At 39.8% G+C, this 72,089-nt stretch overlaps 1 protein-coding gene across 1 annotated transcript; it reads left to right on the plus strand.

The window, feature by feature from the left end:
• Window positions 1–9,356: 9,356 nt before the first annotated feature.
• LOC140803795 (probable U3 small nucleolar RNA-associated protein 11) lies at window positions 9,357–43,576 on the plus strand. The gene is made up of 8 exons (XM_073159669.1): window positions 9,357–9,412; window positions 9,520–9,606; window positions 9,711–9,806; window positions 9,910–10,003; window positions 10,099–10,178; window positions 27,167–27,250; window positions 43,325–43,446; window positions 43,512–43,576. The coding sequence occupies exons 1-8, from the start codon at window positions 9,357–9,359 to the stop codon at window positions 43,574–43,576; spliced, it is 684 nt and encodes a 227-aa protein (XP_073015770.1).
• Window positions 43,577–72,089: the final 28,513 nt, after the last annotated feature.

Raw genomic sequence — 72,089 nt, forward strand, 5'->3', positions numbered from 1 at the left:
GGTCCCTGGAGTGATAAATGAGTGATAACTGTTGCTTTTCTACTCAATGCGTCTGTCACTACATTAGCTTTCCCCGGATGGTAGCTAATGTCACAATCATAGTCCTTTACTAATTCGAGCCATCTGCGCTGTCTCATATTCAACTCCTTTTGGGTGAAGAAGTATTTCAAACTTTTATGATCGGTGAATATCTTGCACTTCTCCCCATAAAGGTAGTGTCTCCAAATTTTCAATGCAAAGACTACTGCTGCAAGCTCAAGATCATGAGTAGGGTAGTTCTTTTCATGAATTTTCAACTGTCTTGACGCATAGGCGATCACTCGGTCATTTTGCATAAGAACTGCACCCAAACCAAGCTTAGAAGCGTCGGTATAAAGAACATAATCCCCTTGCCCTGATGGCATAGATAGCACCGGCGCTGATATCAAGGCTTGCTTCAACTTGTCAAAACTGTCTTGGCACTCGGGTCCCCAAATAAATTTCGCATTCTTCTTAGTCAAGGCGGTCATAGGTACCGCTAAAGATGAGAACCCCTGAATAAACTTGCAATAATAGCCAGTTACTCCCAAGAAACTACGAATCTCGGTGACGCTTTTCGGTACTGGCCACTCTTTCACTGCTTCCACTTTACTTGGATCAACTTCCACTCCACCACTATAAATGATGTGGCCTAAGAATGCAACTCTATCAAGCCAAAACTCGCACTTACTGAACTTTGCATAGAGTTTTCTATCTTGCAGTACTTGCAGTGCTGTCCTCAGATGGCGACTATGCTCCTCTCTGCTCTTGGAATAGATCAATATTTCATCAATGAAGACAATAATAAACTGATCCAGATACTGCTGAAATACGCGATTCATGAGATCCATGAAGATCGCTGGCGCATTGGTCAACCCGGATGGCATGACCATAAACTCATAATGCCCATATCTCGTGCGAAATACCGTCTTGTGAACATCAGACTCCTTAACTTTCAATTGATGGTATCCCGATCGCAGATCAATCTTAGAGAATATCGATGCTCCTTGCAACTGATCAAATAAATCTTCGATTCTTGGCAGTGGATACTTATTTTCTATAGTAACCCAATTAAGCTCACGATAATCGATGCAAAGGCGCATGCTACCGTCTTTCTTTTTCACAAATAATACCGGAGCGCCCCATGGAGAGTAACTAGGGCGAATGAAACCCTTGTCTAGAAATTCTTGGATTTGGTCTTTTAGCTCTTTCATTTCAGCGGGTGCTTGACGATAAGGTGCTTTAGATATAGGAACAGTGCCCGGCATAAGATCAATAGAGATTTCCACTTCACGGTCGGGTGGAATGCCAGAAGCGTCTTCGGGAAAGACGCTAGGAAAATCTCTCACAACATCAACATCTTCTAACTTATGGCTGATGGATTCATGTGTAGTAGTTCACATGCTAGATACGCATGGCATCCATGCTTAATAAGCTTCCTCGCACATAGACAAGAGATAATGTGCGGCATTTGCTTGTTTCTCGCCGCCTCAAAGACAAAAGATTTACCACTGGGTGGCCTGATAGATACTGATCGCTGACGAAAATCAATCGAAGCTCCATTCATTGATAACCAGTCCATCCCAAGTATAATATCAAATTCGGGCATAGGAAGTACAATAAAGTCTGCCCGAACTACATCTCTGAATAAACGAAGCTCCAGATTCTTGACAATCTTAGACGTGAGCATTTGATCACCGGAAGGAATAGACTTTGAAACCCAAACCCATATCTTGAGGAGTAATATTCAGTCTTATGATGAAAGTTTCTGATATGAAAGAATGTGTAGCTCCTGAATCTAGCAAAGCATAGGTAGCTACACCTAGAATGATAATCCTCCCTGCGGTGAAAATGTTTTTAAAATCTTTTAGTGATGATTCTTAAGGACTTATTATCAATAATTCCCAAAGTTATATAAAGGTTTCGTGTTGAACTTAAACGTTTCTATGAAAATTACACATTAGTCCCTCAACTATTGAAATTTGCAAAATTGACCCCAAAAATTCAAATTATTGCAATTAAGTCCTTATATTATTTCAAAATCCTGACTTAATATTGATGTTCGAGAATTGCATTATGGATCCTTAATAATTTATAAATTGCACTTAGGTCCCTTAAATTTCGAATATTTGCATTTAAGTCCCTTGAATTTTCGAAAATCGCATATTGGCCCCCAATAATTCGAAATTCCCCTTTATGATTTTCTTTAATTTTGGCCCTAAAACATTTTATTTGGAATCATTACATTCTTCACATAAAATAAGGCACAAAAATTCGAATCATTTTTCTATGGTTTCTAAGATCATCGCTTAAGTCCAACTAAGTAGAACATGCAACCTAATTTATTCTAGGTTGAAACTTAATCACAATTCAATTCTAATAACCAATTTAACATTTCATGCAGAAATAAGCAATATAAAAATATTAAATGACTAGGTTACCCGTGATGAGTGCAGTGTCTGCCTCTTCCTCGGCTTCCTCGGCATTCATAACATAAGCTCGGGCCGTAGTAGCTGCTTTCCTCTTTGGGCAGTCATTGGCTATGTGTCCCTCCTCTTTGCAGTAGAAACATTTATAAGATCCCCATTCGCATTTGCCAAGATGAGTACGGTTGCACTGTTTTCAAGGTTGCCTCTCAGCAGGCTTTGGTGCTCTCAGATTCTGTGGTTTTGGTGGTGCTGGCTTCTTGACTTGACCTTGGGGCTTTGGAGGTCCTTGAAGTCTAGGAGGACCCGTGTATGGCTTTTTATTAGGCTGATTATTATTCTGATGTTGTTGCCTCTTACCCTGTAACTCAAAGTCAATGTCCCTCAAGGACTGTTCAGCCTGATATGCATAAGTAACTGCCATAGAATAATTCTCCGGACGCATCATCATGACTTTATCCCGAATGGTAGGTCGTAGGCCATCCATAAAGTGTCTCAACTTTTCTTCAGCATCCTCGGCAACAAGGGGTACAAAATGGCAACCCCTATCATACTTCTTTACAAATTCACCAACCGTGACATCTCCCTGGCGGAGAGCCACGAATTCCCTCTTTATTCGGCTCCTAGCATCCGGAGTGAAATATTTCTCATAGAACTTCGTCTTGAACTGTGCCCAAGTGAGTGTGGCAAGGTCAACACCATGCTCGGCTCCTTCCCACCATAAAGAAGCGTCATCTCTAAACAGATAAGTAGTACATCTCACTCGGTCCGCATCTCCCATATCAAGATAGCGGAAATGTACCTCAAGTGAACGAATCCAACCCTCTGCAGCAAAAGGATCGGTAGTGCCAGAAAATTCCTTCGGCCCTAGCCTCCGAAACTGCTCATAGATATCCTGCTGTGGCCGAGGTGGCTGATGTAGCTGCTGCTGCTGCATCTGCTGTAGCTGCAGCTGTAACTGCTGCTGCTGTAACTGCTGCTGCTGTAACTGTTGCTCGAAGAGACGAGCCATACCCTCTAATGCACGAGTAGCAGGATCCCCTGGATGAGGAGGTGGTGGTGGTGCATTTCTTTTACTATTCCTTCGGTGATTAACACTTTTCTCTGCCTGATTCTCAATAACGGGTACGCGTCTAGGACGCATTTTTATCTGAATGTTTTCCAAATTCTAACGTAACCAACATGCATTTAAATCTATGTTCTCTAATCTTTTGACACATCTTAACTTAATTAGCAGTTTAAGCATGCATAGCAGAAATACTCAAAAAGCTAATAAACATGCATCGTAAACATAATATTCATATCATCATGCAGGTAACATCATATAGAATCATATAAAACATGTAAACTTACAAGTTTGAGGCTTGACGACTGATCTTTCCAGCGCTGATGGTGGCACAACCCTTTACAGGACCTCTCCTCTAATACCAACTGAAACGTCTGCCCTTTTTATTGCTTTAAAAGTACTAGAAATATTTTTTTTTATATTTCGGCCAACTCGAACAATACATGAAAATATTTTAATAAAATATTTTGCACTTTTTAAAATAAACCTCAATCAACTAATATTTAAAAATTCAAGTGAAATAGTCGTAAAGTAAAATCGTTCTACTGTTTTACCAAACCTATAAAGCAATAAGTTTGAAAATATATCCCATACTAAACCTCTCAAAAATCTCTCAAAAAGCATAAATAAATAGTCTTAAAATCTTTAACATAAATCATGAGTCAAAAGTCGTAAATGCGGAATAATAGAAGCGCTGGTCCTCGGGTTGTGTGCACCTTCAGTCCAGTCAAATCACCCATCAAGTCCTCCCTCAATACCACCTGCATACATCAGACCTAGTGAGTCTAAAGACTCAACATACCATAATCTTTATACCGAGTAATACGTAATACAGTCAACATATAACGGTGAAAAATATTTGTACTTAAAATATCGTTTTCATGAAGATGCATAAACATAAAGATTTTCGTAAACATTTCCATGATGCATAAAACTTTAAACATAAACATTTTCACGACATGCATAAATAAATCCTTAACTTTTCCTCAACATGACATGAACATTTAACATGATCATAAACATTTTCCTTTATCTTTAGTTGAATTCAGATCGTTAATTGTGACTTTCTTCAACATGACATGACATGACGATGGATCCATCTACATAAAACCACAGTACTGGGTGGCGGGGATATCAGCGACACTCTCATCGGTCAACTGAGCCTTGGCCTAACATGATCGAATAGGAATACGATCGTCGGGGCTCTCTCTGGGGCCTTTTCCCATAAATGGGCTCCCTCTGGGGCCTTCTCTCCTCACGACATTCCCATTTTTACCTCAAACCTCATATTCGCAATAATGAAAAGAAGATTGTCGGGCTCCCACTGGGACCATAACTCTCACGACGTCGCCATTATTAACGAATTAGTCACAATCACTTCACTTCTTTCAACATTTTTCATTCACATCACTTTATAAAAATCGTGAATAATATTTACATTTTTATTTTGAAACCAAGCATGCAACATGTATTTTAAATGTCTTCCATCAATCATAAATATCAAATAGACATTTAAAAATCATAATTTAATCATGAACATTTCATAAACATTTAAAAATAATCATAATATCATAAAAACAGCATTTCAGGCACTGCCATTACATTTACTAATTTTCCGGTCTAAAAAGACCGTTTTACCCGTGGACTCGACATTTTATGTTTTCGACTTTTTTCTTGATTTCATGACTCTAACATATCCCAAATAAGTATTTAAGCTTACGTGAATTTTTTCATAATTTTATTTGGCTTAAATGTTAGACTTTTTCAATTATCTTTTCTTAATTGTTTTAAAAGTGTTTTAATCTCGAAAAATACCAAACTTTAATATAAAATTCCTAAATTATAAATTTAGTCTTTTTATATTATTTTAGCCCTTATGGACCATGACTCGACCCCCGTGAGCCGTTTTCCAATTTTCATTATTTAAAACACCCTATTTGACACCTAAACTTCGACCCCGAGCTAACTTCCGATTTTCACGAGTTACCCCCGAACCATATAGATCCAAAACTTGACCAGCATCCTAAAGTACCCTACTGGACCTTTAGACCACTAAGAAGCCATCCCAAAACCCAAAAACGAAGGCCCCCTTACTGCCCCTTATTCTGGCCGAGAGTTGCACTTGTGATAGGACTCTCCCTTTTGCTTCCAGGACATAGCCCGCGAGCCCAGGCCCCAAACCACTCACCCTCACACCTTCCTAAGACTCTAAAGACTTGTCATAGCCCAGCCCCTGAGCCCTGGACCGAGCCCCTATTACCCTACCAGTCCCGCGAAGTCTGCACAATTCTGTGCAACTTCTCGGGTAGGAGTTCTTGCTTGCAAGGACTCCTCCCAGCCCTCCTAATGCGAGTCCTAGCTTGGCTAGGACTATTCCTTAGACACAACCCGACCCTAGATCAGCCCTGAACCCAAGCCCAGGCCTACCCTCCCTTAGAAACATGACAGCCGAACCCCATTAACTTCATGACAGAATAAAAACGTTTTTTAGCGAGTTGCTTGTGGTGTGCTGTTTTACGTGAGTCAGGACCCCTTCCAATCATTTGTAAACATCCCTTGTTCATCACCTATGGTCATGGCAGCCTCTGGACAAAATAAAACATGGATTTAAAACCTAGGATCATGAGTTTACCTCTTGTGCATGCAAAAATCCGAAAATTCTGAAAAATATTTCAAGTTCTTCATGCATACAATAATTCAATCAATAATATGATATGATGGATGAGAAAAGGAAGATTAAGGCGTGCCTTTGCGTTATATACGCTCGAATATCCGTTGACGACGAAGAACGGAGTAACCCTTGGCTTTGTCCTTGCTTACCCTTCGAAAATCTCCTTCCCAAGTGTATGGTGTGTGCTGCCGTGTGGTTGGGGGGTATGGGAAAGAGTATTTTTCCGAAAGTATAAGTGGCCGATTGTTGTGAATGCAAGGTTTAAGGTTTTAGGTGTTTTAGTCTCATATAAACTCTAATTAAGTTACTAACTACGCTTTAGGCCTATCAAGCCACAATTAAGCCCATTGGTCTTTTAATTAGAATTAAATAAATATACTAGTAAAATTTTGGTAAAAATTTTATGAATTAAATAGTCGGGTTGCCGAAAAGTTCGCATTTTAGTGAAAAATCAACACCGATAAAAATTTACGTCCCGACGTATAAAAATCACCTCAAAATCCTTATTTTCAAAAATACTAAAAAGCATCGACCATAATAATTAAAAATAATCATTTAAAGAAAATCATTTTACATCTTTTCAGCCCTCGATCTCCGTTCCTCGATCGTCACTTGAATATTCTTAAAATTACCATTTTAATGCATGATGACAATAAAATCTCATTTAGCATATAAACAAGTATGTCACATAATTAATTAGCAACTAAAATCGATTAATTACTCAAGTTTCCTAATTTCCTAGATTCGCATGCAGTTGGATTACGGCGTCTTAATTTTGGGCCTTACATATTTCATGCTTTTAAGTTCCCAAAAATACTCTGCCATTAGAGCAGTCAGATCCATCAAATTTCACTGTGAAGAACTACAATAATGTGTGTAAAGTTTATAGCTTATATTTTCATTGTCGAAATTCTTTTCCATAAAAATATAATAGAAAAAAGTGGGAAAATAGAGTGTTGTTTTGAATGTTTATATATATATATATGTATGTATGTATATATATATATATATAGAAAACTAACATTTAAAAATATGTTCTTTTTAAATATATGTGTAATAAAAGAGTTACTTTTGAGAGAGTTCAAACTAGTTTTATGGTTTATGCATAAGTTTTTAGGTGTGCTACCTTTTGCTTTGACAAGCGAGCAAACTTGGGCCGCCACACATCGATTTCGTATTTAAAGAATTCGGTGGTGAACCCAAGTTGGTATTTTATTGTTAAATTTGATCGTGAATTATTTAGTTCTGGCCATATTGATAAGTTGTTTTTGATACTGGGTGCGAAAATTGAAGATAAGGCATTTCTAGATTTGATAAAGAGGTTGTTTGAATGTAAGATAGTCAACATTGAATTGGGTGGGGTTTGTTTAGGCAGGGGTCTGTCACAAGAATCTGCCTTGAGTTCGATGTTGATCAATGTTTACTTTAATGGGTTTGATAATGAAGTTCAAGAATTACTATTAAACACGAATAAAGAGATTCCTAAGTTCGTGGAAAATGATCTTGTATCGGCTGAAAGAGATTCAAACCATGTTTTTTATAAGCCATTGAAGATTTGTGTTGTCCGATTATTGGATGAGATATTGATTGTTACTTCATGAACAAAGATTGATGGCTTTAGAATTGAAGAATAGAGTAGTGAAGTTATTAGAACGTGATTTGGATTTGAGAGTGGATAAACTTACAACTGTCATTCATAGCGCGGTTCACTACAAAAAATGGAAGGCGTAGCGACAGTTTTAATTAAAATCGTCGCCTATTAAATTTAGCGACAATTAACTAACACCCTTCGCTATAATAGCGACGGGTTTATTAAAATCGTCGCTATATTAGCGACGGTTTTTCATCAACCGTCGCTAATATTGCGACAATTCCACAAACCGTCGCCATGTGTGACGGTCTTGTATTCTACCGTCACTATTTTAGCGACCGTTTTCAATCAACCGTCGCTAATATTAACGACGGTTTTGTATAAACCGTCGCTTAATATTAACGACGGTTTCTTAAAACCGTCGCAAAAATAGCGACGGTCTTCTTCCAAAGAACCGTCGGTATAAGCGACGGGAGTTGAAAAACCGTCGTCTTACCCTTTTCATTATCTAAAAAATAATTCCAAACTATAACAAAAGAATCATTAATATTTTCAATATCAATCTTCATAGTTTAATCTAAAAATTAATGAAACTCTAATCAAATAATTGCATGCACAATGATATTAGTATTATTAAACATTAAGAGACCTGAAGTAAGTAAATTTAATGTCATTATCTAATTTTTATGTAACTAAAATCAGCTCAAACAAATGATAAAATATTTTATTTTGTTTAATAAAAAATATCGCCAAAGCCTATTTTTATAAAATTTGTGGTTCGTCTATAATTATCATATGCTAATAAATATTTCTTTATGTTTATAAACCAAATTAATCTTTTAAAATATGATATCATCTCTAACAATTTCACAAATTTGAAATAATAAAATACTATCACATTTAAGTAATTATTCTAGTTAATTATAAGAAAATCATATAAAAATTATTTCTAAATTTTTGAATATAATATCAAGATTTTGTTTTTTTATTTCTGTGATATCATAATTTTGTGTGTTGTGTGCGTATTTGTATACTCAATCAGGAGTAGGTTTCTTGTGAGACGGTCTCCCGAATCTTTATATGTGAGACGGGTCAATCCTACCGATATTAACAATAAAAAATAATACTCTTAGCATAAAAAGTAATATTTTTCATTGAAGATCCAAATAAGAGATCCATCTCACAAAATACGATTCGTGATATCGTCTCACATAAGTTTCTGCACTCAATCCGAAAGCCAATTTGCATGATTGAATTTTAGTTAATTTAGAACATTTTTTTTGCCACAATATAAAATACTTTTCATCAAACCAAGATTCTCTGCATTGGTGTCTCCTTTAAACCCTAAGCCTTCATCGCTTTCCACATGCGAGTCTTCCGTGCTTAATAATTATTTTGAATTTGGTGTAAATACGAAATAAATCCGTTGTTTTTTTCTGTACCGATATTCCTCGCTGTTTCACGGTTAAATTATTTCAAATCAAGATTTTTGTTAGCCCTTTATGTTTTCTTTAGTGGTTTTTGCCTTTTTGAAGTGCGTAAATTGATTTTAAAGTTCTGTGAATTTTTTTTGCTAGCATAAATATGTCGTCTTTAAGGAATGCTATTCCAAGAAAAGCTCACAAGGAGCGCACTCAGCCGTAAATGTGATTATTTTTTGGGGCCATTAATTTCTTTATTGCCCGTTTTGAAATATTTTGACATATATTTCCGGTTCACTCAATAGATTATTTGTTGTGTGTACCAGGAATTTGAGAAGGAAATTTGGGCTGCTCGAAAAACATAAAGATTATCTCATTCGTGCACGAGCCTATCACCAGAAGGAGCAGAATTTACTGGTAATTTCTACTACCCTGCGTCTTGTAGGTTTTGGTAGCATTTTATGAACGAAATTTGGCGAGTTCTTATTTTATGGTAAGTCGCTTCTGCGTGTTTATAACATAAACTTAAGGAAAAAGAAGCATTGAGGAACCCAGATGAATTTTACTTCAAGATGATAAAAACAAAAACTGTTGGCGGAGTCCATAAACCTGAGTAAGCTGGAAAATTTTATTTTTAGGAGGTTATCTGTTCTCTTTTGAGGATATTTAATTGAGTGTAATTTGAATATTAGCTGTTGAATGTGGATTTTGTAAAGGAGCCAGGCTAATAAGTACACTAATGAAGAGCTGATGTTGATGAAGACCCAAGACATTGGATATATTTTGCAGAAGCTTCAAACTGGAAAAAAGGTTTTATTTTAGAGTTTCTGGTTTTTTGGGTCTCGGATTCTCGAGATAGCTGTCATGCAGGTTCTTTATTCTGAAATTTAACTTTTTGGATGCAGAAAATTGAAAGACTTAATGGTATGCTGCATTCTCTTGACAATCAGTCATCATCCAAACATGTTTATTATGCCGACAAAAGGTGAGTGATCAAGCCCTTTTTTCTGCTAATTCTTGATAGTTTTCATACCAATTTTTTAGAGTAGTCAATTTCATGTTATAACAGTTATGTCACCACCAAAGTTTATTCTTTTCTCATTTTTAGATATGGTCGCTTTTGATAGCTCAATTAATTTATTTCTTCAAAGTCATTTTATTCCCTTATGCTTTAGAAATAACGTCTAATATGTAATCTAGGCAATTAAGATAAAACTATCCGAAGGCCAATTTCAATAGTTCAATGACCAAGGGGCAATGAGACTGTCTTCTCTGGAACTTCTGTTTGAATCACTTGAATTCCATTTTACACTTGTGTGTCTTCAAATGACAAATTCTTTTTTCATCCAAGACAGTGATTTGGTGGTAATGTGTAACGAACCGTACTTTTCATACTCAACATTTGCGGAAAAATTAAAAATTTTCTTGAATGTAAACATTCATACGGTCGTCACTCAACATTCTTAAAAATAGATCTCACAATCATTCGTCACCAATAAAAATTTTGCTAAAAGAAACTGTCTCAAAATATTTCGCATCCAGATATTTAAAAATCAGAGTATTTCTAAACTTCGCATAAAACGTAAACATTGCGGTCCTCGGGTCTAGCCTGCCACTCAGTCCAAGCCTGCCCCTTGGTCACCACCTCCTGTCTCCTCAACATAGTCACCTGCATCGATCAAGTCTAGTGAGTCTAAAGACTCAACACGTATAAACTGGAATAACGAGTACTACATAATAAAATCACATTCAACTTTAAAATAGGACATACATAACTTGAACTTGAACTTGCGTATTAAAACTTGAACATACGTACATACATACTTCGACGTGCCATAACTTAAACTTTTCATAAACATGCTGCATACTTGAACATACTTGAACATACATAACTTCATCATTTTGCGTAGAGGATGTTTCAAAGCAAGTGACCCGTAACATAATAAATGCCTGATCAGACAAACCACAGTACTGGGCTGACAGGGACGTATCCACTGCCACATACATAAGATCCCCGTTCATAATTTAACGGGCTGGTTGGTCCCCGTTCATAATTTAACGCTTTCCAACCATGATCTAACCCGTTCATAATTTAACGGGCGGATTGGTCCCCGTTCATAATTTAACGCTTTCCAATCCTAAACATACTTCGGTCACAAGACATTTAGCATACCTCAAAAACTTAAAATATTTTCTTTGCACGTCAACATACTTACTTGGCGTTGAGGGATTCGTTGGACTTCGATCGGGGCCGTTGCTGCAACATACTAACATAAACTTGTATACTCAACTCACATAACTTAACGTAGAAATCATACTTACTCTCGAGTTCGATCATTACTTAGGACGTTCTAAAATTTCCCATGACACGACCTTGATAATCCTTGCACTAAATCATGACATCAACCTCAAAACAAACTATATTATTTTTCCCAAAAATGGAAGGACACGGACCCCGTACCTACACCCGTGTAGGGGTCCGTGTAGGTACTGGAAGTAGACACCGAAAGGAAGCAAAGGCACGGACCCCGTGTCAGGGTCCTGGTGAGGGTCCGTGTAGGTACTGGAAAAAGACACTAAGTGAAACCCAAAGGCACGGACCCCGTGCCCTCATCCGTGTAGGGGTCTGTGTAGATACTGGAAAAAGACGCCGAGGAGAAAACAAAGGCACGGACCCCGTGTCAGGGTCCGTGTACGGGTCCGTGTACCCACTGTGATCGCGAACTTACGAAAATTCTGAACACCCAATGCTTATTCTTCTAGACTCGATTATACGGACCAAGCACCGACCCCTCGAGACTCATCCTAGCATACCATAACATAAATCCAAATTGTACAAACGTTTCAACACAACAATGTTCGCTCTACGACACCCACGACCCAAAATACGGCAATTGACATCAAACTGTTTCCTACGACTTCTCATTAGTTCGAGTGCCTATCAACATGAAACGTAACCTCAAAAACACTCTTAACATCATTACTAACATACCCGTACGCAGCAACAATCGCCCGTCGATTTCCAACGAAGCCTGCAACACTGAAACTTCAAGAATTATCAATATCATAACTTTTCTGAAACGCAGTTTGAGCAGTCCCACGAAAAACGCCATACCTCACTCAATATTTGTCCAAAAATTTCGAACCATATATCAAATCGAAGGTATCGAAAAGTTCTACGTTTTTGCCGTTGAAAGTTTTCTCAAAATATGAACAGAAAAATCGCAGTATTTGAAAAGACAGCAAAAACGAGTTTTAGATCTAAAACTTTACCCTCGAAATTGATCCGATCTATAATCCGCTCAAACTACTAACACAACATACACATGGTTTTACGCATAAATAAAAACGCACGCATAATATGACATGATCGATGCATCAAGAACAGAATATACGTACTTTTTGATGGTAAACTTTACCGAAACGGCGATACCGATGCGGGAACGGAGCGAGGCTTGATCCGGGACGAACGTGGCTCGATTTTCTTGAAATAAACTCCACAAAATATTGCTGGAAATTATAAAGGGGGTAGGCGGCTGCTGTAGGGAGGGAGGCCCTAGGTTTTCTATTCTCAAAAATATAAAACTAGAATGAATTTTGATAGTGTGTGTGTGTTACGGCTTTGTGTGTGTGAAAAAGGTGTAAGTGTGTGTGGGTGTGAGGTTAACGTGAGTTAGTGGTGAAGTTAGGGAAAATAATTTGCTTAATCATGAATTAACCACTAATTTAAATTAATCAAACACTAACTCACTCAATTTCCTTAATTGAAATAAAACACACACTAATTTTAAAAGTTCTAAACTCTTAAATTACTAAATACATAAATAAGAATTTTAAAATATTAAAAACTTAATAAATTATTTAAAATGCCTCATTCTTAACTTAAAATAAAATACCACACTTCAAATTACTGAAAATCGTCACCGGTCTTATCCTCGATCCCGCCTCGAATAATCGCCTAAACATAAAGCTCAAGAAAAACGTTTAAACATGAATCAACTAAACATATTATAATTTGAAATAATGCAAATTCATAAATCATGAATTAAAACCCAATTTAATGAAATAAACATGCATTAAAACCATTTAGAAAAATGCATAAGGAATTTAATAACTTGCACGCACGTGGTTCATGTGGAGCTCAAATTTTCGGGACGTCACAATCTATCCCCATTAATTTGAATTTCGTCCCCGAAATTCGCTTATCCTCGATTATCCAAAAGTTAGATTCTTAATTCTAGTATCCCAACGATCCACGCTACCGCTGCGCTACTCTGATAAATTAAGTCTTATGTCGTCCTTACGTCTCTTCAATCCTAATTAAATTACCTACCAAAAACCTCGTTTGCGAGTCACAACTTAAAGAGCGACTTATGGTGTCTTAGTTTTACTTCACTATGAACTCGAATTCTGACTTTTCTCACAATTCCCAATATTAGGAATAGAGGTTCAAACTTATCGTATTTTACTTTCTCATACCATACCCCTAATGATCATCGAACTATTACATACGCATTTATGCAGTCCAACCTAAGAGGTCTTAGCACCAACGGTTGCTGATCAACTTCCATCCTCAGCAATACACTTAAAAGTTAAATCTTATCTTAATCCTCATAATAATATTGGCCTGCTATCCTTGAATCGAATAATTGTCTTACGATACAAACTTACATAACTTAGCTATCTACGAGTACGTCCCAAATATAAAATTGTTGCCAACCTTTAATTTCGAGTAACATAAATCCGTAAAACCCCAAAATATATAATATCGATCCTCTCCTTAAATAATAAAAACTTTCTAGCATCAATCACAAGCATAAACTATTTTCTTCACGATTACAATATAGTTAAAGCCTAAGACACTCGAGCCTTCCTCATTGGAACGAATGTCCCACTTAGACGTATCCCCAATACTCAATTAATTCTAGCTTAAAAACTTAATAAGTTTCCTTTGTTAATGATGGACTAACTCTAATAAATCAACTCCACTTATAACCAATAGAATTCTAGAATCCCCATATCAAGCTTTTAGATTTCTTACTCAATAAAAATCTTAATATTCATTTATTGATAACTTATGTTGAACACCACTAATTCCCTTTGTTTTTATTTCACCCAAAAATTCCGTATGAGCAAATATCCCATAAATTTGAAATTCAACCTTACGCAGTCCAAATAGTTTTGGATAACATAATTCCAACACACATATTCACTTATTCTCAAGTTTCTTAATAACCTACAAAAATTCCCAATACAAGATGTCTACCTCAATTCTTACATGCGTCGTCTATTAAATAACCTAATCATCAACCATACCCAACCTTCTAGAAAATCAAATTCCAACAAAGGTACAAGCTTAATTGTTACAATTATGACTAAAACTTATGACACAACGACTTAAGTTCCCAAAAAAAAATTTCGCTAACTCAATGTCTACTCTTATAACTTAGCTAAACGATCAACTTTACCTCAAATCGTTATCACCCTGAATTTTAAATTTGCAGCAACATTAATTCAATGGCGCTTAACTTTTCGAGCCAAATGTCGATTCATCTTACAATCCCCTTGATTACCATTTCTTATAATATTATAACCCAGATACTTCAAGGTTCTAATGATCCCTTTGAGCTTAAATCCTCGAGAATTCCTATCATTTAAACCATTCAGTTATCACTTACCGCTAAACTAGTTCTCTCAATTTCTTAAAATTGTAGCATAAATTCTTAATTTCCTCGAAAATTTAATCCAATTGTCCTAAAGTACAAAAATTTTACAATTACCCATAAGTTGTTGGCGTTCCTAATTCCATCTTATAGATTTCTCGTAACACAGAGTTCAATAATTTTAAGCTTATTAAACCCAAAATCAATTCCATAACCTCGAAAAGCTACTGATCTTACTCAAGTGTTCCTTAAAAGTTCGAACTAAATCCTCAAAAATTTCTAAATTTGCAATTTGGTCCTTAAAGTTCCCACAATTTATATTTTTGGCCCTACAACTCTTTGAAATTTGCATCTTCGTACCCATAAATTTTTTCGACTTAACCTCATTAACCTTAAAATTCTTTGCACTCAAAATTAAATCCCCAAAATTTGGTAAATTTGAAAATAATCCCTTAGAATATTGCTTTACACTTAGGTCCTTAAAATTCTCAATTCATGAAATTCAATCCTTAAATATATCTAGATAGAACATACACTTTAAATAAATTCTTCGTCTTATACTTCCAAAGATCGTCGTAGTCTTCGAATCATTAATCCTTACATGAAATCTTCAAAAATTAATTAAGCTAGCAACCACGAACCATTTGTAATTTCTTAGAAAATCTACAAGTCCCAAAAGCATTCGTAATTGTCAAATTTAACTTATGACTCACTAGCCTAACATCAGTACTACTATCCAAAAATTAATATAGAAAAATCATTTACAACTTTTTCTAACGCCCAAAAGCAAAATTCTTACTCATGTCCAATTCCACCACACCAGCGTGCAAGAAAATTAAATAGTTTTTCATTTCATGTCGTAACATGCATAAAAATTTTAAAGATCCATTCTCAACTCATAACGACATGCAAACCCTTACTCCAAAACGTATGTCATATAAACATATAGGTGATAGAATTAAAACATGCACATGCCGAAATCATGACTTCATGCTTACACTTAAAAGACTTTAAAACTTTAAAACTTACAGACTTGAGGTGTGACTTCGAGAGCTTCTTGCGACTGGCAGTAGGCATAACCCTTTACAAGAACACCGCTTTGATACCAACTGTAACGAACCGTACTTTTCATACTCAACATTTGCGGAAAAATTAAAAATTTTCTTGAATGTAAACATTCATACGGTCGTCACTCAACATTCTTAAAAATAGATCTCACAATCATTCGTCACCAATAAAAATTTTGCTAAAAGAAACTGTCTCAAAATATTTCGCATCCAGATATTTAAAAATCAGAGTATTTCTAAACTTCGCATAAAACGTAAACATTGCGGTCCTCGGGTCTAGCCTGCCACTCAGTCCAAGCCTGCCCCTTGGTCACCACCTCCTGTCTCCTCAACATAGTCACCTGCATCGATCAAGTCTAGTGAGTCTAAAGACTCAACACGTATAAACTGGAATAACGAGTACTACATAATAAAATCACATTCAACTTTAAAATAGGACATACATAACTTGAACTTGAACTTGCGTATTAAAACTTGAACATACGTACATACATACTTCGACGTGCCATAACTTAAACTTTTCATAAACATGCTGCATACTTGAACATACTTGAACATACTTGAACATACATAACTTCATCATTTTGCGTAGAGGATGTTTCAAAGCAAGTGACCCGTAACATAATAAATGCCTGATCAGACAAACCACAGTACTGGGCTGACAGGGACGTATCCACTGCCACATACATAAGATCCCCGTTCATAATTTAACGGGCTGGTTGGTCCCCGTTCATAATTTAACGCTTTCCAACCATGATCTAACCCGTTCATAATTTAACGGGCGGATTGGTCCCCGTTCATAATTTAACGCTTTCCAATCCTAAACATACTTCGGTCACAAGACATTTAGCATACCTCAAAAACTTAAAATATTTTCTTTGCACGTCAACATACTTACTTGGCGTTGAGGGATTCGTTGGACTTCGATCGGGGCCGTTGCTGCAACATACTAACATAAACTTGTATACTCAACTCACATAACTTAACGTAGAAATCATACTTACTCTCGAGTTCGATCATTACTTAGGACGTTCTAAAATTTCCCATGACACGACCTTGATAATCCTTGCACTAAATCATGACATCAACCTCAAAACAAACTATATTATTTTTCCCAAAAATGGAAGGACACGGACCCCGTACCTACACCCGTGTAGGGGTCCGTGTAGGTACTGGAAGTAGACACCGAAAGGAAGCAAAGGAACGGACCCCGTGTCAGGGTCCGGGTGAGGGTCCGTGTAGGTACTGGAAAAAGACACTAAGTGAAACCCAAAGGCACGGACCCCGTGCCCTCATCCGTGTAGGGGTCCGTGTAGATACTGGAAAAAGACGCCGAGGAGAAAACAAAGGCACGGACCCCGTGTCAGGGTCCGTGTACGGGTCCGTGTACCCACTGTGATCGCGAACTTACGAAAATTCTGAACACCCAATGCTTATTCTTCTAGACTCGATTATACGGACCAAGCACCGACCCCTCGAGACTCATCCTAGCATACCATAACATAAATCCAAATTGTACAAACGTTTCAACACAACAATGTTCGCTCTACGACACCCACGACCCAAAATACGGCAATTGACATCAAACTGTTTCCTACGACTTCTCATTAGTTCGAGTGCCTATCGACATGAAACGTAACCTCAAAAACACTCTTAACATCATTACTAACATACCCGTACGCAGCAACAATCGCCCGTCGATTTCCAACGAAGCCTGCAACACTGAAACTTCAAGAATTATCAATATCATAACTTTTCTGAAACGCAGTTTGAGCAGTCCCACGAAAAACGCCATACCTCACTCAATATTTGTCCAAAAATTTCGAACCATATATCAAATCGAAGGTATCGAAAAGTTCTACGTTTTTTCCGTTGAAAGTTTTCTCAAAATATGAACAGAAAAATCGCAGTATTTGAAAAGACAGCAAAAACGAGTTTTAGATCTAAAACTTTACCCTCGAAATTGATCCGATCTATAATCCGCTCAAACTACTAACACAACATACACATGGTTTTACGCATAAATAACAACGCACGCATAATATGACATGATCGATGCATCAAGAACAGAATATACGTGCCTTTTGATGGTAAACTTTACCGAAACGGCGATACCGATGCGGGAACGGAGCGAGGCTTGATCCGGGACGAACGTGGCTCGATTTTCTTGAAATAAACTCCACAAAATATTGCTGGAAATTATAAAGGGGGTAGGCGGCTGCTGTAGGGAGGGAGGCCCTAGGTTTTCTATTCTCAAAAATATAAAACTAGAATGAATTTTGATAATGTGTGTGTGTTACGGCTTTGTGTGTGTGAAAAAGGTGTAAGTGTGTGTGGGTGTGAGGTTAACGTGAGTTAGTGGTGAAGTTAGGGAAAATAATTTGCTTAATCATGAATTAACCACTAATTTAAATTAATCAAACACTAACTCACTCAATTTCCTTAATTGAAATAAAACACACACTAATTTTAAAAGTTCTAAACTCTTAAATTACTAAATACATAAATAAGACTTTTAAAATATTAAAAACTTAATAAATAATTTAAAATGCCCCATTCTTAACTTAAAATAAAATACCACACTTCAAATTACTGAAAATCGTCACCGGTCTTATCCTCGATCCCGCCTCGAATAATCGCCTAAACATAAAGCTCAAGAAAAACGTTTAAACATGAATCAACTAAACATATTATAATTTGAAATAATGCAAATTCATAAATCATGAATTAAAACCCAATTTAATGAAATAAACATGCATTAAAACCATTTAGAAAAATGCATAAGGAATTTAATAACTTGCACGCACGTGGTTCATGTGGAGCTCAAATTTTCGGGACGTCACAATCTATCCCCATTAATTTGAATTTCGTCCCCGAAATTCGCTTATCCTCGATTATCCAAAAGTTAGATTCTTAATTCTAGTATCCCAACGATCCACGCTACCGCTGCGCTACTCTGATAAATTAAGTCTTATGTCGTCCTTACGTCTCTTCAATCCTAATTAAATTACCTACCAAAAACCTCGTTTGCGAGTCACAACTTAAAGAGCGACTTATGGTGTCTTAGTTTTACTTCACTATGAACTCGAATTCTGACTTTTCTCACAATTCCCAATATTAGGAATAGAGGTTCAAACTTATCGTATTTTACTTTCTCATACCATACCCCTAATGATCATCGAACTATTACATACGCATTTATGCAGTCCAACCTAAGAGGTCTTAGCACCAACGGTTGCTGATCAACTTCCATCCTCAGCAATACACTTAAAAGTTAAATCTTATCTTAATCCTCATAATAATATTGGCCTGCAATCCTTGAATCGAATAATTGTCTTACGATACAAACTTACATAACTTAGCTATCTACGAGTACGTCCCAAATATAAAATTGTTGCCAACCTTTAATTTCGAGTAACATAAATCCGTAAAACCCCAAAATATATAATATCGATCCTCTCCTTAAATAATAAAAACTTTCTAGCATCAATCACAAGCATAAACTATTTTCTTCACGATTACAATATAGTTAAAGCCTAAGACACTCGAGCCTTCCTCATTGGAACGAATGTCCCACTTAGACGTATCCCACAATACTCAAATTAATTCTAGCGTAAAAACTTAATAAGTTTCCTTTGTATGATGGACTAACTTTGACCCCTCCAAACCTACTAAAACTAAGCATAATTAATTTTCCTGATAACAGGATGACAACTATACAACCCAATCGAAGTCTAGAATAACTCAAAATAAAAATACCCAATACAACCATATCGAATCAAAACAATACCGATAAACTAAACCAACCAGATACTCACGTCCTCCTCCTGCTCCTCCTGAGCTGTCCAACCTGAGGCCTGCCCCGAGGGAATGGGGTGTCCAAGAATAAACAAAACCGAGGACGTGAGCGATAAGAACGCCCAGTACAAAAGTATGAGTATACAGACCTATATGAAATGCACATGCTATGATCATGATACCGGGGTAGTCAAGAAACAGGAGTCACAAAAGGATCTCAACAATGCTCAGTCTAGAGGCGCCAAGTGGATAGTGCCGCGCGGTCCAACCTCTGGGTCACTGCATCCACTACAAGACAGACGTGGACCTAAAATGTCCCGGACCACCGAAGCCCTCCCGACCCGTCGGCCACTGTGTACTCTCGGTGTCCATGCGTCCACAAGACAGGGCTGAGCGGCCCCAAGATATAGCTTATCTCGAAGGAGATACAGCTCAACAGTAAAGGCTATCTCGAAGAAGATACGGCTCAACATGAAATGCAACGTGCAGTAATAACCGTGACATAATAGCATGCATCATATGACATATATCAATGCACCACATAATCATGCAACACATATATGAATGTATACTCAACCAGGATATCTCGGATAGTACTTTCGTACCTCTATCACAGCAATCCTAATCCACTGGAACAACCAGACAACAGGTCTAATCCAAGCCTACGCATCAAAAGCATACCCAATGAACAATACTACCATGCTCGGCTAGCAAAACCAGTACTCCCTAGTACTACCAAAGGTTTAGGGTTTACCTTCGTCCGTCGACAGCCCTTTGATGTCGATTGCCTCGAAACTCCGGCGCTGCTATGCTACCAATCCCGGCAGCTCTTGGCTATCGCTCGAACAACAACTAGCCCTAGAATCCTTCCAAAACTCTCAAAGAGGAGACTTAACTCAAGGAATGGCAAGTCACAAATGAGAAATCCGAGCACTATTTATAGGCCATGTTCGGATCCTCCGAACACCACTTCGGAACGTCCGAACTCTTACGTGTCCATTGGCTCTTGACAGCTCATGATCGGATCCACCGAACCTACACTTCGGACCTTCCGAACTCCCACGTGTCAATCAACTCTTGACACCTAATGATCGGATCCACCGAACTCACTTCGGACCTTCCGAACTCTTCGGTGCTTCTGAACCATCTTCGGTCCGTCCGATCATGACTCGGTCAAAATTACACATTAAACCTTCTTAATCACCATTAATCCGTTAATTACCCAATTTGGAATTCGGGCTACTACATTCTCCCCTCCTTAAAACGATTTCGTCCTCGAAATCAAGGCAAGAGAATGAACAAAACGAAAACAACTCTCCATATCTAAGGGACAACCCATCACTAGACGCTTGGCTAAAACCGAATGACCCATCGGAGTAGAAACGGAAAGAATGACATCTAGAGAAACATGCGGTAACTTATGACGCTTAACAAATCGTCCTGGTCACCCCAACGACCTACACTTCCCTGACTACTCTCATCACCAAAGTGGTCAGCCCTTGCTACAACAAAGAATGGGGAACTAGTAAATTGGTCAACGGAAATCCTAAAACAGAATCTATATCCCAAAATCGCATGCATGCTCTGATACCATAAATGTAGTGACCCGCTCCAGGATCACCTACTAAGCAAGAACTTAAGCATGCACTTTACTTAATAACAGTAATCAGAGATAACAGCGGAAAAAGTCGACAACTATAATTATACAACCCAATCGAAGTCTAGAATAACTCAAAATAAAAATACCCAATACAACCATATCGAATCAAAACAATACCGATAAACTAAACCAACCAGATACTCACGTCCTCCTCCTGCTCCTCCTGAGCTGTCCAACCTGAGGCCTGCCCCGAGGGAATGGGGTGTCCAAGAATAAACAAAACCGAGGACGTGAGCGATAAGAACGCCCAGTACAAAAGTATGAGTATACAGACCTATATGAAATGCACATGCTATGATCATGATACCGGGGTAGTCAAGAAACAGGAGTCACAAAAGGATCTCAACAATGCTCAGTCTAGAGGCGCCAAGTGGATAGTGCCGCGCGGTCCAACCTCTGGGTCACTGCATCCACTACAAGACAGACGTGGACCTAAAATGTCCCGGACCACCGAAGCCCTCCCGACCCGTCGGCCACTGTGTACTCTCGGTGTCCATGCGTCCACAAGACAGGGCTGAGCGGCCCCAAGATATAGCTTATCTCGAAGGAGATACAGCTCAACAGTAAAGGCTATCTCGAAGAAGATACGGCTCAACATGAAATGCAACGTGCAGTAATAACCGTGACATAATAGCATGCATCATATGACATATATCAATGCACCACATAATCATGCAACACATATATGAATGTATACTCAACCAGGATATCTCGGATAGTACTTTCGTACCTCTATCACAGCAATCCTAATCCACTGGAACAACCAGACAACAGGTCTAATCCAAGCCTACGCATCAAAAGCATACCCAATGAACAATACTACCATGCTCGGCTAGCAAAACCAGTACTCCCTAGTACTACCAAAGGTTTAGGGTTTACCTTCGTCCGTCGACAGCCCTTTGATGTCGATTGCCTCGAAACTCCGGCGCTGCTATGCTACCAATCCCGGCAGCTCTTGGCTATCGCTCGAACAACAACTAGCCCTAGAATCCTTCCAAAACTCTCAAAGAGGAGACTTAACTCAAGGAATGGCAAGTCACAAATGAGAAATCCGAGCACTATTACTCAACTCCACTTATAACCAATAGAATTCTAGAATCCCCATATCAAGCTTTTAGATTTCTTACTCAATAAAAATCTTAATATTCATTTATTGATAACTTATGTTGAACACCACTAATTCCCTTTGTTTTTATTTCACCCAAAAATTCCGTATGAGCAAATATCCCATAAATTTGAAATTCAACCTTACGCAGTCCAAATAGTTTTGGATAACATAATTCCAACACACATATTCACTTATTCTCAAGTTTCTTAATAACCTACAAAAATTCCCAAGACAAGATGTCTACCTCAATTCTTACATGCGTCGTCTATTAAATAACCTAATCATCAACCATACCCAACCTTCTAGAAAATCAAATTCCAACAAAGGTACAAGCTTAACTGTTACAATTATGACTAAAACTTATGACACAACGACTTAAGTTCCCAAAAAAAAAATTCGCTAACTCAATGTCTACTCTTATAACTTAGCTAAACGATCAACTTTACCTCAAATCGTTATCACCCTGAATTTTAAATTTGCAGCAACATTAATTCAATGGCGCTTAACTTTTCGAGCCAAATGTCGATTCATCTTACAATCCCCTTGATTACCATTTCTTATAATATTATAACCCAGATACTTCAAGGTTCTAATGATCCCTTTGAGCTTAAATCCTCGAGAATTCCTATCATTTAAACCATTCAGTTATCACTTACCGCTAAACTAGTTCTCTCAATTTCTTAAAATTGTAGCATAAATTCTTAATTTCCTCGAAAATTTAATCCAATTGTCCTAAAGTACAAAATTTTTACAATTACCCATAAGTTGTTGGCGTTCCTAATTCCATCTTATAGATTTCTCGTAACACAGAGTTCAATAATTTTAAGCTTATTAAACCCAAAATCAATTCCATAACCTCGAAAAGCTACTGATCTTACTCAAGTGTTTCTTAAAAGTTCGAACTAAATCCTCAAAAATTTCGAAATTTGCAATTTGGTCCTTAAAGTTCCCACAATTTATATTTTTGGCCCTACAACTCTTTGAAATTTGCATCTTCGTACCCATAAATTTTTTCGACTTAACCTCATTAACCTTAAAATTCTTTGCACTCAAAATTAAATCCCCAAAATTTGGTAAATTTGAAAATAATCCCTTAGAATATTGCTTTACACTTAGGTCCTTAAAATTCTCAATTCATGTAATTCAATCCTTAAATATATCTAGATAGAACATACACTTTAAATAAATTCTTCGTCTTATACTTCCAAAGATCGTCGTAGTCTTCGAATCATTAATCCTTACATGAAATCTTCAAAAATTAATTAAGCTAGCAACCACGAACCATTTGTAATTTCTTAGAAAATCTACAAGTCCCAAAAGCATTCGTAATTGTCAAATTTAACTTATGACTCACTAGCCTAACATCAGTACTACTATCCAAAAATTAATATAGAAAAATCATTTACAACTTTTTCTAACGCCCAAAAGCAAAATTCTTACTCATGTCCAATTCCACCACACCAGCGTGCAAGAAAATTAAATAGTTTTTCATTTCATGTCGTAACATGCATAAAAATTTTAAAGATCCATTCTCAACTCATAACGACATGCAAACCCGTACTCCAAAACGGATGTCATATAAACATACAGGTGATAGAATTAAAACATGCACATGCCGAAATCATGACTTCATGCTTACTACTTAAAAGACTTTAAAACTTTAAAACTTACAGACTTGAGGTGTGACTTCGAGAGCTTCTTGCGACTGGCAGTAGGCATAACTCTTTACAAGAACATCGCTCTGATACCAACTGTAACGAACCGTACTTTTCATACTCAACATTTGCGGAAAAATTAAAAATTTTCTTGAATGTAAACATTCATACGGTCGTCACTCAACATTCTTAAAAATAGATCTCACAATCATTCGTCACCAATAAAAATTTTGCTAAAAGAAACTGTCTCAAAATATTTCGCATCCAGATATTTAAAAATCAGAGTATTTCTAAACTTCGCATAAAACGTAAACATTGCGGTCCTCGGGTCTAGCCTGCCACTCAGTCCAAGCCTGCCCCTTGGTCACCACCTCCTGTCTCCTCAACATAGTCACCTGCATCGATCAAGTCTAGTGAGTCTAAAGACTCAACACGTATAAACTGGAATAACGAGTACTACATAATAAAATCACATTCAACTTTAAAATAGGACATACATAACTTGAACTTGAACTTGCGTATTAAAACTTGAACATACGTACATACATACTTCGACGTGCCATAACTTAAACTTTTCATAAACATGCTGCATATTTGAACATACTTGAACATACATAACTTCATCATTTTGCGTAGAGGATGTTTCAAAGCAAGTGACCCGTAACATAATAAATGCCTGATCAGACAAACCACAGTACTGGGCTGACAGGGACGTATCCACTGCCACATACATAAGATCCCCGTTCATAATTTAACGGGCTGGTTGGTCCCCGTTCATAATTTAACGCTTTCCAACCATGATCTAACCCGTTCATAATTTAACGGGCGGATTGGTCCCCGTTCATAATTTAACGCTTTCCAATCCTAAACATACTTCGGTCACAATACATTTAGCATACCTCAAAAACTTAAAATATTTTCTTTGCACGTCAACATACTTACTTGGCGTTGAGGGATTCGTTGGACTTCGATCGGGGCCGTTGCTGCAACATACTAACATAAACTTGTATACTCAACTCACATAACTTAACGTAGAAATCATACTTACTCTCGAGTTCGATCATTACTTAGGACGTTCTAAAATTTCCCATGACACGACCTTGATAATCCTTGCACTAAATCATGACATCAACCTCAAAACAAACTATATTATTTTTCCCAAAAATGGAAGGACACGGACCCCGTACCTACACCCGTGTAGGGGTCCGTGTAGGTACTGGAAGTAGACACCGAAAGGAAGCAAAGGAACGGACCCCGTGTCAGGGTCCGGGTGAGGGTCCGTGTAGGTACTGGAAAAAGACACTAAGTGAAACCCAAAGGCACGGACCCCATGCCCTCATCCGTGTAGGGGTCCGTGTAGATACTGGAAAAAGACGCCGAGGAGAAAACAAAGGCACGGACCCCGTGTCAGGGTCCGTGTACGGGTCCGTGTACCCACTGTGATCGCGAACTTACGAAAATTCTGAACACCCAATGCTTATTCTTCTAGACTCGATTATACGGACCAAGCACCGACCCCTCGAGACTCATCCTAGCATACCATAACATAAATCCAAATTGTACAAACGTTTCAACACAACAATGTTCGCTCTACGACACCCACGACCCAAAATACGGCAATTGACATCAAACTGTTTCCTACGACTTCTCATTAGTTCGAGTGCCTATCGACATGAAACGTAACCTCAAAAACACTCTTAACATCATTACTAACATACCTGTACGCAGCAACAATCGCCCGTCGATTTCCAACGAAGCCTGCAACACTGAAACTTCAAGAATTATCAATATCATAACTTTTCTGAAACGCAGTTTGAGCAGTCCCACGAAAAACGCCATACCTCACTCAATATTTGTCCAAAAATTTCGAACCATATATCAAATCGAAGGTATCAAAAAGTTCTACGTTTTTGCCGTTGAAAGTTTTCTCAAAATATGAACAGAAAAATCGCAGTATTTGAAAAGACGGCAAAAACGAGTTTTAGATCTAAAACTTTACCCTCGAAATTGATCCGATCTATAATCCGCTCAAACTACTAACACAAAATACACATGGTTTTACGCATAAATAACAACGCACGCATAATATGACATGATCGATGCATCAAGAACAGAATATACGTGCCTTTTGATGGTAAACTTTACCGAAACGGCGATACCGATGCGGGAACGGAGCGAGGCTTGATCCGGGACGAACGTGGCTCGATTTTCTTGAAATAAACTCCACAAAATATTGCTGGAAATTATAAAGGGGGTAGGCGGCTGCTGTAGGGAGGGAGGCCCTAGGTTTTCTATTCTCAAAAATATAAAACTAGAATGAATTTTGATAGTGTGTGTGTTACGGCTTTGTGTGTGTGAAAAAGGTGTAAGTGTGTGTGGGTGTGAGGTTAACGTAAGTTAGTGGTGAAGTTAGGGAAAACAATTTGCTTAATCATGAATTAACCACTAATTTAAATTAATCAAACACTAACTCACTCAATTTCCTTAATTGAAATAAAACACACACTAATTTTAAAAGTTCTAAACTCTTAAATTACTAAATACATAAATAAGACTTTTAAAATATTAAAAACTTAATAAATTATTTAAAATGCCCCATTCTTAACTTAAAATAAAATACCACACTTCAAATACTGAAAATCGTCACCGGTCTTATCCTCGATCCCTCCTCGAATAATCGCCTAAACATAAAGCTCAAGAAAAACGTTTAAACATGAATCAACTAAACATATTATAATTTGAAATAATGCAAATTCATAAATCATGAATTAAAACCCAATTTAATGAAATAAACATGCATTAAAACCATTTAGAAAAATGCATAAGGAATTTAATAACTTGCACGCACGTGGTTCATGTGGAGCTCAAATTTTCGGGACGTCACATAATGTACTGGTCACACAAAGTATTAATGCATAAAATGGTGCAGGGCAAATATTGCTCAATAGTATAGCATTTTGAGCTTAGTAGATATTTTTGTGTTTCATGAAGTATGTTGGCTGGCTGTTGATTCTCTTTCTAGGGAGGAGGCAAGAGAAGTACACAAAAAAGTTTCAGAAGAAGGGAACCCATCAGCTTTTAAAGACTTTCTTAAAGTTATTTCGAGGTACTGAAAGCTATTTTTTTTAGTCAATTGCCTCCTACGAAATTGGATTTCCAGGTTGATAACCTGTTTCTACTTGCCTCCCCACAATTAAGATCCCTACCGAGTACCGAATGATATCATTACCGTCAATCCATAAGCTATATTGCAAAAACGAAGTGGACTACAAATTTTGCTTGACAATCAAAAATAATTTGCTTTAGTCTGCCTGTCCTCACAGCTCTTTCATTTGTCTCTTCACCACCCATACTTTACCCCCTTTAAGTTATCAATACCTCACTTGTTGATTGAATATTGTGATATTTGGCGCCTTGTCATAATATCTTATTTTTCTTATTGAATTTAGTTTTAAATTTCTACTTCTTTGGTATTCCCTGCTATTGTTCGAGTTTTCTCTTCAAAAACTTTTTTGGATTTGTTGGTCACAAATATATACCAATTGGGAATATCAATCGCATGCTATGTGAGTTAATTATAATTCTATTTATGCGTGCATGATAAATATTTAGGGCCGTGTGTCCTTTTTGTCTTGTCTGAACTTTCTACTGGGCTTCTATTTCTTCCCAGAGATCAATACTCTCCAGTCATTGTGAGTGTTGTATCTTTGTATAAATTTTATGGGAATTAGGGGATGATACTTTTCTCCATCATTTATCCTTGCCACTTGACGAACTTTGGTTCAAGAAATCGAATTGATGCACAAGTGCTAGAGCATTTAAACCCACCTTACGTTTCTTGTATCATGAACTACTATCTTATCATATTCCCTAAAGGTTCTTGTGAAGGCCTGAAAATCTTTACTTGAAAATTGGCGGAAAATTTAAAATTTTCTTTTTAAAGAACTTAAATTGCCTCAACCATAAAATCAACTGATAAATCAAGTTCAATGTTTAAAAAAATATAGCAGCGGAAGAAAATAAAGTTTGCCAAAAATTACAATTTAAGAATATTCAACGACTGATAAAGTGTTTGAGCATAAAAAAAATATGGCAAGGGCTGAAACTGAGGTCCTCGGGTGTCACTACTGCCGACCCAAGCTGGCTCACTGGTGAACTGAAAAATCATAGTAAAACATTTGCTCCTTGGAGCCCTGTACTGAAATAAAATGTAGCGATTTTCTGTTGAGAATATGGTCTACGCATGTGGTCTCTGCACTGAACTGAACTGTCCGATCACTGGCGACCGGGGTACCAAACGGAACTGATCGGTCACTGGCGACCGTGGTACCAAACTGAACTGATTGGTCACTGGCGACCGTGTAAAATAATACTCCCATGATAGTGAATCGACCACAAGCAATATCGCATAAATCTCAAAAATAAGTATTTTCTGTTTTTGCACGTAATATAATTAAATGACTGAATTAAATATCTTGTATCATTTTACCAACTGGATTGGATCGTCCCCAGGCTCGCTGCAACCTAAATATGCCATGAAAATATGCAATAGATTTTTCTTGACCAAACTATGCAATTAACTTTGAAAATGCGACAATTACGTCTAACGACTTCGTATTTAGTCATGACTCCGAACCAACCCGAACCAACACTGAACCGACGTATAGTCATGTTTAAAATAAGATTAAAATTATGAACTAATGCTCCTAAAATGATGAGGGTCAAAATCTAGGTGAAATGGAGGCCAAAACATGAAACGCTCTTTCGAGAGTCAATTTGGCACATCACACCGTAAATTCTCGTACGACCTCAAAAAATGATCCGAATCACAAACGGTCAAAAACACAACCTTCCTAACTCAATGGGTCACTTTCCAGTCCAAGGCCATAGGCTAAAAGCTGACCGAGAACTCGAACGAGCCTCCGAACCGACACAGAAACTTGCTGTAATTTTCCAGCAGCTGCAACCTTGCTTGCATCGCGTCGTTTGCGAGACTTTTGGCCATTGGGGCTTGAAACACCGACCAAAGCCTCTCCACAACGTCCCAAGGAATGATTCAAACCATGGCTAAGGGCCCTAGGCCAGCCACAATTCGAATTTTTTCCAGCAACATCAGAAAACTCTTACCGAGGGCCCTCATGCGTACGTGTGTGGTGTTGTGCTTCGCTTGCTGTCTCGACTCGTTCCAGTGGCCATTTGGTTGACCATGGCACGATCTAGACATCTTGGGTATGGTATGAACCGTGGCTAAGGGCCATAGGCCAACCAAAATCCACGCCATACAAAAAACTCGAACACACATGCTGTCCAAAAAATTGAAGGGCCGAGAGGGGAGGGGGCTGTTCTTGTTGTTTTCTGTAAAACCGCTTAGCCATGGACCAAGCCACCAAAAAGGCAACTTAGTCACATCTTAGACTTGCTAGGGAAGGGATCTAACCATGGCTATAGGCCCCTTGGGCAGCCATGATCAGATCCTTACCCTTATGACAGCAACTGAATTTTCGAAACTCAATGTGACACTATTGGAGGATGTGCTGTCATTTATGAATTCCTGTGAGTATGGTGCTAGAACCAACGTTCTATCATGACCCTAACATGTCCTAGTACATGTCCATATGCAGCCTCGAGCCCCTGGAACGAGCCATCCCTGAAATCGAAACCAAAACATACCAATCGTGAAGCATGGTAGAAACGAAAATCTGTGCAGAATTATTTCTTGTTCTAGTTTCTTAAAATTTCGGTTTTTGTTCACTAAAACATGATCATGTACTGAAAAATAATAGATAATAGGACTTGATTGAGGTTTGAAAGAAATCTAGACATGCTTGGTTTCGTTTCGAAAGAAAACGAACGAAACGACGACGACGCGGCACGGAGGAGTGGAACGCTTCTTTCCTTTCTTCTTCTACTCGATTTTCACTCTTCTTAAAAGCTATGAACCTCACGATTTTTAATCTGAAATGGCAGCTGAATTTCGGTGGTAGGGAGAGGGGAGAAGGTTGTTTAAGATAGCGAGGGGAGATCCACGATAAAAGGGATAAAAAGAGGTGGCCAAGTCTCCACAAAATTTGAATTTGAAATGTTGTTTGATATCAAATGAGTTGTTGGAGAGACTGGATGGGGTGGCCGATTTCTCTAGCTAGAATAGGGTAGGATAATGCTTGTTAGATAATTAAATGGTGCTCCCAAAAATCCAAGAATTATCCTACTTATTAAATACAAAGAAAAGAATAAAGGTGATAAGACAAATGAATTGTTTAATAATCTAAGGGGTGGCCGAAAATTTGATATTTAAATGGAGGGAAGTTTTTGATTATTTACTAAATTAATAACCCTTAAAAGCCTCACTAATCCTTTAATTAATTTATTGAATAAATCCTTAATTAAGTAACTCAAATGAGCTTATTTTCTAATCACCTCAAGTTGCATAAATAAATCCCCAAATATCCTTATTAACTTAAATTAACTTACTTGCTAGCTAAATTAAATTCTGGAAATATTTTTTGAGTCTTAAATTTTATCTCTAAACTCCACTCGAGTCCGGCCTCACTGAATTTAACTGAAAAAAATTAAACTGCTGGCTAAAATAATTAACTTCAAAGAAATGCATTAAAATAATCGTGCAATGAAGTCAATTAAATTTAAAATACTAGAATTATGCATGGCTTATACGTAGACTGATTTACGGGTTCTACAATCCTCCCCCCTTAAAAGAAATTTCGTCCTCGAAATTAAAACTCACCGAATAACTCTGGGTAACGATCTCTCATCTCCGGCTCAGACTCCCACGTAGCTTTCTCCTCTAAATGATTGAGCCATTTGACTTTGACTCGCTTAACCAGCTTGTTCCGAAGCTTCTTCTCCTGTCTGTCTAGGATCTGCACTGGTCTCTCCTCATAAGACAAGTTCGGAGTAAGCTGCAAGGGCTCAAAGTTCAGCACATGCGAAGGATTCGCCATGTACTTTCTCAACATCGAGACGTGAAAGACATTGTGTACTCTGGCAAGATTCGGCGGAAGAGCCACACGATAAGCTAGCGTCCCAACTCTGTCGAGGATCTCAAACGGTCCGATGAATCTCGGACTGAGCTTCTCTTTCTTCTCAAATCTCATGACACCCTTCATAGGTGCCACTTTCACAAAGACATGGTCGCCAACGGCAAACTCTAGGTCTCTCCTTCTCTGATCTGGATAGCTTTTCTGTCGACTCTGAGCAGTCCTCATCCGATCACGAATCTTGACTACTACATCTGCAGCCTGCTGAACAATTTCTGGACCCAACTATGATCTCTCTCCTACTTCATCCCAATGAACAGGAGATCTACACTTACGGCCATACAAAGCTTCATACGGTGCCATACCAATAGAAGACTGGAAGCTGTTTTTATAGGTGAACTCAACCAATGGTAAGTTCGACTCTCAACTCCGTGAGAAATCAATGACGCAAGCACGAAGAAGATCCTCGAAAATCTGAATGACTCGCTCTGACTGCCCATCTGTCTGCGGATGGAAAGCTGTGCTAAATAGCAGCTTTGTACCCATGGTCGAATGCAAACTCTTCCAAAAGGATGAAGTGAATCTAGGGTCTCTGTCAGATACGATCAAAACTGGAATACCATGAAGTCGGACTATCTCCCGATTATACAACTCTGCATACTGAACCATGGTGAAAGTCATCTTAATAGGCAAGAAGTGTGCTGATTTGGTAAGACGATCTACAATCACCCAGATGGCATTCGATCCTCTGGCTCACTTCGGCAAACCGGTCACAAAATCCATGGTAATGTTCTCCCACTTCCACTCGGGAATAGGAAGAGGCTTGAGCAAACCTTCTGGTCTCTGATGCTCGGCCTTCACTAACTGGCAAGTCAGGCACTCGGATACAAAACGCCTGATGTCCTTCTTCATCCCTGGCCACCAATACAATAGCTGCAGATCTTTGTACATCTTCTGTAGTGACCCGTTCCAGAATCACCTACTAATCAAGAACTAAGCATGCAATTAACTTAATTAACAATAATCAGAGATAACAACGGAAATATGGCCAACGACAATAGTTATACAACCCAATCGAAAATCAGAATAACTTAATATATTCGGTACAACCATATCGAAAAGACTAGTACTGAAAACTAAACCAATCAGCTACTCACTGTCCTCCTCCTGCTCGTCCTGAGCCATCCAACCTGAGACCTGCCCCGTGAGAATGGGGTGTCCAAGATAAACAAAACCGAGGACGTGAGCGATAAGAACGCCCAGCACAAAAGTATGAGTATACAGACCTATATGAAATGCACATGCTATGATCATGATACCGGGGTAGTCAAGAAACAGGAGTCACAAAAGGATCTCAACAATGCTCAGTCTAGAGGCGCCAAGTGGATAGTGCCGCGCGGTCCAACCTCTGGGTCACTGCATCCACTACAAGACAGACGTGGACCTAAAATGTCCCGGACCACCGAAGCCCTCCCGACCCGTCGGCCACTGTGTACTCTCGGTGTCCATGCGTCCACAAGACAGGGCTGAGCGGCCCTAAGATATAGCTTATCTCGAAAGAGATACAGCTCAACAGTAAAGGCTATCTCGAAGGAGATACGGCTCAACATGATATGCAATATGCATCATAACTCGTGACATAATAGCATGCATCATATGACATATAATAATGCAACAGATAATCATGCAACACATATATGAATGTATACTCAACCAGGATATCTCGGATAGTACTTTCGTACCTCTATCACAGCAATCCTAGCCTTAAGCAAACACCGCTAATCAGGTCTAGAACAAGCCTACGCATCAAAAGCATATCCCAATCAATTCTACCATGCTCGGCTAGCAAAACCAGTACTCCTTAGTACTACCAAAGGTTTAGGGTTTACCTTCGTCCGTCGACAGCCCTTTGATGTCGATTGCCTCGAAACTCCGGCGTCGCTACGCTACCAATCCTGGCAGCTCTTGGCTATCGCTCGACCGACAAACTAACCCTAGAATCTTCCAAATCTCTCAAATATGAACTCAACTTCAAGATTTGACATTCAAAATGAGGAAATCCGAGCACTATTTATAGGCTATGTTCGGATCCTCCGAACTCTCTTCGGAACGTCCGAACTCCTACGTGTCCATCGGCTCTTGACAGCTCATGATCGGATCCTCCGATCATACACTTCGGACCGTCCGAACTTGCATGAAAACTGACGTGTCGATCCACTCTTGACACCTCATGTTCGGATCCACCGAACCCACTTCGGATCGTCCGAACGCTTCGGTGCTTCCGAACCATCTTCAGACCTTCCGATCATGATTAATCACTATTAGTCCGTTAATTACCCAATTCGGCATTCGGGCTACTACATTCTCCCCCCCTTAAAAGATTTCGTCCTCGAAATCAAGTTTATAGGATGAACAAAACTGAAATAACAACTTTGTTATTACATCTCAATTGTTGTTGAATACAACTGATATCTCGATTACAACTGAAAAACACACATACATCTATAGTACAACTACAGTACAACTCAAAAGAGTTCTTGATGCTCTGAACGCATACGACTATCTAACCAGAGGGAAAACCAGGAATCTCATCTGCAGCCTGATCCTGGTTCAGCGCAAAAACCTGACCTTGGGCACGAGGTCGAAGATTCGAACTACCCACTGCCTGACCTTGCCTCCTCTGCTGAACAGTCGTATGAGATCCAGAACCGGATCCTGCTCCACCTCGCAACTGAGGACAATTCTTCTTAATATGCCCCATTTCTCCGCACTGATAACAAGCTCCCGCGGCTGATCGGCATTGCTCCGAGGGATGGTTCTTCCCACAATGCACACAAGCATCCTTCTTCTCATCAAAGCGAACAACACCGCTAGACCGAGATCCAGATCCAGAAGAAGAAGAACCTGACCTCTTGAACGACTGAGGTCGAGGGCTCAAAGGATGCGAAGGTCTAGAAGAAAGAATAGCCCTACCACGTTGGAGACTGATCTCTGCTTGGCGACACCGGTTCACTAACCCATCATACGAAGTAGGATTATCACAGACCGTGACTCGATCAAAAACTTCCTGATTAAGGCCCTGAAGGAAATGATCGTACTTGGCCTCAGAACTGCCACTGATATGAGGAGCGAAGGGTAACAACTCAAAGAATTTCTGCTGATACTCATCAACAGACATACTCCCCTGCTTAAGATTCAGGAGCTCAATCGTCTTCGCCTGGCGAAGAGCTGGAGGAAAATACAGCTGCATGAAAGCTGCACGGAAATCGGCCCAAGTCACCCTACCCTGGGACTGGACTATCGGCGCAGAAGTCGATCGCCACCACTTGCGAGCACGGCCCTCGAGAAGAAAACTCAGGGTCTCCATCCTCTGCTCCTCGGTGCATTGGAATGCACGAAAACAACTCTCCATGCGCTCTAACCAGTCCTCAGCATCATCGGGAGTCTCTCCACCAACTAGAGGCTTAGGCCCCATCTGAATAAAACGATGCAAATCGAAACGCCTAGGACCATCCCGACGATGACGATGCTCACGATGACGCCTATGATCATCCTGGTCACCCCAACGACCTACACTCCCCTGACTACTCTCGTCACCAAAGTGGTCAGCCATCGCTACAAGATAGAGTAGGGAAAAATGGTAAAATGGTCAACGAAAATCCCAAACAGAAATCTATATCCCAAAATCGTATGCATCTATATCCCAAAAATCGTATGCATGCTCTGATACCATAAATGTAGTGACCCGTTCCAGAATCACCTACTAATCAAGAACTAAGCATGCAATTAACTTAATTAACAATAATCAGAGATAACAGCGGAAATATGGCCAACGACAATAGTTATACAACCCAATCGAAAATCAGAATAACTTAATATATTCGGTACAACCATATCGAAAAGACTAGTACTGAAAACTAAACCAATCAGCTACTCACTGTCCTCCTCCTGCTCGTCCTGAGCCATCCAACCTGAGACCTGCCCCGTGAGAATGGGGTGTCCAAGATAAACAAAACCGAGGACGTGAGCGATAAGAACGCCCAGCACAAAAGTATGAGTATACAGACCTATATGAAATGCACATGCTATGATCATGATACCGGGGTAGTCAAGAAACAGGAGTCACAAAAGGATCTCAACAATGCTCAGTCTAGAGGCGCCAAGTGGATAGTGCCGCGCGGTCCAACCTCTGGGTCACTGCATCCACTACAAGACAGACGTGGACCTAAAATGTCCCGGACCATCGAAGCCCTCCCGACCCGTCGGCCACTGTGTACTCTCGGTGTCCATGCGTCCACAAGACAGGGCTGAGCGGCCCCAAGATATAGCTTATCTCGAAAGAGATACAGCTCAACAGTAAAGGCTATCTCGATGGAGATACGGCTCAACATGATATGCAATATGCATCATAACTCGTGACATAATAGCATGCATCATATGACATATAATAATGCAACAGATAATCATGCAACACATATATGAATGTATACTCAACCAGGATATCTCGGATAGTACTTTCGTACCTCTATCACAGCAATCCTAGCCTTAAGCAAACACCGCTAATCAGGTCTAGAACAAGCCTACGCATCAAAAGCATATTCCAATCAATTCTACCATGCTCGGCTAGCAAAACCAGTACTCCCTAGTACTACCAAAGGTTTAGGGTTTACCTTCGTCCGTCGACAGCCCTTTGATGTCGATTGCCTCGAAACTCCGGCGTCGCTACGCTACCAATCCTGGCAGCTCTTGGCTATCGCTCGACCGACAAACTAACCCTAGAATCTTCCAAATCTCTCAAATATGAACTCAACTTCAAGATTTGACATTCAAAATGAGGAAATCCGAGCACTATTTATAGGCTATGTTCGGATCCTCCGACCTCTCTTCGGAACGTCCGAACTCCTACGTGTCCATCGGCTCTTGACAGCTCATGATCGGATCCTCCGATCATACACTTCGGACCGTCCGAACTTGCATGAAAACTGACGTGTCGATCCACTCTTGACACCTCATGTTCGGATCCACCGAACCCACTTCGGATCGTCCGAACGCTTCGGTGCTTCCGAACCATCTTCAGACCTTCCGATCATGATTAATCACTATTAGTCCGTTAATTACCCAATTCGTCATTCGGGCTACTACATCTTCGTACTCCCAGGGTGAATGGAGTACGGCGAAAGGTGGGCCTCTGATAGAATATCTGCTCGTATAGTATCACTATTAGGCACCCACATCATGTCTCGGTATCGCACTATACCGTCGCTGACTGCATACAAGACACTGCCCTTGGCTTCATCCCTCTGCTTCCACTGTGCCAATTGCTCATCTGCTGATTGACCACTGCGAATACGGTCAAGAAGGGAAGACTGAATGGTCAAGGTAGATAGACAGGGAACTCTACCTCTAGGATAAGTCTCAAGATCAAACCTCTGCATCTCAAGCTGAAGAGGTCTCGAAACTGTCAAATGAGTCATCACTGCGACTTTTCTGCTCAATGCATTCGCCACTACATTATCTTTACCCGGGTGGTAGCTAATGTCACAGTCATAATCCTTCACAAGCTCCAACCAACGCTTCTGACGCATGTTCAGCTCCTTCTAAATAAAGAAATACTTGAGGCTCTTGTGGTCGGTAAAGATCAGGCACTTCTCTCCATACAAATAGTGCCTCCAAATCTTCAAGGCAAAAACTACTGCGGCCAACTCTAGATCATGGGTAGGGTAATTCTTCTCGTGGGTTTTCAGCTGTCGAGAAGCATACGCTATCACTTTTCCATGCTGCATAAAAACTGCACCTAAACCGAGCTTCGAAGCATCCGTATAAAGGACAAATTCATCGGGCCCTGATGGCATGGCCAAAACTGGTGCAGAGATAAGAGCTTGCTTCAAAGTATCAAAGCTCTTCTGACACTCCTCGCTCCACACATACTTCACATTCTTCTTTGTCAATGCTGTAAGTAGAACGGCGATAGAGGAGAATCTCTGGATGAAAATATCCTGCTAGCCCTAGAAAACTGCGGATCTCGGATGCATTCTGCGGCACAACCCAATCTCTGACTGCAACGACTTTCGCTGGGTCTACCTCAATGCCACTGATAGAAACAATATGGCCTAAGAACGCCACCTTCTCTAACCAGAATTCGCACTTGCTGAACTTCGCGAACAACTTATGCTTCTGCAAGGTCTTCAGCACTGTGGTCAGATGTCTGCTGTGATCCTCCCGACTCTTGGAGTAGACAAGAATGTCATCTATGAACACTATCACAAACTGGTAGAGGTACGGCTGAAATACGCGATTCATGAGATCCATGAAGATCGCTGGCGCATTCGTCAGACTGAACGACATCACAAGGAACTCGTAGTGACGATAACGAGTCCTGAAATCAGTCTTGGAAACATCAGCATCTCTCACCCTCAACTGGTGATAACCGGAACGCAGATCAATCTTGGAGAAAATCGAAGCTCCCTGCAACTGGTCAAACAGATCCTCAATCCTCGGAAGTGGGTATTTGTTATTCACTGTAACCCTGTTCAACTCCCGATAGTCAATACAAAGCCTCATAGAGCCATCTTTCTTCTTAACAAACAAGACTGGCGCGCCCCACGGTGAAAAGCTCGAGCGAATGAACTCCTTGTCGAGAAGTTCTTGAATTTGCTTCTTAAGCTCTGCCATCTCTATCGGTGCTACTCGGTACGACGCTTTGGATATTGGAGCCGTACCTGGCATAAGCTCAATGGAAAACTCCACCTCTCTCTCGGGTGGCATACCAGAGACGTCTTCGAGAAAAACGTCTAAGAAATCTCTGACAATCGGAACATCTGAGGCTGACTGGCTGGGTTCCTCGGGAACAGATAAAAAGGTCGCTAGAAATGCCCGACACCCTCTATGCATGAGCTTCCTAGCCTGAACATATGGAATAATGCACGGTAAAGGAAAGTACCTGTCCGGCTCAAATAAGAATTGCTCCATCCCAGACGGTCGGAGAAGAACAGATCTCCGCTGGAAGTATATCAACACTTTGTTCCTCAATAGCCAGTCCATCCCTAGGATGATGTCAAATTCTGGCATCGGTAGCACGATCAGATCCGCATAAACAAGGTTACCGTGCAGCTCCATATCTATATCTCGGATAACATTGGTAGCTGCCATATCCTCGCCTGACGACAACACTACTGAAAAGGCTATATATAGCCCAATTGTCTAGATCTTAAGAAAGTTTGCAAAGACCTCCGAAATAAACGAGTGAGTGGCCCCTGAATCTATCAAGGCCTTGGTAGCGGAACCAGATATAAAAATTCTCCCTGAAAGATCGGAACTCTAAGTTGAATCCCACTACAAGAATTAACTTATAGACGTGCAAAGGTCAAGGTTCTTCTAGCTTAATTCCCCCAAAATAAATCTGAGTAGAGCATGCAATCCTATAACAGTTCTAAGTTCAAAATCTAAATCCTGATTCCCAAAACGCTGAAATTCGAATCATAACTCAATGCTTAAAGGTACCTGTCAACAACATAGTCTCCGGGTTTGTTTCCGCGGCATGGAGGGCAAAAACTCTGCCTTGAGTAGGCAGATTTCTCTGAGGACACTGCAACAACATGTGGTCTGGACTGCCACACTTAAAACACTTTCTTGAGCCAGACTTACACGCTCCAGGATGGCGGCGTGAGCACCTGGGACAGACTGGGTGCTCAAAAGTCCTCGAAGCTGGGCGCCCCTGCTGTTGCTGCTGCTGCTGGCCTCTGATTCTAGGCGGCCCATGAAATGGCCTCTTGTTTTGCTGCTGATGCTGATGAGGAGGAGGGCGGTGTGGTACCTGGACTGGGCGCTTGCCCTGGCAATCCCTCTCGATATCCCGCAGATCCTACTCTGCGGCTAGGGCTTTGGAGACAGCCATCTCATAAGCAGCAGGGTCAGACACCCTAACATCCCGGCGCAAGATCGGCCGTAGACCCACCAGGAAATGCATCAACTTAGCTCTGGCATCATTTGCGATCAGGGGCACAAAATGACAGCCCCTCTCGAACTTACGGATGAACTCTGTAACCGTCATATCCCCCTGTCTCAGACTCATGAACTCAGTGGTCAACCGGGTGCGCACTTCCTCAGCAAAATATTTGGAGTATAAAACCTCCGTGAAGCGTGTCCATGACAGTGTAGCCAAGGTCAGGGCTACTGCTGCTACTTCCCACCATAAGCGGGCATCTCCAGTGAACAGATAGGTGGCACATCTGACTCTGTCGGCATCTCCCAGCTCCATAAACTCGAAGATGACCTCGAGGAATTTGATCCATCTCTCAGCAATCATGGAGTCAGATGTCCCATAAAACTCCTTCGGACGCATCTTCATAAACCTTTCATAAACAGCCTCGGGCCCTGTTGGCCTGGCTGCGGCTGTGGCTGCGGCGGCGGCATTGTTCCCCGCAAACTGCGCGAAGAACTGCGTCATCCCAGCTAGCATCTGGGCATTCATGTCAGGTGGGGGTGGAGGAGGAGGAGGAGGAGGAGGTGCCTGCCTTTCTTGTCTCTGATAATCATCGTCCTCGTGACGGTGCTCGCCACCACCTCTCGGGCGTCCTACTTGACGTCTAGGGGGCATACTGTTCCATACATAACCCGTACGTAACTAACATGCATAATTCCATAATTTATTTTAAATGAACACTGAAATACTGAAAAGATCTGATTGTAAACTATTTCATGGAAACACGCTGTCAAAATAACTCATGCTCTAAATAAAATGCTGAAACGTAAAACTTACAGACCGAAGGCGTGACTTCGTGAGCTTCTCGTGGTCAGTAGTAGTGTAACCCTTTACAAGAACATAGGCTCTGATACCAACTGTGAAGGCCCGAAAATCTTTACTTGAAAATTGGCGGAAAATTTAAAATTTTCTTTTTAAAGAACTTAAATTGCCTAAACCATAAAATCAACTGATAAATCAAGTTAAATGTTTAAAAAAATATAGCAGCGGAAGAAAATAAAGTTTGCCAAAAATTATAATTTAAGAATATTCAACGACTGATAAAGTGTTTGAGCATAAAAAAAATATGGCAAGTGCTGAAACTGAGGTCCTCGGGTGTCATTACTGCCGACCCAAGCTGGCTCACTGGTCCTTGCCCTCGGCCCCATGCTCATCAGTACCTACAACAATCAAGTCTAGAGAGTCTAAAGACTCAACATGCATATATCGTAGATAACGAGAAATTCTGTAGTAAAATTTGCATGGGATAAAATATCGTGTCATGAGGCATGCTGAAAATAATTTGTACTGAGCAATAATATTACGTGCATAGCTGAACTGAAAAATCATAGTAAAACGTTTGCTCCTTGAAAACCTGTACTGAAATAAAATGTAGCGATTTTCTGTTGAGATTATAGTCTACGCATGTGGTCTCTGCACTGAACTGAACTGTCCGATCACTAGCGACCGGGGTACCAAACTGAACTGATCGGTCACTGGCGACCGTGGTACCAAACTGAACTGATCAGTCACTGGCGACCGTGTAAAATAATACTCCCATTATAGTGAATCGACCACAAGCAATATCGCATAAATCTCAAAAATAAGTATTTTCTGTTTTTGCACGTAATATAATTAAATGACTGAATTAAATATCTTGTATCATTTTACCAACTGGATTGGATCGTCCCCAGGCTCGCTGCAACCTAAATATGCCATGAAAATATGCAATAGATTTTTCTTGACCAAACTATGCAATTAAGTTTGAAAATGCGACAATTACATCTAACGACTTCGTATTTAATCATGACTCCGAACCAACCCAAACCAACACTGAACCGACGTATAGTCATGATTAAAATACGCTTAAAATTATGAACTAATGCTCCTAAAATGATGAGGGTCGAAATCTAGGTGAAATGGAGGCCAAAACATGAAACGCTCTTTCGAGAGTCAATTTGGCACATCGCACCGTAAATTCTCGTACGACCTCAAAAATGATCCGAATAACGAACGGTAAAAAACACAACCTTCCTAACTCAATGGGGCACTATCCAGTCCAAGGCCATAGGCTAAAAGCCGACAGAGAACTCGAACGAGCCTCCGAACCGACACAGCAACTTGCTGTAATTTTCCAGCAACTGCAACCTTGCTTGCATCGCGTCGTTTGCGAGACTTTTGGCCATTGGGGCTTGAACCAACGACCAAAGCCTCTCCACAACATCCCAAGGAATGATTTGAACCATGGCTAAGGGCCCTAGGCCAGCCACAATTCGAATTTTTCCAGCAACATCAGAAAACTCTTACCGAGGGCCCTCATGCGTGCGTGTGTGGTGTTGTGCTTCGCTTGCTGTCTCGACTCGTTCCAGTGGCCATTTGGTTGACCATGGCACAATCTAGACATCTTGGGGTATGTTCTGAACCGTGGCTAAGGGCCATAGGCCAACCAAGATCCACGCCATACACAAAACTCGAACACACATGCTGTCCAAAATATCGAAGGGGCGAGAGGGGAGGGGGCTGTTCTTGTTGTTTTCTGTAAAACCGCTTAGCCATGGACCAAGCCACCAAAAAGGCGACTTAGTTACGTCTTAGACTTGCTAGGGAAGGGATCTAACCATGGCTATAGGCCCCTTGGGCAGCCATGATCAGATCTTTACCCTTATGACAGCAACTGAATTTTCGAATCTCAATGTGACACTCATGGAGGATGTGCTGTCATTTATGAATTCCTGTGAGTATGGGGCTGGAACCAACGTTCTATCATGACCCTAACATGTCCTAGTACATGTGCATATGCAGCCTCGAGCCCCTGGAACGAGCCATCCCTGAAATCGAAACCAAAACATACCAATCGTGAAGCATGGTAGAAACGAAAATCTGTGCAGAATTATTTCTTGTTCTAGTTGCTTAAAATTTCGGTTTTTGTTCACTAAAACATGATCATGTACTGAAAAATAATAGATAATAGGACTTGATTGAGGTTTGAAAGAAATCTAGACATGCCTGGTTTTGTTTCAAAAGAAAACGAACGAAACGACGACGACGCGGCACGGAGGAGTGGAACGCTTCTTTCCTTTCTTCTTCTACTCGATTTTCACTCTTCTTAAAAGCTATGAACCTCACGATTTTTAATCTGAAATGGCAGCTGAATTTCGGTGGTAGGGAGAGGGGAGAAGGTTGTTTAAGATAGTGAGGGGAGATCCACAATAAAAGGGATAAAAAGGGGTGGCCAAGTCTCCACAAAATTTGAATTTGAAATGTTGTTTGATATCAAATGAGTTGTTGGAGAGATTGGATGGGGTGGCCGATTTCTCTAGCTAGAATAGGGTAGGATAATGCTTGTTAGATAATTAAATGGTGCTCCCAAAAATCCAAGAATTATCCTACCGATTAAATACAAAGAAAAGATTAAAGGTGATAAGACAAATGAATTGTTTAATAATCTAAGGGGTGGCCGAAAATTTGATATTTAAATGGAGGGAAGTTGTTGATTATTTACTAAATTAATAACCCTTAAAAGCCTCACTAATCCTTTAATTAATTTATTGAATAAATCCTTAATTAAGTAACTCAAATGAGCTTATTTTCTAATCACCTCAAGTTGCATAAATAAATCCCAAAATCTCCTTATTAACTTAAATTAACTTACTTGCTAGCTAAATTAAATTCTGGAAATATTTTCTGAGTCTTAAATTTTATCTCTAAACTCCACTCCAGTCCGGCCCCACTGAATTTAACTGAAAAAAATTAAACTGCTGTCTAAAATAATTAACTTCAAAGAAATGCATTAAAATAATCGTGCAATGAAGTCAATTAATTAAAATACTAGAATTATGCATTGCTTATACGTAGACTGATTTACGAGTTCTACAGGTCTTGCTTGTTGGCAATCGTTGATGCATTTTCCTAAAATTTAATCATTTTTCTATGTTGTATCTTTCTACTTTGATTTTGGGTATTTAGTTTTATTCCAAATGACTTTTCTGTTTCTTGTAGAACATAACTTTATCTAATCAAATGGTTGGTTATCTGTCCGCCGTGCACAAATCCTTTTCCTTTTGATGAGTTTTGCTTTGGTTGATTTCCAAATTTCTTTTCAGTCTCTCCTTGGCTTTAGTCTTTCATATTACTTTTGTTTCTCTTCTACATCGAGGAAGTTAGACTAGAATTTGTGGTTGAGGAGTTTAGTTTAATCGTGTATAGAAACACGGTCAACATGCAGGAAGACAGATTCTTCATATCGAGAGCTAGAGGCAAGAAAAAAACGATTAAAAGATCTAGAGAAAATATACACGGATATGTCTATGCAGAAAGAGTTACAGGTATCAATATTTCAGAGAGTACGTTATACGCTTCATTTTTTCCTTGTTTCGCTGTAGGGTAATCATTTTAATGCATCATTGGTGCAGAAAGGGGTAAGAAACGCAAACTGCGTGAAGATGAAATGGTTAGTCCCACTTCAAGACCCGTGTAAAAATGCCGACAGGAAAGGAAACATTGAATAGAATACTTATATAACAAAGATTTCTTGAATGAGAACCTGAGGAGGGGACGTGCAACAATATCCTGTAGTCATCTGGGAAGCACAATTTTCGTAACTGTGTGGAAACTGCGTGATTTTTTAATCGGAACAACCGTAAACGTTGAAACATAATTTTTCTGTGACTGATATTGGAAACAAAAGTATACTTCAATGTTTTCATAACCGGATCACCTTCATAACCGGACCGGTGATCGAATCGAAAAAACATGTTGAATTTATTGTGTGACTGAAAATTGTTATATTATATAAAATAATAATATAATATTATAAATAATGAAAAAGATATAGTTACCGATATAGTGAAATTTCATGCTTTTAAGTTCCCAAAAGTACTCTGCCATTAGAGCAGTCAGATCCATCAAATTTCACTGCGAAGAACTACAATAATGTGTGTAAAGTTTATAGCTTATATTTTCATTGTCGAAATCTTTTTCCATAAATATATAATAGAAAAAAGTGGGAAAATAGAGTGTTGTTTTGAATATTTTTTATATATACATATATTTAGAAAAATAACATTTAAAAATATGTTTTATTAGATATATGTGTAATAAAAGAGTTACTTTGGATAGAGTTCAAACAAGTTTTATGGTTTATTCATAAGTTTTTAGGTTTGCTACCTTTTTCTATGACAAGCGAGCAAACTTGGGCCGCCACACATCGATTTGGCATTTAAAGAATTCAGTGGTGAACCCAAGTTGGTGATTTATTGTTAAATTTAATTGTGAATTATTTAGTTCTGGCCATATTAATAAGCTGTTTTTGATACTGGGTGAGAAAATTGAAGATAAGGCATTTCTAGATTGATAAAAAGGTTGTTTGAATGTAAGATAGTCAACATTGAATTGGGTGGGGTTTGTTTAGGCAGGGGTATGCCTCAAGAATCTGCCTTGAGTTCGATGTTGATCAATGTTTACTTTAATGGGTTTGATAAGGGAGTTCAAGAATTACTATTAAACACGAATAAAGAGATTCCTAAGTTCGTGGAAAATGATCTTGTATCGGCTGAAAGAGATTCAGACCATGTTTTTTTATAAGCCATTGAAGATTTATGTTGTCCGATTATTGGATGAGATATTGATTGTTACTTCATGAACAAAGATTGATGGCTTTAGAATTGAAGAATAGAGTAGTGAAGTTATTAGAACGTGATTTGGATTTGAGAGTGGATAAACTTACAACTTTCATTCAAAGCGCGGTTTACTACAAAAAACGGAAGGCGTAGCAACGGTTTTAATAAAACCGTCGCTATTATAGCTAAAGTTTTTCCTAAACCGTCGCTATATAGCGACGATTTTTATTAAAACCGTCGTCTATTTAATTTAGCGACAATTTACTAACACCCGTCGCTATAATAGAGAAGGGTTTATTAAAATCGTCGCTATATTAGCGACGGTTTTTCATCAATCGTCGCTAATATTGCGACAATTCCACAAACTTTCGCCCATGTACGACGGTCTTCTATTCTACGGTCGCTATGTTAGCGACCGTTTTCAATCAACCGTTGCTTAATTTTAAAGACGACGGGTTTTATCAAAACAGTCCCTATAGAGCGACAGTTTAAATAAACCGTCGCTTAATTTGATAAGCCACGGTTTTCATAAAACCGTCGCTATATAGCGACGGTTCAAGCTAAATATAGTGACGGATTTTACGAAACCGTCGCTAAATATAGCGTCGGGTTTTTAAAACCGTCGCTAATATTAACGACGGTTTTGTATAAACCGTCGCTTAATATTATAGACGGTTTCTTAAATCCGTCGCAAAAATAGGGAAGGTCTTCTTCCAAAGAACCGTCGCTATAAGCGACGGGAGTTGAAAAACCGTCGCTTCTAGAATGCGACGCAGCCTCCGTTGACAGATCGCGAAACCGTCGTTAAAACCGTCGCCTTACCCTCTTCATTATCTAAATAATAATTCCAAACTATAACAAAAGAATCATTAATATTTTCAATATCAATCTTCATAGTTTAATCTAAAAATTAATGAAACTCTAATCAAATAATTGCATGCACAATGATATTAGTATTATTAAACATTAAGTGACCTGAAGTAATTAAATTTAATGTCATTATCTAATTTTTATGTAACAAAAATCAACTCAAACAAATGATAAAATATTTTATTTTGTTTAATAAAAAATATCGCCAAAGCCTATTTTTATAAAATTTGTGGTGCGTCTATAATTATCATATGCTAATAAATATTTCTTTATGTTTATAAACCAAATTAATCTTTTAAAATATGATATCATCTCTAAAAATTTCATAAATTTGAAATAATAAAATTCTATCATATTTAAGTAATTATTCTAGTTAATTATAAGAAAATCATATAAAAATTATTTCTAAATTTTTAATATAATATCAAGATTTTGTTTTTTTATTTCTGTGATATCATAATTTTGTGTGTTGTGTGTGAATTTGTATACTCAATCAGGAGTAGGTCTCTTGTGAGACGGTCTCACGAATCTTTATCTGTGAGACGGGTCAACCCTACCGATATTAACAATAAAAAATAATACTCTTAGCATAAAAAGTAATATTTTTCATGGAAGATCCAAATAAGAGATCCATCTCATAAAATACGATTCGTGATATCGTCTCACATAAGTTTTTGCACTCTATCCGGAAGCCAATTTGCATGATTGAATTTTAGTTAATTTAGAGTAATTATTTTGCCACAATATAAAATACTTTTCATCAAATCAAGATTCTCTGCATTGGTGTCTCCTTTAAACCCTAAGCCTTCATTAATTTTTAGATTAAACTATGAAGATTGATATTGAAAATATTAATGATTCTTTTGTTATAGTTTGGAATTATTATTTAGATAATGAAAAGGATAAGGCGACGGTTTTAACGACGATTTCGCGATCCATCACGGAGGCTGCGTTGCATTCTAGAAGCGACGGTTTTTCAACTCCCGTCGCTTATAGCGACGGTTCTTTGGAAGAAGACCGTCGCTATTTTTGCGACGGTTTTAAGAAACCGTCGTTAATATTAAGCGACGGTTTATACAAAACCGTCGTTAATATAGCGACAGTTGATTGAAAACGGTCGCTAACATAGCGACGGTAGAATACAAGACGCACATGACGACGGTTTGTGGAATTGTCGCAATATTAGCGACAGATGATGAAAACCCATCGCTAATATAGCGACGGTTTTAATAAACCCGTCGATATTATAGCGAAGGGTGTTAGTAAATTGTCGCTTAATTTAATAGGCGACGTGTGAAGGCCCGAAAATCCTCGCTTGAAAATTTGGGGAAAATAAAAAAATTTCATTTTAAATAATTAAAATGCCTCATTTATAATTAAACCGATAAACAAAGTTTGATATCCAAAATGGCAGCGGAAGAAAATATTTGTTTGCGAAATAACAATTTAAGAATATCCTACAACTGATAAAAATTGTTTGCGTAATAAAATAATAAATGCTGAACTGAGGTCCTCGGGTGCCACTACTGTCGACCCAAGCTGGCTCACTGGTCCCCGCCCTCGGCCCTGACCTCATCGGTACCTACAACAATCAAGTCTAGTGAGCCTAAAGACTCAGCATGCATATATCGTAGGGAACGAGTAAAATATATTTTGCATGGATAAAATATCATGTCATGAGGCATACTTAAAATAACTTGTACTGAGCAATTATAATACATGCATAACTGAACTGAAAATCATAGTAAAAATTTTTGCTCCTTGGAGCCCTGCACTTAATTAAAAATGTAATAATTTTCTGTTGAGATTATGGTCTACGCATGTGGTCTCTGCACTGAACTGAACTGTCCGATCACTGGCGACCGGGGTATCAAACTAAACTGATCGGTCACTGGCGACCGGGGTACCAAACTGAACTGATCGGTCACTGGCGACCGTGTAAAATAATACTCCCATGATAGTGAATCGACCACAAGCAATATCGCATAAATTTCAAAAATAAGTATTTTCTATTTTATGCACGTAATAAAAATTAATTTGCAAAAAGAAATATCCTGTATTATTTTAACAACTAGATTGGATCTTCCCCAGGCTCGCTGCAACCTAAATACGTCATGAAAAATATGCAATAGGTTTTACTTGACCAAACTATGCAATTAAATTTGAAAATGCGACAATTACGTTTAACGACTTCGTATTTAATCATGACTCCGAACCAACCCGAACCAACACTGAACCGACGTATAGTCATGATTAAAATACGCTTAAAATTATGAACTAATGCTCCTAAAATGATGAGCGTCGAAATCTAGGTGAAATGGAGACCAAAACATGAAACGCTCTTTCGAGAGTCAATTTGGCACATCGCACCGTAAATTCTCGTACGACCTCAAAAATGATCCGAATCACAAACGGTCAAAAACACGACCTTCCTAACTCGATGAGGCACTATCCAGTCCAAGGTCATAGGCTAAAAGCCAATCAATAACTCAAACGACGCCTCTGAACCGCGACATGCTTGCTGTCAAGAAATTACAGCAGCTGCGTCTCTCTTTTGTTGCGTCGTTTTTGAGACTTTTGGCCATTGGTGCTTGAACCACCGACCATATCCTCTCCACAAAATCCCAAGGAATGATTTGAACCATGGCTAAGGGCCCTAGGCCAGCCAAAATTCGCCTCATTCCAGCAACCAACCGAAAAGATTCACCCGAGCACACACTTCTGCGTGTGGGGCTCTTGTTCTTGTTTTGCTGTCACGGATCGCCCCGGTGGTCATTTGATTGACCATGAAACGATCTAGACATCCAGTGGTAGGGTATGAACCGTGGCTAAGGGCCATAGGCCAACCACGATCCACACCCATACACAAAACTCGAACAACATCTTCTGTCAAAAATCGAAGGGGCCGAGAGGGGAGGGGCTGTTCTTGCATTTAATTTAAAACCGATGCACCATGGACCAAGCCACCAAAAGGGCGACTTAGTCACGTCTTAGGCATGCTAGGGAAGTGATCTAACCATGGCTATAGGCCCCTAGGGCAGCCAAGATCAGAATCATTTCCTTCATGACAGAAACTGAATTTTCGAACACCATTTCTGCATTTACGGGGAGCTTGCTGTCATTTCGACTTCCAGCAAGCGTGGGGCTGAACTAATGGGTCGACATGGTCCTAAACCATTCTAGTACATGTCTATGGGTCGCCTTGGGAGCCTGGAGTTGAACCATAACCTGTAGCAACTGAAACAGCAGCAAACGTGAGAGCACAAGGGGAAAACCGAAAATCTGCTTCTTGGTTTTGAAATGTTTTGTTATGTATTTCGGTTTTTACATGAAAGGGGATCATGAAACATAAAAATATGATAGTATGACTTGATTGAGGTTTGAAAAGAATCTAGACATGCCTGGTTTCGTTTGAAAGAAAAACGAAAAGGATAGACGATACGGCGCGGAGGAGACGGAGTTGCTTCTCTTGTTTTCTTTCTTGTTTTGCTTCCTTAATTTTTTTCCTAGTCTCACACGATTTTTAGTGCTGAAGGAGACTCAAATTTTCGAGATTGTGGAGTGGGAGGGAGTCTAGGAAATTAAATGGGAAGATACAAGATAAAAGAGAAGGAAAATATTCTTTCTATCTACTAGTTTGAGTGATAAGGAAATAGAATGATATCAAAGATTTTTTCTTGGGGATACTAGAGGTGTATATGGGCGATTTTAAGGTCTAGGTGCAAAGGGAGAATTGGTTTAATTAAATCTTGCTAGTGATTTAAAAGATGAGGAGGATAAATCTATCTAGAAAAGTTAAGTGGATAAATAAAGAATGAGTTGAAAGAAAATCACAATTAAATCTTTAAAAAAAAAAGAACATGGCCGATTTTTCTATCAATCAAATGATATGGAATATTGCTTAGTTATCAATTAGATGAGGATTAAAAATGGTGAGGAATTCATCTCCCAAAAATGGATAAGGAAGGGATCAAGGAATTGAGTTGTTAACAAATATTTTTTTAAAATAAATAAGAGGGGCCGAAAATTACAATAAAAGGAGAGGGAAAATATTTCTTGAATATTGTATTTTAACTCTTTAGTGTTTTATCTACTCATTAAATATTTAAAAGAATTAAGGATTTAATTATTGAACTCTATTTACTACTCATCTCCACTTATTTAAATAATTCTTTAAACCTTCTTTTACAATAAATTTACTTATTATTTATCTTAAATAAATTTCAAGAAATGTTTTCTTAACGTTAAATTTTATCTCTTTACTCCAACTCCGGTCCGGCCTCACTGAATTAAATGAAAACAATAAAATTTAAACTGCTGGCTGAAATAATTAACTTCAAAGAAATGCATTAAAATAATCATGCAATGAAGTCAATTTAATTTAAAATACTAGAATTATGCATGGCTTATATACGTAGTCTAATTACAGGTTCTACACGACGAGTTTATTAAACCTACTCCTGATTTAGTATACAAATACACACACAACACACAAAATTATGATATCACAGAAATAAAAAAAAACAAAATCTTGATATTATATTAAAAAATTTAGAAATAATTTTTATATGATTTTATTATAATTAACTAGAATAATTACTTAAATATGATAGTATTTTATTATTTCAAATTTATGAAATTTTTAGACATGATATCATATTTTAAAAGATTAATTTGGTTTATAAACATAAAGAAATATTTATTAGCATATGATAATTATAGACAAACCACCAATTTTATAAAAATAGGCTTTGGCGATATTTTTTATTAAACAAAATAAAATATTTTATCATTTGTTTGAGCTGATTTTTGGTACATAAAAATTAGATAATGACATTAAATTTAATTACTTAATATCTCTTAATGTTTAATAATACTAATATCATTGTGCATGCAATTATTTGATTAGAGTTTCATTAACTTTTAGATTAAACTATGAAGATTGATATTGAAAATATTAATGATTCTTTTGTTAAAGTTTGGAATTATTATTTAGATAATGAAAAGGGTACGGCGACGGTTTTAACAACGGTTTCGCGATCCGTCACCGGAGGCTGCGTCGCATTCTAGAAGCGACGGTTTTTCAACTCCCGTCGCTTATAGCGACGGTTCTTTGGAAGAAGACAGTCGTTATTTTTGCGACAGTTTTAATAAACCGTCGTTAATATTAAGCGACAGTTTATACAAACCCGTCATTAATATTAGCAATGGTTTTAAAAACCCGTCGCTATATTTAGCGACGGTTTCGTAAAATCCATCGCTATATTTATCGGTGGATTTTTAAAAAAATTATCGTTTAAGAAGCGACGGTGTTTATCAATAAAATCCATAAAAAATAACTACTATGCAAAAAATAAAATTACGTATTAAATTTTTTGTAAAAAATAAACTTTAAAACCTTTTTTTTTGTAATGCACATGGGCTGTTCTCGATTGGGCTTAAGTGCCCTCACGGTTATCCCATTACCCATTACTCATAGAACTTCTCCGTCCTAGGCACTTTTACCTTCCCAGGATTAGAACCCAAGACCTCCTGGACTTATATAGATCTTGGCAGCAATCCTGGTACCAGTTGATCTAATACTGGGGAGGTAAAAGCTCCAGTGCCTAGGCTGGAGAATTTCTATGAGTAATGGGTAATGAGATAACCGTAAGGAGTCTTAAGCCCAATCGGGAGAGGAAGGTGGGGACAGTGGCCTAGGATTTGCAATAAGGCAATGGGTTATCCGTGAGTTAGGGGACTAATTTTGAAGAGTTTAGAGGCTGTTAGAGGGTGTATTAAGTATGGTAAAAAGTTGGGAAGGTTTCGGTTTAGTTTCGGTCTGATTCGGGTTAAAATCGGGACCCCAATCTAAGTTTTAAAACGAATTAGATAAATTGCGATTTTGGCTCGAGTTTATGTCTAGGAGTGCTTTTAAATTTTTTTTGGGACGTTTTCAGGAGTTTGGTAAGTTTCGGGTCAACTTTAAAGGTATAGGGGTGAAACGATAATATTTGGGTTTCCGGGGGCAAAATGGTCATTTTGCACCCGGGATAAGATTTTTGGTCCTAGCAGTGCCCTGAGCACAAATCATGATATTTTTAAATGTTCATGCATCAAGTTTACGATTTTTACGCTATTATAATAATTATGGTGCATGCTTGGTTTAAAGGAATTAAGAGAGAGAAAAAGTAAGAAAGTGAAGAGCACTCCGTCTCCGCCGAGCCGCGTCGTTATTTCGTTTGTTTTCTTTCAAAACAAACCAAGGCATGTTTATATCTTCTTTCACTCTTCAATCAAGTCATATAGGTATTTTTAAATATCGCAAGTACATGATTTTAATGCAAGAAGATCGAAATTATTCATATTTAATGATGTTATTTAATTATATCACGTGCGAAATATTCTTTTTGAGATTTATGCGATATTTCTTGGGGTCACTTTACTATCTTGTGATTATTATTTCACCCGGTCGCCAGTTACCGGTCAGTTCAGTTCCAGGTCGTCAGTTACCGGTCAGTTTCACCCGGTCACCAGTTACCGGTCAGTTTCCCCCGGTCGTCAGTTACCAGCCCGGTGGCCAGTTACCGGTCAGTTCAGTTCAGGGACCACTTGCGTAGACCATAATCTCACCAAAGTTATTTCATTACAGGGCTCCAAAGAGCAAACATTTTTACCATGATATTTTCAGTTCAGTTATGCACGTACTATTATTACCATTGAAATGATATTTTACGTTACAAATCATTATAGGATATTTTCACTTGCATGCGACTTTATTATTTATTTACTCGTTATTTACGATATATGCATGCTGAGTCTTTAGACTCACTAGACTTGATTGTTGTAGGTACTGATGATGTCAGGACTGAGGGCGGGGACCAGTGAGCCAGCTCGAGTCGGCAGTAGTGGAACCCGAGGACCTCATTTTTCAGTATTTATTATTTTATGATCAAATATTTTTATCTGTCGTTGGATTATTTTTTACGATTATTTTGCAAACATTAAATACTTCCGCTGCCATTTTGAACATTAAACTTTATTTATCAATTTAATAAATGAATGAGGCCTTTTATTTATTTAAAGAGAAAATTCTCAAATTTTTCCGCAAATTTTCAAGAACGAATTTTCGGGCCTTTACAGTTGGTGTCAGAGTAGCGCATCGGAAGCGTGGATTATTAGGATTCTAGAATTAAGAGTCTAAACTTTTTGTTTATCAAGGATAAGCGAATTTCGAGGACGAAATTTCTTTTAAGGGGGAAGGATTGTAGAACCCGTAAATTAAACCAAGTATTTAAGCCATGCATAATTCTAGTATTTAAATTTAAAATGATTTTTATTGTATGAGTATTCAAATTCTTTTCTTTAAATTTATTTATTTTATGCAGTAGTTTAATTGTTATCTTTTCAGTAAAACAAGTGAGGCCGGATTGGAGATGGAGTATTGAGATAACTTAATAAAGACTTATTTAAGAAGTGGTAATTTAGCATGTTAGTAAATATATTTTAAAAATTGACATACATACAAGTTATTAAACTTCTTTGGTATTTTATTTAATTGTTTTTAAAGCATTAAATGCATGTTCCTTTCATTAATTTATGTTTAATTATTTTTATCCATTTTATGCATAATTCATGCATGATAGGATTTATTTCATGAAATTTTAGAAGTTCATGCATTAGTGTTTCTAGACGCATCTCACGCTGAAACGAGGATCGGAGACCGGAGAATTTTCAAGAAAATTATTTTTTTATTACACGATTAATTTTTCTTAATTAATATAAGATGTTTTAAAAGTATTTTTCAAAAATGAGAGTTTTGGGTATTTTTACCCGGATCATTTTAATTTTTAGCGGTACGATAATTTATCGAATCAGGGGACTTTTTAAGGGTTCGGCTAATATTTTCAAAATCTTTTCAACACGAAATAATTTTCGGGAGCGTGTTTGGATTTAATGGACCTACTCTTAAGCTTATTGGGCTTAATTAGCTTTTAAACTTTTAATTGTTATTTTAAAGCCCATTATCTATTATTTATCTATTTAATTAACACTTAAACACCATTTTCTCTAAACCTAATCTCATATCAGCCGACACCCACCTCTTTCAAACTCCCACCCCTCGGTTTCATCACCCAGCAGCTGGAAGCTTTCGGGTTTGGCTTGTTCTTGCAAGAAAATTTCACCCGGGTCTCCAATTGCTTCGTTTTGTTCTTCCTCTTCTTAAGGCAAGTTTGCATCTTCCGCTTTCTCTTCATACACGCCACTATATGCTGGAATTACTGTGTGTGGTCGAAAAATTCAGAGATCCTACTTGTGGTTGCGTTTTTGGCTTCATATTGTCATGATCATGCACACTTTTCAATTGTTGCTCACGTTTTTCATGAACTTGTGCAAGGGGCCTGTGGTTTGGTTGATTAAGGGCTGTACATGGTGTCAAGGGGAGGTCTTGGGGGTTTCGTGATTGCTGGTTCGTGCAAGAGAAGGGCCGAGAGTAGTTAGTGTGCTTTGGGTTTGGCTCCTCTTGAGCATTTGCGATTGGGGTTGTTATGTAGTGTGCATGGGAGTTTAGCTGTGAATCTTATGGGTCCAGTAGGTCTATTAATATGTTAAGAGGGAGCCATGGGTGTGTGGAGGAGAGTGAAGCTCGATCTTGTGAAGGGTAGCTCGTGTAAGGAGGTAGAGGCGAGAACTTGGTGTCCTTCGGGAAATGGTTTGTGCAGCAGCAAGTTTATAGGATTAGCTTGGTTTAGGGAGTTCATTTAGTCCCTTGGTGAGTCATAAGGTTGGACATGTGGGGGTAGGAGAGTGAACCGAAGGTAGAGGGAGGTGGGGACATGTGTTGGTTTGTTGGTTGGTTGGTTGGTTAATGTGAGTGGTCTAGGATTTGCAATAAGGCAATGGGTTAGCCGTGAGTTAGGGGACTAATTTTGAAGAGTTTAGAGGCTGTTAGAGGGTGTATTAAGTATGGTAAAAAGTTGGGAAGGTTTCGGTTTAGTTTCGGTCTGATTCAGGTTAAAATCGGGATCCCGATCTAAGTTTTAAAATGAATTAGATAAGCTGCGATTTTGGCTCGAGTTTATGTCTAGGAGTGCTTTTAAATTTTTTTTGGGACGTTTTAAGGAGTTTGGTACGTTTCGGGTCAACTTTAAAGGTATAGGGGTGAAACGATAATATTTGGGTTAGTGTTTTGGGACGTTTTAAGGATTTTGGTACGTTTCGGGTCAACTTTAAAGGTATAGGGGTGAAACGATAATATTTGGGTTTCCGAGGGCAAAATGGTCATTTTGCACCTGGGGTAAGATTTTTGGTCCTAGCAGTGCCCTGAACACAAAAAATGATATTTTTAAATGTTCATGCATCACGTTTACGATTTTTACGCTATTATAATAATTATGGTGCATGCTTGGTTTAAAGAAATTAAGAGAGAGAAAAAGTAAGAAAGTGAAGAGCACTCCGTCTCCGCCGCGCCGCGTCGTTATTTCATTTGTTTTCTGTCAAAACAAACCAAGACATGTTTATATCTTCTTTCACTCTTCTTTCAATCAAGTCATATAGGTATTTTTAAATATCGCAAGTACATGATTTTAATGCAAGAAGATCGAAATTATTCATATTTAATGATGTTATTTAATTATACCACGTGCGAAATATTCATTTTGAGATTTATGCGATGTTGCTTGGGGTCACTTTACTATCTTGGGATTATTATTTCACCCGGTCACCAGTTACCGGTCAGTTCAGTTCTCGGTCGTCAGTTACCGGTCCGGTCGTCAGTTACCGGGGTCGCCAGTTACCGATCCGTTTCCCCCGGTCGTCAGTTACCGGCCCGGTCGCCAGTTACCGGTCAGTTCAGTTCAGGGACCACTTGCTTAGACCATAATCTCACCAAGAAAATCATTACATGTTATTTCATTACAGGGCTGGAAGGAGCAAACATTTTTACCATGATATTTTCAGTTCAGTTATGCACGTACTATAATTACCATTGAAATGATATTTTACGTTACAAATCATTACAGGATATTTTCACTTGCATGCGACTTTATTATTTATTACTCGTTATTTACGATATATGCATGCTGAGTCTTTAGAATCACTAGACTTGATTGTTGTAGGTACTGATGATGTCAGGACCGAGGGCGGGGACCAGTGAGCCAGCTCGAGTCGGCAGTAGTGGAACCCAAGGACCTCATTTTTCAGTATTTATTATTTTATGATCAAATATTTTTATCTTTCGTTGGATTATTTTTTTACGATTATTTTGCAAACATTAAATACTTCCGTTGCCATTTTGAACATTAAACTTTATTTATCAATTTAATAAATGAATGAGGCCTTTTATTTATTTAAAGAGAAAATTCTGAAATATTTCCGCAAATTTTCAAGAACGTATTTTCGGGCCTTTACACGGTAACTATATCTTTTTCATTATTTAATATATTATATTATTTTTTTATATAATATAACAATTTTCAGTCACACCATAAATTGAACATGTGTTTTTCGATTCGATCAACGGTCCGGTTATGAAGGTGATCCTGTGAAAGCCCGTATTTCGTATTCATAATTTTTTTGTGGAATTATTAAAATTTTTCTAAATAAATAAATAACTTGCTTCAAAATAAACATGTAAATAATTTCAACTTTAAAATAACAGCGGAAGGAATATTGTTTCAAATACCAACTTAAAAATAATCCAACATATTAAAACTGAGTTTAAACATAATAAAAATACATAAACTAAAACATGAGGTCCTCGGGTATACTACTGCTGCCCAAGATAGCTCACTGATCTACGCCCTCCGTCTCGACCTCATCGGTACCTACAACAATCAAGTCTAGTGAGTCTAAAGACTCAACATGTATATATCGTGAATAACAAGTAAATATACAATAAAATCGCATGCAACGTAAAAATATGGTATCGTAAAGCGTATGGTGAAAATCGTATCATGAGTAATTATATCTACGTGCATATCTGAAAATCATACGTAAAAGCTTTGCTCCATAGAGCTCTGTCATATCATATCATAATTTTCTGGTAGAGATAATGTTCTAAGCAAGTGGCCAATAACATAGCGTAAGCGCCTGATCAGACTAAACCACAGTATACTGGGCGGTAGAGATCAATCACAGCCCTTGGACTGGATGTCACTACCCATACATATTCATAAACCGGTCGTAAGTCAATGGGAGGAGAGGTCCTCGGTTGTTCCTACCGACTTCCAAACCCATAAGCATAAGGTGGCCACAAGACATATCGCATATATCTCAAAAATAAATATTTTATATTTTTATGCACGTAATATAATTATAATCTTATTTTTACCGGATGAGTTGGATCGTTCCCAGGATTGCTGCGACTTACTACTAATATGTGACACATGAAATAAATCGTAACTTGACAAAAGCTTAACCATAGAACCAGAACGAGACGATTCGGACCAACAACTTGATTTTTAACCATGGCTTCGTACCAACCCGAACCAACATTAAATCGACGTTTAACCATGATTAAAATACCTCAAACATACTGAAAATTATGCATAATAGCTGTAAAACACGAAAATAGGTGAAAGGAATCCAAAAACATAAAACACTCTTTCGAGAGTCATTTTGGCACCTTTCACCGTAAATTCTCGTACGACCTCTAAACTCGACCAAATCACAAACGGCTAAAAACATGACCTTTCTAACTCATTAAGGTACTGTCCAGTACAAGCTCACGGGCTAGAAGCCAACCAAGGACTCAAACCAACCTCAAAACCGAACAGCAAGTTGCTGTCAAATTACAGCAACAACTATGGTGTTTGTTTTTCTCAATTTATGAAACTAATGACCATTGTGGCTTGCACCACCAACCAGAGACTCTTACCAACATCCTAAGGCATGTCTTGGACCATGGCTAGGGGCTAAAACCCAACCACAAACTGTAGAGCCCAATTTCGTACACGTATAACCCATGCATCTATTTAAATTATTAAAGCGCTTAATTTATGTTAAAAGAGTTTAGTCATGCATAATTATTTGAATGCATTATTTTTAAATTATTTATGTTTATGCGATGCACATTAAAACGTTGTTTTTCGAGTTTCATGTTTCATGCAATTATTCGAAGCGGGATTGAGGAAAAGACCCGGTGACGATTTTGGCAATTTAAAACGTGGTATTCTATTTTAAGTTGAGTTGGGGGCATTTTAAATAACTTATGGAGTTTTAGCATTTTTAAGCCTAATTTATTTATTTGGTAATTTTAAGACTTTAAAACTTTTAAAAGTTTAGCAAGGGTGCACTTTAATTTAATTAGGGGACCTTATTTATAGACGAGTGGGAATAGTATTTTTAATTGAATTGTTATTTGAGTCAACCTTTTTATTAGCACCTTGGTTAGTAAGGTTAATTATTAATTAGCAAAAGTTAGTCTCCTAATATTTTAAAACACACGCTACACACACAAACACACTTTTACACACACCTGTATCGCACAAAACACACACACAACAATTCATTCAAGTTTTATTATTATTTTTGAGAGAAAAGTTAGGGTTCTTATTTCCCTAGAGTAGCCGCCCCTTACCTTCAATTTCCAGCAAGATTTCGGTCAGTTTTATTCAAGAGAAACGGTGCCACGTTCGTCCCGGATCAACCTCGCTCCTATCTCCGCTTCGGTGTCGTCTTTCGGTAACGTTATCATCATAAAGGCACGTATAATCTGTTCTTGCTGTGTCGATCAAGTCATATATTGTATTGCGTTGTTTTTATGCGTAAAAGTTATGTATGATGATAGTAGTTTGAGCGGATCATGAATCGGATCAATTTCGAGGGTAAAATTTTAGATCCAAAACTCGTTTTTTGCTGTCTTTTCAAATAGCGCGATTTTTCTGTTCATATTTTGAGAAAACTTTAAACTACAAAAACGTAGAACTTTTCGATACCTTCGATTTGATATATGATTCGAAATTTTTGGACGAAAATTGAGTGAGTTATGGCGTTTTTCGTGGGACTGCTCAAACTGCGACTTTTATGAAAATATGTGTTCTCGAGTTTATTTGTTGCAGGCTTCGTTGGAGATCGACGGGCGATCGTTGTTGCACCTAGGTATGGTTATTATGACGTTGGGTTGTTATTTGACACGTCGTTTCGTGTCGATAGGTACTCGTACACTCTAGAAGTCGTAGGTAACGTTTTAATGTCAAACGCCACGTTTTGAATGGTATGTGTCGTAGGGCGAGCGTCGTCGCTTTGGGAACCGATACGATAATGTTTTGATGTCATAGCGTGCTAGGATGGGTCTCGGGGTGTCGTTTCATAGTCCGTGTAATCGAGTCTAGAAAGTTAAGCGAAGCACGTACAAAATTTTCGTTGGTCCGCGTTCACAGTGGGTACACGGACCCGTACCCGGACCTCTACACGGGGTCCGTGCCTGTTGTTCTTCCGGAGTGTCTTTTTACAGTGTCTACACGGACCCCTACACGGACCTATGCACGGGGTCCGTGCCCCCCCTTCCTTTTGATGCCTTTTTACAGAGTCGACACGGACCCCTACACGGACCTCAGCACGGGGTCCGTGTCTCCCCTTTTCTGCACACACATTTTTACAGTACCTACACGGACCCGGAGCCGGACCCGGGCACGGGGTCCGTGTCCTTCATATTTTGGGAAAAATATTATAACACGTTTGAGGTTTGATGTTATGGTTTAGTGCAAGGATTATCCAAGGTCGTGTTATGGGAAATGTTAGAACGTCCTAAGTATCGATTGAACTTGAGAGTAAGTATGATATTTACGTCTAAGTTATGCAAGTTACGTATGTGAAGTCATGTCGGTTTGTGCAGCGACGACCCCGATCGAAGTCCAATGAATCCCTCAACGCCAAGTAAGTATGTACGACGTGCAAAGGAAATGTTTTAAGTTTGGAGGTATGCTAATTGTCTTGTGACCAAAGATAGTTAAGGATTGGAAAGCGTTAAATTATGAACGGGGACCAATCCGCCCGTTAAATTATGAACGGGTTAGATCGTGGTTGTGAAGCGTTAAATTATGAACGTGGATCAACTGGCCTGTTAAATTATGAACAGGGATCTTATGTATGTGGCAGTGGATACGTCCCTGTCAGCCCAGTACTGTGGTGAGTCTGATCAGGCGTTTATCATGTTAAGGGTCACTTGCTTTGAAACATCCTCTAAGTAAAATTATGCAGCCAAGTATGTGAAGTGTGATAGCATGTTTAAGAAAAGTTTATGATCATGGCACGTCGTATTATGTATGTTCAAGTTCAAGTTTATTTCAAGTTGAAGTTTATGCAAGTTCAATTTAAAGTTATGTATGTCCTATTTTAAAGAAGCATGCGATTTTAGTATGTAGTACTCGTTATTTCCAGCTTATACGTGTTGAGTCTTTAGACTCACTAGACTTGATCGATGCAGGTGAGTACGATGAGCAGGAGACAGGAGGTGGCGACCAAGGGGCAGGCTTGGGCTGAGCGGCAGGCTAAACCCGAGGACCGCAAGTTTATGTTTATGCAATCTTTTAAAATACTCTGATGTTTTGATTTGAATGTGAGACGTTTTGAGACAGCGTGCTTTTAGCAAACTTTTATTTGGTGATGGATTATTTTAAAAATATTTTATGTATGTTGGGTGACGACCGTACGGATGTTTTATTTGAATAAAATTTTTAATTTTCCGCAAAATTTCAAGTAGTAAAAGTACGGTACGTTACAGTTGGTATCAGAGCCAGGTTCTTGTAAAGGGTTACGCCTACTACCAGTCGCAAGAAGCTCTCGAAGTCACACCTCAAGTCTGTAAGTTTTAAGGTTTTGAGTTATGCTACGTACTATGCATTAAGTCATGATTTCAGCATGTATATGTTTTGAGGAGAGGGCCAATCCTCCACCACCTCCACCACCAGATATGCAGGCACAGATGCTTGCTGGCATGACGCAATTCTTCGCACAATTTGCGAGGAACCAGACTGTTGCAGGCCCCGAGGAGAGGCCTAGACCGGAGGCAGTATATGAGAGGTTCCGGAGGATGAGCCCGAAGGAGTTTTCGGGCACTACTGACCCGATGGTGGCTGAGGGATGGATCAAGTCCATCGAGGTGATATTTGACTTCATGGAGCTGTCGGACGCTGACAGGGTCAGATGTGCTATATTCTTGCTGACAGGGGACGCTAGACTATGGTGGGAGAGCGCGTCAGTGGCATTTAATCTGCAAGTGCTGCCTTGGAATGGATTCAAAGAAGTTTTCTACTCAAAGTACTTCACTGAAGAAGTACGAACCAGACTCACCAACGAGTTTATGACGCTGCGGCAGGGGGACAGTAGCGCGGCGGAGTTTGTTAGGAAGTTCGAGAGGGGATTTCACTTCGTGCCCCTCATTGAAAATGATGCCCAGGCAAAGTTGAGGCACTTCTTAAATGGTTTGCGGCCGATCGTGCGCCGTGACGTGAGGGTAGCTGACCCTACTTCTTATGCAGTTGCTGTTTCCAGAGCTCTGGCTGCAGAGCAAGACCAGCGGGATATCGAGGCGGACAGGCAGGGCAAGAGGCCCTATCAGGCTCCACCGCAGCAACAGCAACATCTGAGGCCCCAATTTAAGAAGCAGTACCAGGGGCCGCAAGCGAAGAAGCCTTATCATGGACCACCAAAGGGCAAGGGTCCAGTTCAGCAGCAAGGGGTGCCTCAGAAGCCCGTTGCCTTCCCTGTGTGTCCTAAATGCAACCGTCAGCATCCGGGACAGTGCCTTTACGGGTCAGGCAAGTGTTTTAAATGTGGAGCTACGGACCACATGCTGAAAGAGTGCCCACAGTGGAAGCAACCAACCCAGGGCAGGGTATTCGCCATGCATGCTCAAGAAGCAGATCCAGACACTACTTTACTTACCGGTAAACTTTTCTACCTAAGCTCAGTATTAAATCCCTTGCATGGCCTGTTTAATTTTAATCGGGATTACTAGTGTTTTAGTTGGATTATTGGGCGTCTTTTGGTTGCTTAAGGTTATGGTAGAATAATTGGGTTATAAGTTAGTTTGTCGTGCTAACGCATCTCAGGGAACATTTTCATTAAGAGGCTATCCACAACTGCACTAATAGACTCAGGAGCCACTCACTCCTTCATATCGGAGACGTTTGCTAATCATTTGGACCTCAAGTCCATAGGCCTAGACGTGAACTTTTCAGTGACAGTCCCGTCAGGGGAAGAGCTGTTGGCTACCAGTGTGATCAGAGATATTGATCTAGAACTGCATGGCCACCTAGTATACGCAGATTTAATCCTATTGCCGATGCTAGAGTTTGATATCATTCTGGGAATGGACTGGCTGACAAAGAACATAGTCTTAATTGACTTCCAGAAGAGGTCAGTTTTGGTCAGACCGCCGGGCATGGAGCAATTTCTTTTTGAGCCAGCCAGATGGAGAAGCTTTCCTCGCATGATTTCGTGCATGCAGGCGGAGAGGTTGATCTCCAAGGGATGTCAGGCCTTCTTGGCTAGTATTATTTCAGCGCCTGACATGTCCACTCCATCCTTATCAGAGGTGCCAGTAGTCAAAGAATTTCCAGAAGTCTTTCCTGATGACGTCACCGGTCTTCCACCAGAGAGAGAGGTGGAGTTTGCAATCGAGCTTGTGCCGAGCACAGCGCCAATCTCCAAGGCGCCATACAGATTAGCCCCAGCTGAGATGTTAGAGCTCAAACAGCAGATTCAGGAGCTCCTCGACAAAGGGTTTATCCGCCCTAGTTTCTCACCGTGGGGCGCACCAGTGCTCTTTGTAAAGAAGAAGGATGGGAGCATGAGGCTGTGCATCGATTACCGTGAGCTGAACAAGGTAACGATCAAGAACAAATACCCTTTGCCTAGAATCGAAGACTTGTTCGATCAATTGCAGGGAGCCACCGTGTTCTCTAAGATAGATCTTCGATCAGGGTACCATCAGCTGAAAGTGAAGGATGCAGATGTCCACAAGACAGCTTTCAGGACCAGATATGGGCATTACGAGTTCTTGGTGATGCCATTTGGATTGACAAATGCTCCAGCGATTTTCATGGACCTCATGAACCGAGTATTCCAGCCGTTCCTCGATCAATTCGTCATAGTATTCATTGACGATATTCTTATATACTCGAAGAGCCATGAGGAGCACAGCCAGCATTTGAGGACAGTTCTACAGACATTGCAGAGTCGCAAGTTATTTGCGAAATTCAGTAAGTGTGAATTTTGGTTAGAAAAGGTGGCATTTTTGGGGCATATAGTATCTAGCAGTGGAATCGAGGTTGATCCAGCGAAAGTAGCGGCTGTCAAGGAATGGGTTGAGCCGAAGAATGCATCTGAAATCCGCAGCTTCTTGGGTTTAGCAGGCTACTACCGTAAGTTTATTAAGGGATTTTCATCCATAGCGGTGCCACTCACTTCACTCACCAAGAAGAATGCTAAATTCGTGTGGAGTGATGAATGTTAGAAGAGCTTTGACACTCTGAAGCAAGCTCTTATTTCAGCGCCAGTGCTAGCCATGCCGACAGGGCAAGGTGAGTTTGTGCTTTATACCGATGCATCTAAGCTCGGATTAGGCGCAGTGTTGATGCAGCAAGGTCGGGTCATAGCTTATGCTTCCAGACAGCTAAAGGTGCATGAGAAGAACTACCCGACCCACGATTTGGAATTAGCCGTCGTTGTCTTTGCATTGAAAATTTGGAGGCATTACTTATACGGCGAGAAATGTCAGATTTTCACCGACCACAAAAGTCTCAAATATTTCTTCACGCAGAAAGAGCTGAATATGAGGCAGAGACGGTGGTTAGAACTTGTGAAAGACTATGATTGCGAGATTAGCTACCATCCGGGAAAAACTAACGTCGTGGCAGACGCTTTGAGCAGAAAGGTGGCAGTCATAGCACAATTGTCAGTTCAGAGACCACTTCAGTCTGAGATTCAGAGGTTTGGTCTAGAGATTTATCATAAGGGCAGAGCTCCTAGACTGTCTAATCTGACAGTCAAATCTGATTTACTAGACCGCATTCGATCAGGACAGTCTTCAGATGAACAACTACAGAAATGGAGACTGAAGGATGAAGCTAAAGGCAGTGTTTTGTACACAGTGTCAGATGGTATCGTGAGATACAGAGACAGAATGTGGGTGCCTAGTAGTGATTCGATCAGACAGGATATTTTGACAGAGGCACACGCATCTCCGTATTCCATTCACCCAGGAGGCACCAAGATGTACAAAGACCTACAGTTATTGTATTGGTGGCCAGGGATGAAGCGAGACATCCGTAGATTTGTATCAGAATGTCTCACTTGCCAACAAGTAAAAGCTGAACATCAGAGGCCAGCAGGATTGGTTAAGCCACTACCCATTCCCGAGTGGAAGTGGGAGAACATTACTATGGATTTTGTGGTTGGATTACCGAGATCAGTCAGAGGATCGAACTCCATTTGGGTTATAGTGGACCGACTCACTAAGTCAGCGCATTTTCTGCCAGTGAAGACGACTTTCTCCATGACGCAGTATGCGGATCTTTATATCCGGGAGATCGTCCGGTTACATGGTTTCCCAGTCTCTATTGTGTCCGACAGGGACCCGAGGTTTACATCATCCTTCTGGAAGAGCTTACATGCAGCTATGGGGACGAAGCTGCTTTTTAGTACAGCTTTTCACCCGCAGACAGATGGCCAGTCTGAGCGAGTGATTCAGATTTTAGAGGATTTGCTAAGAGCGTGCATGATTGATTTTCAAGGAGCTTGGGAGTCTAGACTACCTCTAGTGGAGTTCACATACAACAACAGCTTCCAAGCATCTATTGGTATGGCTCCCTACGAGGCGTTGTACGGGAGGAAGTGCAGATCACCAGTTCATTGGGATGAAGTTGGGGAGAGAACAGAACTTGGTCCAGAAATAGTTCAGCAGACTGCAGATGTGGTGGTCAAGATTCGTGAGAGAATGAAGACTCCCCAAAGCCGTCAGAAGAGTTATGCTGATAAGAGGAGGAGAGATCTCGAATTTTCAGTGGGTGATCACGTTTTCGTCAAGATAGCACCCATGAAGGGTGTGATGAGATTTGGAAAAAGAGGCAAGTTGAGTCCGAGGTTTATTGGACCGTTCGAGGTTTTGGACAGAGTTGGGACACTAGCTTATCGTGTAGCCCTTCCGCCGAATCTGGCCGGGGTGCACAATGTGTTCCATGTCTCGATGCTGAGAAAATATTTGGCTAATCCTTCTCATGTTCTGAGTTATGAGCCGTTACAGTTGACTCCAGACCTGTCTTACGAGGAGAAACCAGTCCAAATCCTAGACAGACAGGAGCGCAGACTTCGGAACAAGACGACTAAGTTGGTCAAAGTTCGGTGGTTAAACCAATCAGTGGAAGAGGCCACTTGGGAGTCAGAGACAGATATGAGACTTCGCTACCCGGAGTTGTTCGGTAAGACTTAATTTCGAGGACGAAATTTATATAAGTGGGGGAGGAACTGTAGAGCCCAATTTCGTACACGTATAACCCATGCATCTATTTAAATTATTAAAGCGCTTAATTTATGTTAAAAGAGTTTAGTCATGCATAATTATTTGAATGCATTATTTTTAAATTATTTATGTTTATGCGATGCACATTAAAACGTTTTTTTTCGAGTTTCATGTTTCAGGCGATTATTCGAAGCGGGATTGAGGAAAAGACCCGGTGACGATTTTGGCAATTTAAAACGTGGTATTCTATTTTAAGTTGAGTTGGGGGAATTTTAAATAACTTATGGAGTTTTAGCATTTTTAAGCCTAATTTATTTATTTGGTAATTTTAAGACTTTAAAACTTTTAAAAGTTTAGCAAGGGTGCACTTTAATTTAATTAGGGGACCTTATTTATAGACGAGTGGGAATAGTATTTTTAATTGAATTGTTATTTGAGTCAACCTTTTTATTAGCACCTTGGTTAGTAAGGTTAATTATTAATTAGCAAAAGTTAGTCTCCTAATATTTTAAAACACACGCTACACACACAAACACACTTTTACACACACCTGTATCGCACAAAACACACACACAACAATTCATTCAAGTTTTATTATTATTTTTGAGAGAAAAGTTAGGGTTCTTATTTCCCTAGAGTAGCCGCCCCTTACCTTCAATTTCCAGCAAGATTTCGGTCAGTTTTATTCAAGAGAAACGGTGCCACGTTCGTCCCGGATCAACCTCGCTCCTATCTCCGCTTCGGTGTCGTCTTTCGGTAACGTTATCATCATAAAGGCACGTATAATCTGTTCTTGCTGTGTCGATCAATTCATATATTGTATTGCAGTTGTTTTTATGCGTAAAAGTTATGTATGATGATAGTAGTTTGAGCGGATCATGAATCGGATCAATTTCGAGGGTAAAATTTTAGATCCAAAACTCGTTTTTTGCTGTCTTTTCAAATAGCGCGATTTTTCTGTTCATATTTTGAGAAAACTTTAAACTACAAAAACGTAGAACTTTTCGATACCTTCGATTTGATATATGATTCGAAATTTTTGGACGAAAATTGAGTGAGTTATGGCGTTTTTCGTGGGACTGCTCAAACTGCGACTTTTATGAAAATATGTGTTCTCGAGTTTATTTGTTGCAGGCTTCGTTGGAGATCGACGGGCGATCGTTGTTGCACCTAGGTATGGTTATTATGACGTTGGGTTGTTATTTGACACGTCGTTTCGTGTCGATAGGTACTCGTACACTCTAGAAGTCGTAGGTAACGTTTTAATGTCAAACGCCACGTTTTGAATGGTATGTGTCGTAGGGCGAGCGTCGTCGCTTTGGGAACCGATACGATAATGTTTTGATGTCATAGCATGCTAGGATGGGTCTCGGGGTGTCGTTTCATAGTCCGTGTAATCGAGTCTAGAAAGTTAAGCGAAGCACGTACAAAATTTTCGTTGGTCCGCGTTCACAGTGGGTACACGGACCCGTACCCGGACCTCTACACGGGGTCCGTGCCTGTTGTTCTTCCGGAGTGTCTTTTTACAGTGTCTACACGGACCCCCACACGGACCTATGCACGGGGTCCGTGCCCCCCCTTCCTTTTGATGCCTTTTTACAGAGTCGACACGGACCCCTACACGGACCTCAGCACGGGGTCCGTGTCTCCCCTTTTCTGCACACACATTTTTACAGTACCTACACGGACCCGGAGCCGGACCCGGGCACGGGGTCCGTGTCCTTCATATTTTGGGAAAAATATTATAACACGTTTGAGGTTTGATGTTATGGTTTAGTGCAAGGATTATCCAAGGTCGTGTTATGGGAAATGTTAGAACGTCCTAAGTATCGATTGAACTTGAGAGTAAGTATGATATTTACGTCTAAGTTATGCAAGTTACGTATGTGAAGTCATGTCGGTTTGTGCAGCGACGACCCCGATCGAAGTCCAATGAATCCCTCAACGCCAAGTAAGTATGTACGACGTGCAAAGGAAATGTTTTAAGTTTGGAGGTATGCTAATTGTCTTGTGACCAAAGATAGTTAAGGATTGGAAAGCGTTAAATTATGAACGGGGACCAATCCGCCCGTTAAATTATGAACGGGTTAGATCGTGGTTGTGAAGCGTTAAATTATGAACGTGGATCAACTGGCCTGTTAAATTATGAACAGGGATCTTATGTATGTGGCAGTGGATACGTCCCTGTCAGCCCAGTACTGTGGTGAGTCTGGTCAGGCGTTTATCATGTTAAGGGTCACTTGCTTTGAAACATCCTCTAAGTAAAATTATGCAGCCAAGTATGTGAAGTGTGATAGCATGTTTAAGAAAAGTTTATGATCATGGCACGTCGTATTATGTATGTTCAAGTTCAAGTTTATTTCAAGTTGAAGTTTATGCAAGTTCAATTTAAAGTTATGTATGTCCTATTTTAAAGAAGCATGCGATTTTAGTATGTAGTACTCGTTATTTCCAGCTTATACGTGTTGAGTCTTTAGACTCACTAGACTTGATCGATGCAGGTGAGTACGATGAGCAGGAGACAGGAGGTGGCGACCAAGGGGCAGGCTTGGGCTGAGCGGCAGGCTAAACCCGAGGACCGCAAGTTTATGTTTATGCAAACTTTTAAAATACTCTGATGTTTTGATTTGAATGTGAGACGTTTTGAGACAGCGTGCTTTTAGCAAACTTTTATTTGGTGATGGATTATTTTAAAAATATTTTATGTATGTTGGGTGACGACCGTACGGATGTTTTATTTGAATAAAATTTTTAATTTTCCGCAAAATTTCAAGTAGTAAAAGTACGGTACGTTACAGTTGGTATCAGAGCCAGGTTCTTGTAAAGGGTTACGCCTAATACCAGTCGCAAGAAGCTCTCGAAGTCACACCTCAAGTCTGTAAGTTTTAAGGTTTTGAGTTATGCTACGTACTATGCATTAAGTCATGATTTCAGCATGTATATGTTTTGAGGAGAGGGCCAATCCTCCACCACCTCCACCACCAGATATGCAGGCACAGATGCTTGCTGGCATGACGCAATTCTTCGCACAATTTGCGAGGAACCAGACTGTTGCAGGCCCCGAGGAGAGGCCTAGACCGGAGGCAGTATATGAGAGGTTTCGGAGGATGAGCCCGAAGGAGTTTTCGGGCACTACTGACCCGATGGTGGCTGAGGGATGGATCAAGTCCATCGAGGTGATATTTGACTTCATGGAGCTGTCGGACGCTGACAGGGTCAGATGTGCTATATTCTTGCTGACAGGGGACGCTAGACTATGGTGGGAGAGCGCGTCAGTGGCATTTAATCTGCAAGTGCTGCCTTGGAATGGATTCAAAGAAGTTTTCTACTCAAAGTACTTCACTGAAGAAGTACGAACCAGACTCACCAACGAGTTTATGACGCTGCGGCAGGGGGACAGTAGCGCGGCGGAGTTTGTTAGGAAGTTCGAGAGGGGATGTCACTTCGTGCCCCTCATTGCAAATGATGCCCAGGCAAAGTTGAGGCACTTCTTAAATGGTTTGCGGCCGATCTTGCGCCGTGACGTGAGGGTAGCTGGCCCTACTTCTTATGCTGTTGCTGTTTCTAGAGCTCTGGCTGCAGAGCAAGACCAGCGGGATATCGAGGTGGACAGGCAGGGCAAGAGGCCCTATCAGGCTCCACCGCAGCAACAGCAACATCTGAGGCCCCAATTTAAGAAGCAGTACCAGGGGCCGCAAGCGAAGAAGCCTTATCATGGACCACCAAAGGGCAAGGGTCCAGTTCAGCAGCAAGGGGCGCCTCAGAAGCCCGTTGCCTTCCCTGTGTGTCCTAAATGCAACCGTCAGTATCCGGGACAGTGCCTTTACGGGTCAGGCAAGTGTTTTAAATGTGGAGCTACGGACCACATGCTGAAAGAGTGCCCACAGTGGAAGCAACCAACCCAGGGCAGGGTATTCGCCATGCATGCTCAAGATCAGATCCAGACACTACTTTACTTACCGGTAAACTTTTCTACCTAAGCTCAGTATTAAATCCCTTGCATGGCCTGTTTAATTTTAATCGGGATTACTAGTGTTTTAGTTGGATTATTGGGCGTCTTTTGGTTGCTTAAGGTTATGGTAGAATAATTGGGTTATAAGTTAGTTTGTCGTGCTAACGCATCTCAGGGAACATTTTCATTAAGAGGCTATCCACAACTGCACTAATAGACTCAGGAGCCACTCACTCCTTCATATCGGAGACGTTTGCTAATCATTTGGACCTCAAGTCCATAGGCCTAGACGTGAACTTTTCAGTGACAGTCCCGTCAGGGGAAGAGCTGTTGGCTACCAGTGTGATCAGAGATATTGATCTAGAACTGCATGGCCACCTAGTATACGCAGATTTAATCCTATTGCCGATGCCAGAGTTTGATATCATTCTGGGAATGGACTGGCTGACAAAGAACAGAGTCTTAATTGACTTCCAGAAGAGGTCAGTTTTGGTCAGACCGCCGGGCATGGAGCAATTTCTTTTTGAGCCAGCCAGATGGAGAAGCTTTCCTCGCATGATTTCGTGCATGCAGGCGGAGAGGTTGATCTCCAAGGGATGTCAGGCCTTCTTGGCTAGTATTATTTCAGCGCCTGACATGTCCACTCCATCCTTATCAGAGGTGCCAGTAGTCAAAGAATTTCCAGAAGTCTTTCCTGATGACGTCACCGATCTTCCACCAGAGAGAGAGGTGGAGTTTGCAATCGAGCTTGTGCCGAGCACAGCGCCAATCTCCAAGGCGCCATACAGATTAGCCCCAGCTGAGATGTTAGAGCTCAAACAGCAGATTCAGGAGCTCCTCGACAAAGGGTTTATCCGCCCTAGTTTCTCACCGTGGGGCGCACCAGTGCTCTTTGTAAAGAAGAAGGATGGGAGCATGAGGCTGTGCATCGATTACCGTGAGCTGAACAAGGTAACGATCAAGAACAAATACCCTTTGCCTAGAATCGAAGACTTGTTCGATCAATTGCAGGGAGCCACCGTGTTCTCTAAGATAGATCTTCGATCAGGGTACCATCAGCTGAAAGTGAAGGATGCAGATGTCCACAAGACAGCTTTCAGGACCAGATATGGGCATTACGAGTTCTTGGTGATGCCATTTGGATTGACAAATGCTCCAGCGATTTTCATGGACCTCATGAACCGAGTATTCCAGCCGTTCCTCGATCAATTCGTCATAGTATTCATTGACGATATTCTTATATACTCGAAGAGCCATGAGGAGCACAGCCAGCATTTGAGGACAGTTCTACAGACATTGCAGAGTCGCAAGTTATTTGCGAAATTCAGTAAGTGTGAATTTTGGTTAGAAAAGGTGGCATTTTTGGGGCATATAGTATCTAGCAGTGGAATCGAGGTTGATCCAGCGAAAGTAGCGGCTGTCAAGGAATGGGTTGAGCCGAAGAATGCATCTGAAATCCGCAGCTTCTTGGGTTTAGCAGGCTACTACCGTAAGTTTATTAAGGGATTTTCATCCATAGCGGTGCCACTCACTTCACTCACCAAGAAGAATGCTAAATTCGTGTGGAGTGATGAATGTTAGAAGAGCTTTGACACTCTGAAGCAAGCTCTTATTTCAGCGCCAGTGCTAGCCATGCCGACAGGGCAAGGTGAGTTTGTGCTTTATACCGATGCATCTAAGCTCGGATTAGGCGCAGTGTTGATGCAGCAAGGTCGGGTCATAGCTTATGCTTCCAGACAGCTAAAGGTGCATGAGAAGAACTACCCGACCCACGATTTGGAATTAGCTGTCGTTGTCTTTGCATTGAAAATTTGGAGGCATTACTTATACGGCGAGAAATGTCAGATTTTCACCGACCACAAAAGTCTCAAATATTTCTTCACGCAGAAAGAGCTGAATATGAGGCAGAGACGGTGGTTAGAACTTGTGAAAGACTATGATTGCGAGATTAGCTACCATCCGGGAAAAACTAACGTCGTGGCAGACGCTTTGAGCAGAAAGGTGGCAGTCATAGCACAATTGTCAGTTCAGAGACCACTTCAGTCTGAGATTCAGAGGTTTGGTCTAGAGATTTATCATAAGGGCAGAGCTCCTAGACTGTCTAATCTGACAGTCAAATCTGATTTACTAGACCGCATTCGATCAGGACAGTCTTCAGATGAACAAATACAGAAATGGAGACTGAAGGATGAAGCTAAAGGCAGTGTTTTGTACACAGTGTCAGATGGTATCGTGAGATACAGAGACAGAATGTGGGTGCCTAGTAGTGATTCGATCAGACAGGACATTTTGACAGAGGCACACGTATCTCCGTATTCCATTCACCCAGGAGGCACCAAGATGTACAAAGACCTACAGTTATTGTATTGGTGGCCAGGGATGAAGCGAGACATCCGTAGATTTGTATCAGAATGTCTCACTTGCCAACAAGTAAAAGCTGAACATCAGAGGCCAGCAGGATTGGTTAAGCCACTACCCATTCCCGAGTGGAAGTGGGAGAACATTACTGTGGATTTTGTGGTTGGATTACCGAGATCAGTCAGAGGATCGAACTCCATTTGGGTTATAGTGGACCGACTCACTAAGTCAGCGCATTTTCTGCCAGTGAAGACGACTTTCTCCATGACGCAATATGCGGATCTTTATATCCGGGAGATCGTCCGGTTACATGGTTTCCCAGTCTCTATTGTGTCCGACAGGGACCCGAGGTTTACATCATCCTTCTGGAAGAGCTTACATGCAGCTATGGGGACGAAGCTGCTTTTTAGTACAGCTTTTCACCCGCAGACAGATGGCCAGTCTGAGCGAGTGATTCAGATTTTAGAGGATTTGCTAAGAGCGTGCATGATTGATTTTCAAGGAGCTTGGGAGTCTAGACTACCTCTAGTGGAGTTCACATACAACAACAGCTTCCAAGCATCTATTGGTATGGCTCCCTACGAGGCGTTGTACGGGAGGAAGTGCAGATCACCAGTTCATTGGGATGAAGTTGGGGAGAGAACAGAACTTGGTCCAGAAATAGTTCAGCAGACTGCAGATGTGGTGGTCAAGATTTGTGAGAGAATGAAGACTGCCCAAAGCCGTCAGAAGAGTTATGCTGATAAGA

The sequence above is a fragment of the Primulina eburnea genome, chromosome 10 (assembly GCF_022965805.1).
Source record: "Primulina eburnea isolate SZY01 chromosome 10, ASM2296580v1, whole genome shotgun sequence".
Lineage (NCBI taxonomy): Eukaryota > Viridiplantae > Streptophyta > Magnoliopsida > Lamiales > Gesneriaceae > Primulina > Primulina eburnea.

Bases quoted from the DNA above. Each gene is read 5' to 3' on its own strand.
- LOC140803795 (XM_073159669.1), top strand. From the start codon at position 9,357: ATGTCGTCTTTAAGGAATGCTATTCCAAGAAAAGCTCACAAGGAGCGC. The intron at 9,607-9,710 runs ACTGGTAATTTC...TGCGTGTTTATA, and splicing joins CACCAGAAGGAGCAGAATTT to ACATAAACTTAAGGAAAAAG. The intron at 10,004-10,098 runs GTTTTATTTTAG...TTTTGGATGCAG, and splicing joins AGCTTCAAACTGGAAAAAAG to AAAATTGAAAGACTTAATGG.